Genomic DNA, 70,438 nt, shown 5'->3' on the forward strand with positions numbered 1-70,438 from the left:
AGTGAGTTAGATGGGAGATAGAGGGTTTGTCCTTGTTACATGGCCGGATTAACCTGTTTGGAGGCCCCCAGGGAAGAAATTTGCTGTCAGGCCCCTGTTGTGCCTATCAAATATCAAGGTCAGCTTCGTTATATTTATTGCAGAATGTGTTGTCCTGGTTGCTTAGCAACAGAGTTTATGGGGTGACTCACTTCCAACAGCAACAACAGGAGGTCAGAATAAAATATCAAGTCAATGGGAAACTGAACTTCAAGACATTTCACCTCTCATATAAAAGGCTTCTTCAGTTCTGTCTTCATCAAAACTACTTGACATACACTCAACAAGCACTTTACTTGGAACACCTGTGCAGTCTAATGCAATCCAATATAACAGCTCTGCCATAAATTCTACTTTTGTGAAGTGTTTTGTTGACATTGTCAAAAAGGTGATAATTCTACTTTATGTTTATTATTGAGCTCGTAGTGGGTGTTGGTGGTGTACTGGAGTGCATTAAATTGAAAAGTGTCCCAGGTATTTTGTCCACCATCATGTATGTTAATGGAGTGGACAAAATATTAGGAACACTTTTGACAATGTCATCAAAAACTGAAAATGTACAAGTTTTGTCAAAGTAGAATTTATGGCAGAGCTGTTGTATTGGATTGCATTAGATCGCACGTGTTACTAATAAAATGCTTGTATTTCTCTACAACATTCAATATTCATGACAAAATAAACAACAACAAAGTTTAAAAAGCATCTTTGGGTATGATTTATTAATCATCAGGACTGTGTGGGTGCAGTTTGATTAGGTTTGATTGTCGGTGACAAAACAAACCACCAACTGTCATCAGATTCTGATTCAAACGTTGCTAAATCCTGATTTCACAACTGAGCCCCATCCATTTCAAACCACGAGAAAAATGCCGACAAAACAGAAAAACAGGAATCTTTTATGTTAAAAAACCAGATCTGTCCAAACTTGTATTTATGTCCAGGACCCTATCACTCACAAGAAGCTGACTGACAACGTTTTAAGGGCTTTTAAAACTAGAATTTGACACAGGGCTGTAGACAGGACCACAAGATTACATAATAATGTAGAATATATTATACTTATATTGTACTGGTGCAGGTTACCAGGCAAATTACCAATAAGACTAATAATCTACAGCCACACCAATGACTCCGTGAGGCTGCTTGGCACAGCATTGCTTTAAGCTAAATGCTAACATCAGCATGCTAACATGCTCACAGCAACAACATGCTTATGTTTAACAGGTCATTTTTACCATATTCACCATCTTAGTTCAGCATGTTACCATGCTAACATTTGCTAATTAGCACTAAACACAATGTACTGCTGAGGCTGATGGTATTGTTATTAATTTTGCAGGCATTTGATCATGAACCAAGTTAAAATGTTGACCTGATGATGTTGCTAAATAAAAACTTAAGGGATGACGAAAGTTATCACAATTCACCCATAGGGGACAATGTATGTACCAAAATTCATGGCAATCAAAGCAACCATTGTTGAGACATTTCCATCAGATGAAAAGTCAGATCACCAAAGTTATTATGATACATCATCTGGGAACAATGAATGTCTGTACAAAATTTCCTGTCTGATAGTTGTTAAGATATTTCAGTCTAAGTGGTCGACCAACCAACCAACCAAACAGACTGACTGACTGACATTAGCATCCTTAGAGCTGCTAGCATGGCTAACAAGTAGTTGACACAACTCGTTGAACTTGGTGTTTTAGGTACCCTGGAGGTGTGGGCGTCCAGAGCAGTTGCCTGCTTTTCCTGCATTTTAATCCAACCTTGCTTGTTAGAGAGAACTTCTTTCTTCTTTCACCACCCGTGTTTTGATCCAAAGTCAAGCCAAGAAGAGGATGATCTCATCTAATTTGGTGGTAATTGGCGTGGGTGGACTGAAAACCTTAAACCAGTGAGAAAATATGCAATTGAGACTCAACAGAGACAATTCAAGCATAACAGTATATACTGTTTTGTTTTATTAGGTGCTTTGTCATACAAAACAACACACTGTTGCAAAGTCTTTGCATCTATTGATAAAAGTAAGAATAAAGTGCTTGTTCTTCATCTGTACAGTACATATTTACAAGGGTTTGAATTCTGTTTCATTGTACAGGATTTTATTTGATTGTTAGAACTTGTTTTCTATTATGGTATATAATGTCATGAATAAAAAAATGGAATGGCTCATTATTTAAATATGAAAAGTAACAGAACTCAGAAAGGAAGACAAAAATCCAAAATGCAGAAATCATTTATTTTTATACAGAGAAAATAAATGTGTAGAGGTTTGAGCATTTTTGTCATGCTTCCTTTAAAATAAGATAGTTTTTCTCTCATAACATTTATCTGTATATGATGTATAAATCAGAGCTAAAGTGATCATTTTTAAATTGAAACAAAAACACACCATATTTACAAAAACTGATTGGAAATCAAGAACAGAAGGCTTGACTTAATTCATACACAGGTCATATTGAATAAAACAAGAAAGCAAGAAAGTTTTCAAGATACCTCATGATTTGAGAGAAATACCTGGTCACCACATTTAAAAGTAGATGAGCTGTGTGTTGCTTAGATGCTGATGTTACAACTGAAAATGTACAATACCTGAAACCAGAGCAAGTTATGAGCTAAAGCTGCATGAAGTTTGTGACAGCTGCAAAAAAAAAAATCCCTCTCTTTCACGAGATGTACAGTTTAAATTATGTCCTTCATCTTTCATTGTAACACTAGTTCAATACTTTGGTTGCACGCAGACAGAGAGAGGAAACAAATAGAAGGGCAGCCATTACCCATTGATTGGCTTTAAACTCCTGACTCTCTGCTGATGTATAAAGGTAGGGTGGGCTGTAGTCTGTCGAGGCTGATCTGATTCTCTGTGTCCAGCACACACAGCATCTCCACCGTCTGCTCCTCCACAAATGTCTCCTTGAATCCCAAGTGAATGTCATCTCTCAACTTTGCCTCTCTGTCACCTCTAACGCCTAGACTCACTGCCTCATCTTTGTCATCCTCCTCTTCCTCATCATCCCCACAGCACAAGGCTACCTCGTTCTCGTAGCAGAAAGCGCTGGGGGAGTGAGGGCCCAATAGGTGGCGAGCTGCCCTTGGGGCAAACGGTGACGGAGACCGGGAGTAACTGGCGGTGGAGGATGAGGACTGCCTGCCACGACCCGTCATCTGGCTCAGTTCCCTGGCACTGCAGTGAGGCGTAGATGGCACTTCGTAGGTCTTATGGAAGCGGGAGTAGTCCACATGGTAGCGGTCGCCCTTCTCAAACACCACGGGCTCAAAGCGGTGACCCCACAGGATCTCCTTGGCCAAGTAGGAGCTACGGGCCTGAGTGGTCATAGCTGTGGCCTCCACCATCCCCTCCAGGATGACCACAATTTCAAAGTCCTCTTTCTGCAGGTCGGTGTGGCTCAGATTATACAGCGGACTGTTCTTGTTGATCTCATGGACCACCACCAGTGGTGACACGAGAAACAGCCGATCCAGCCCATCATCATAGCCAACATCAATGTCTGTTTGCTCCAAAGGGAGGTACTCTCCCTCCGCCGTCACATGTGGCTTGATGAGCTGGGCACGCACATGTGCCTCAACTATGTGGCTCTTGCGCATGTTCCCCAGGCGCCACATGAGGCACAGCTTACCATCACGCAGTGCGATGACGGCATGATGCGAGAACAGCAAGGTCTGTGCCCGCTTCTTGGGCCGCACCATCTTTGCCATGATGGTGCCAATCATGAAGGAGTCAATAATGCAGCCCACGATGGACTGGACCACCACAGTCACCACAGCGACTGGGCACTCTTCAGTGACACACCGGAAACCATATCCAATGGTGGTCTGGGTCTCAATGGAGAAGAGGAATGCCCCAATAAAGCCCTGAATATGGAGAATACATGGCCGCCATTCATCTGGTTCTCCCTCTGCGGTGCTCCGAGGATCCCCTTCCTTCACGGGAATGCGAATTTCAAAGTCTCCATGGGCCAGTGCCACTCCCCAAAAGATCAGGCCAAACAGCAGCCAAGACAGAAGGAAGGTGGTGGTGAAGACAAGCAGCAGGTAGCGCCAGCGTATGTCCACACAGGTAGTGAAAATGTCAGCCAGGTATCTCCGTGGCTTATCCTCCATGTTATTGAACACCACGTTGCACTGGCCATTCTTCTTCACAAAGCGGCTGCGCAGGCGGCCGGTGCCCAGATCCAGGCCCAGACGACATGAAGGTGAAGCACGGCAGCTGTTGTGGACGATTGGCTCATTTGTCACTCTCAGAGACAACGCCCCTCTTCCTTCATCGCTTCCTGGACACTCTCCTCCTCCTCCGTCTTCACCTCGCATGCAGGCCCCTATTAGTGCCTGCTGAGTCAGAGGACTGTGGCCATTGTGGAGGCCCAGGGTGGAGATCTTCACGGCATCTTCATCTGTGGAAACGATGCTGTATCTGCAAAACAAGAAGGGAGAATGTGAGTTTGGGAGAATTGAATGTTTGCTAAGCCCTGCCCCCAGTTATTATTGCCTGTAAGTTCTATAAGTAGGTTATAATGAGGAAAAATGTAAAATAAGACATTTCTTTTCTACATAACAGTGTTTAGCTGATTAACTTACATACATACAGATTAAACACTACAAGGTAAAAGGTTTTTAGGATGAGAACTAACCAATGTGTTTGGCAATGCAACCTTGGGTAATGTTGGCTTGGGTTGCTGGGGTGTAAACTTCTCCAAATCCAATAAAGAGCAGGACAGAGACGCTAACGTTAGCCTTCCTACCAAGCACCCGACGTCAATGGAACTTGTTTTTTGGACTAAATCAGGTCAGACAGTTGTGGCCGTTATTTAGCCTAAAAATAGATGAAGATTCAGCTATGTTTGGACTGTCAGATTTGGTACCAATTTGGCCCAAATATAGCCTACCATATAAATGACTTCCAACTTAAAATTATGATTTATATCTTGATGAAAACTGGTTTTCCAAACTAAACATTGACAGAATTCAACACTGGTTTCCACATAGTACAAAGTTGATGTTCTTGTTGTGAACAAGGCTTTTTTAAAAACTCATAATCCCACAAACTAATTAGTTAATGATGATGACTCCTTGAATTTGGAAGTAATGCTAAGGACACTGCTGTAGGTAGTAAGCTAGTTAGCAGCACATGCTAAGGTTTGCGGCAGACCAAACAAAATCCATTCCTTACAACTTTGTTTTTGGACAGGCTAAAAAAATCCTCAACACTACACACCCACAAAAACTTAAAATGCAGAGTATCACTCTTAATGCACATACTCTTTCAACATGTGGAGAAATCAAAAACTGGTCAGGCCTGCTGTATCCAGATATGGTTACTAAGCTATGAATGGACAATCAATATTCAAAGGAGGGGTTTAGCAAATAGTCCATTGGTTGTTTTGGTACCACTTTCTCATACGTCATCCTTGATAAAAAGTTTAAATAAATAGTTTACAAATACTTTTTCCCTCTTACCTGTTGACTCGCACCGCTCCCATGGCACTGGTGATCATCAGGCTGTATCTGCAAGGGCAGTAATGTAGGTTGGGGCGGGCAGTTCCAACCATTAAAGTACTTTTCTTTTCTGTGAACAAAACAAACAAAAAGGAGATTTCTTCAGACATCTTTTTTTTTTTAAAAATTACGTCATTTGAGATATGAAAGTATAGGATGTTTTTCAAACATAATCATGGAATAAAACAATACGATACAAAGTTTGATAAAGATTATAATTTCTGCACCCACCAAAATAAAAAAATACACCAATCATAAATCCCTCTCCACAACTATTGGCCTTACCCTAATGCACAGAGTAGACCAGACAGTTTTGTGTAATGAAAGCTTATTGATTAGGTCCTTGCTAGTGTTTAGCCTTAGGGACCTTCAGGCCAACCAGAGCTGGAAAACCAGACATGCATTGGGAGGGACAAAGGTCTAAAAAAGAGATGAATCAGTGGTAATCTACTATTAGAGGAACAATTGATCTGCTGTTTGGCCTGATGACAAGGTTGGAGGGTGATTTTACTCGGCTTATTATGTCAGCATGCCGAGAACCAGGAGCACCAAAAACCACTGGGTTGCATAACCAATAGAGGGACAATCGCACGCAATACAAAGGGGCATTGGTGGTTTGATGTTTTTGAATCGCTTTGGCTGACATGAATTAGTTGACAGCACAGGTGTGTATTAACCAAGGTAGTAACGGATTGTCTTGGGAATATTTCTGACAACTGCAGTTTAAAAGCCTTCATTCAATACTGCTGTCACGCCAATAGCAAACACACGCTCTGATACACACACACAGAAACACTCACATATACAAATCTTGATGGGATTTGGTGTCATGTAATGTGTGTGATGCTCCCAGACTTCTCTCCCTCTTACACCAGGGACAGATGTTACGAACTGGCTGCTGATTGGCCGGATGAAGGGTGATTTTCAGCTGGATAATCCCAAAAGGGCAGATGATTACGTCAACTTGATAACTCCCACAGCTGGAGGAAAGTGTCCTCTACGAGAAATCACAACCTTTTCTTACAGGGTTCTTAAAGTCATCGGCCAATATGCACACGGGTCACACGGGTCAGTCTCATGTCAGTGCCAACAACGTCACGAGTGGGATCAGCGAAGCACAACGCAGTTCATGTCAGTCTGTTTGAACGGGATTTACAATGGAGGCTGTATTGTTCCGGTGTAGTTCTGATGAATTGTGGTTTTATTTGTATTATATTTCATTTTATCATTAATTGATACTATTGGTAGTACTTGGTAGTAAGTGTCAGTGTAGCAGCAACAGTATCAGTTGTTTGTGTTTTTACGTGTTGGTCTTGTTTCTAATGTTGTTGTTGCTGCCAAACATCTGACTCATCCCACATGGGAATACAAGACGCTATATATCAAACGTAAAAATATAAAATGCATCCTCCAGTAATATACAGAACCAATAAATAAATAAATAAAAAGAAAAGAAAAGAAACATTGGTTACAACATTAGATGTACTTCTACATACTACATACAAATATATTGATTTTAAGATGTTTGAATAAGTTGTGCACTTAATAGCAGAAGAAAGAAAATAAATGTTACAGCCTGAAGTTTATCCTGATAAAGGGGTTTTATTCTGCTCTCCCAGGCTTTCTCTGAGTAACTGGCTAATGTAAATGTTTTGTATGTAAACAGCCAACTCAGTCTTTGTGCATTATCCATATTTACAAAATCAATTTCTGTTTTTTTATCTTATTAAACTAGATATTGTTTGCTTCCTGGTTAAAAGGAATCATTGAAATATCACATTGAACAACTCCACTTGCATTCTGCAAAGATGTAGTCAAAAGCAAATTTCAATTACAGTGGACAGTTAAGTTATTTTGTGTTATATTTTTACATTTTACTGAGAACATATCGTTGGCTAAAACTGCAGTGCTGTTACTTCTGAAAAAAGTTATTTTGTGTTTGCTGTTACCTTGCAAGACAGCTGGATTCCAAAGATCATGACATCATGAGATCACATGATGTTTGTGTCCAAACCGCCGGCGGTTCAGACCAATCAGTGTTGCAAATCCAGCTGCCTCGCAAGGTAAGACGGTGATAGACGATGATAGACAGATGGCTCATCCAGTCACCTGCCAAGTATTTTTTGAAAGTGCCTGCCCTTTTCTAAACAGACAACCCAGATGGTTCTGTGTAATAAACCATCTGGCGCGTCAGGTTATGTTTGCTATTATTAGTGTCCAAAATCCGCATTTTTACATACAGTGGATGCAGTTATATGAACACCTGTAAAGTATGATGCAATCTAATCTAATAGTCCTGTAACTGCCTTTGTAAGGCTGATGTATGTGTTATATTCAGCTGTTCAGCTGTGAGATGATACAGAGGTGTAGATTCAACAGTAACTTGTCAATCTGTTGGTCAAAACGGGGAAATATCTGACAATATAAAGCTGTATAATAGTGATGTGTTGGTGTGATGAGATTTACAAAACAACAAAAACATCTTAAAGTGAATTGAATGAATGAAATCATGTCAACAGATCTATCTCCATGACAACTGAGCAAACTCCATCTATTGATGAGCACTGTGTGATACAGTCGAAAGCTCTGGAAAAAAGCTATGAGGACTTTGAGTTGGAATCATTTTAACTCAAACTCCTCTTTTACTTAATCTCAACAAAAATTAACATTATAAACCTTACAACGCATTTGTTGCTTGACTATTACATGTATATCAGTCTGCATTAGATTTGACTGATGTCTAGTTAGTTAAATGTCTTTTGAACAGGTTCACGCATTGTTTACATTATAATTTATGGTATTTAAGGCAAAAGAACTAAAGAAGAAGTTTTGTGGATTTTGCAGCAGTAGATTTGTTCTATAAATGCTGATAATTGCAAATATTCTAAAGATGTGATTCTGGCCAAAAATTTAACGGATAATAGAGAACCTTAAATATCTTCACTTATTAACAAGATATTTCTGCTAATGCAGCCAACTGTTGTCAGTGTAAACCTACATGATGTCTTTTTCTCTCAGCAGACAGGAGCCCCGGGGGAGAGTTTCAGTAATTAATGGTTGATCATAGTTACTGTATTAGCCGTCTCCATAGGAACATCTCTCATCTCTCTATGGGGCTGACTCGCTCTGAGTGTGCGTGTGTGTGTGTGTGTGTGTGTGGTGATGGTTTATCATGTGAGACAACTTGTGAGGAGGTGGAGTAGAGATAAACTGACAGAGAAGATGGGAAGGAGAGGCGAGGAGAGGAGAGGAGAGGAGAGGAGAAAACAGGTCATGGACTGTCCCTTGAGGGAACCTATATAACTCATAACGAAGCACCAAAACCTGCCCGACACGACAGGGATAAACTGCAGTACACTACAGGGCTCTACAAATAACGATTATTATCACGCTGTGTGTCAAAGGCTCTGAGAAGTCTGATGTTGCTCTTATTCCCATACGTCAGAGGAGCCAAACTGACATATATTACATAATCTCATGCAAGGCAAAGGATGCAGGAAGCCCTTGTCAAATACCAGATTAGTATCTCCCTTAATCTCCCAATCCAAACAACAATATGAAAGGTGGACGGCAGTCGCCGTGTGACCTGCCTTAAGCCCTTTTGTGTAATCTGCGATCTGATGATATGAGAAAGGAAGGAGGGAGAGATAAAGAAAGAAAGAAAGAAAATAAGAAAGAAAGAGTGTAAGAAAGAAAGAAAGAAAGAAAGAAAGAAAGAAAGAAAGAAAGAAAGAAAGACTTGATGAGGAAAGCAGAGGCTTTACAGGTATGAGGTCTTTCACATTGGACAGAGTGCGACAAAATACAGATTAAGATGAAGAGATTATGACGACAGATAATATTTCTACATGTGATTCCATTTATAGAATAATGGAAGATTTACACACAGAACTGAAGTGTGAAAAAACAAAGTCACTGTTTTATCTCATCCCAGTGTAAAAGCCTTTTCTAAAAGCCTCTAAAATGAGTGAAAATGTATGAAAGACTTGCATTTGGTCAGACTGTGATTTCAGAGGAGATTCTTTCACCTTTCTCTTCTCTTTCCCTGCCTCTCTCTCCAACATGCTCTCTGAAGGAGGGCCTACACTTGGACACAGTGTCCCAAACCTACAGGCTTGTACTCATTCTGACTTTGAAGAACTTTAGTCATCCTGAACACACACATTCACACCACACACACGCACACAAAATGCTAGAAATAACACTAAATCAACAGTAAAAGATGAACAATGGACAGTAAATCAAACTTATATGTAGTTGTAAGTGCACTTACTCAAGTACAATTTCCAATTTCTTCTACTTTATACCTCTACTGCACTACATTTCAGAGGGATGTATTGTAGTTTTTTACTCCACTACATGTGTTTCACAGCTGTAGTTATTTTGAAGATTAAGATCTTACGTACAAAATATACGATCAGTTTATAAAATCTGATGCTTTGTAAACTACCTAAGGGCATATAAAGTTGTAAGATTCTCAAAAACATGAAAATGCTGCTTACATTAGTGATAATATTCCAGTGAATATATGTATCATATGACACTCTGAATGGTGCATTATACATAATGAGTATGTTTACTAAAGTACATTATGCTACTTATACGATTTTTATAGTGTGATAACAGATCTTAACCAATCACTGCTTAAAACTAATTAAATCTTTAGATAAGAATTACCTCTAATTTTACATCTTGCATCAGTTTGAAAGACGACATTCTAACCCCTGCTATAAATTTGGGTCATACGCCTTAAAATGTGCTGTTAAAGGTTGAGTGTGTAGGATTTGGTGGCATCTAGCGGTGAGGTTGCAGATTGCAACCAACTGAATACTCCTCGCCCCCACCCTCCCTTTCCAAGCAGGTAGGAGAACCTACGGTGGCTGCAAAACTCGCAAAAAACGCGAAAACGCGAAAGGCCCTCTCTAGAGCCAGTGTTTGGTTTGTCCACTCTGGGCTACTGTAGAAACATGGCGGTGCAACATGGCAGACTCCATGGAAGAGGACCCGCTCCCTCTGTAGATATAAAGGGCTCATTCTAAGATAACAAAAACACAATGATTCTCATTTTCAGGTGATCATACACTAAACAAAACATTCTTATGAATATTATATTCCGTTTCTGGCAAGTCCGTTCCGTCAGATGCCACTAAACTCTACAATTTGTACCTTTAAACGTGTCAAATTTGAAAACAATAGATAAAAGTAATGGTAAAGTTTCCATCTTTGGCCATGCGTCACTGCTGCTAAATTCCGATCAACTGATCAAACAGTGTAACCAGAAGTTATGACAGTGTAGTTTGCAAACTAAGCAGCTGTGACGTGTTTGTTTCAATGAGGCCACAGGAGCTGTCCAGTGCTGAAAATCAATCCAAAGCCTGCAGGAATAATCAACAGCAGGGAGGGGGGAGAGAGCCAAATACTACCCTAACCTTGAAAATGATTTTGGCCTTTAAAATCTTTACCTATATCTGTTTACACTCCCCACACGTTTTACAATCGACTTACTCAGCCACATGAACGGTTTGTCTAAGTATTGATTATGTTTTCTGAGTATTTAGTTTGACAGAAGAGCCACAGGCAACTATGGCAGAGATATGACTGAGATCAGAGTTTCTTACTAAAATGTGGAGATTGTGAGCTGACTCACAAACATAAACAAGCTGGAGTCAAGTGAAGAGATATTTGAAATGCCTTTTGAGACTATCAGATCATTAGTGGTTTTGATAAACAGCTGACAGAAAAAAAAAACAGACAAAATAAAAATGTAACACTCACCTTGGTGTTTCTGCAGACTGAATCACATGAAGACTAACATTGGTTTCATCCTCATAAAAAGATACTTAAGTAGGTTTACTGTTGTTGGCAACGTCCTCTCCTCTTTTCTTCCTTTTTTCCTTCTAACAGACAAACACCTTTTTTATAGATCTGCCCACAGATTTCTCTTGCACAAACTTGTAAATGTCTCCAGTCTGAGCTTTGTCTTGTTGCTCCATAGCGCTTAACAGAGTCGCTCCTGCCTCGGCTGTGCATCTGCCCCGATCTCTGCCAGAGTGTGTGTGTGTGTGTGTGTGTGTGTGTGTGTGTGTAGGGGGGGGAGAGAGGGAGAGAGAGAGAGAGAGAGAGAGAGAGAGAGAGCGCTCTGATTACGTTCCTATTTATATATGCTATTGTTTTCCCCAGAGTGTGGAGATGTGGATTGTATAATTTAGACTTTAGCCCACTCAGACAGATACTTGCGCTGACATCCAAAAAACACAAACACCAGTGGAAACTCTTGTAATCCCACAAAATTCCTGTAGAGACTTAAGATATTCTCTGTGGCATTTTACAATGTGTTTATGTTGACTTAATGGTGCAAAATGTTTTTGTTTATCCCAGTGATATTTTCACCGGTATAAATATCACTTTTTCCTACAATAAAGGACACAAGAAACATAACAAAACAGGAATATCGATACACACACAAAAAACAACTGAGAAATAAAAAATAAATAAATTAAAACATGTATATATCATACTGCAAAAGCTGCAGAATCATGAGAATCTTTAGTAGCATACGTAAGCTTTTCCTCAGCTGTTGATTCAGTGCTTCAGTTTTTTTCCATGAAAGGCAATATTGCAGTTTTACCTGATTGATACAAAGTCTGACCAGTTTTACCATAAATTTTGATTGTTTTAGACCTAAGATACAAAAACATAGGCAGAGAGGGGGTGTGGCTTTGGTGCTCTTTCGGGAATTTATAACCCTTTCTTAAGGGGGAATTTGCTTTTATTTTATGTAAGATATACTCTCAGAGAGACCTGTATTGGTATACATGTGAACTCAAGTCACATGACTAAAGGGATACTCCAGTGATTTTGCATTCACAAAGTTGGTAGACTTGTAAGAGGAACATTTAAAAAAACATAGTGGTCAAAATCAAAGTAGCAGCAACTGAGATATCTTGAATTTTAGTCTCTAGTATGGGTCAAGCTCTAAAACTGCTGGATCCTACATTTCCCATAATGCACCCCAACAGCATCTTTTATAAGACTTCTCCTGCGTGGTCAATGCCCACATCTTTAGAGCCCCTTGCCTATGTTTGCAATGCAGCCTTTCTGTTATGAATTTTGAATCTTTAAGGCCAACCTGATATTTTTCCAGACTTTAGAAAGTTTCTGAAATTGTAAAATCTGTGGATTGGCCCTTTAACCCTAATGACTCATGACCTCACTTTGACTTTAGCTTTTTGACTTGATATCCTTCCCAAAACTAAAGAAACATCTGTGATAAGAAAACAGTGCATCCATTATCAAGGTCATTGGTTCATCAGTTCTTCTCGCTGTTCTAACGACAGTCGATGGAGTCATTGGAGTCAACTGAGGCCAAGTGTAAATGACAGTCATGGGAGTTATCACAGGAGACCAAATGTGAATGGTTGTTAAGTCTCCTGGGAAGGGATGAAGGGACACCATTGTAGGTGGGGGATAAATTGTGTTGTAGACCTCCTCGTCTGTTGAGGGATGGTCTCTCTACTTTGATGTCGATAGACTCCTTCACTCATCTTTCAAACCATCTGTCCTCCATATCCAAAATATGTACGTTGTTGTCCTCGAAAGAGTGTCCCTTATCTTTCAGATGTAGGTAAACTGCAGAGTCTTGACCTGAGGAGTTGGCTTGGTTGCTTAGTTTCCCCAATATGCAAGTCTATGCATACCTCACTGCATTGGACTGCATACACTAGATTGCTTTTGTTGTGTTTGTGTTTGGTCCTTTCTGATGGACCAGTTTCCGTCTTAGTGTGTTGCTGGGTTTGAACACAGGGATGCTGTGTTTGTTGAAAATCTTCCTGAGTTTCTAAGATACTGCAGGCACATATGGAATGATGATTTTGTGGCATTTATTCTTCTTTTCTTCACCACCCGCAGTGTCAGTGTCCTAGATGTTGCATCTGTTTTCACAAAGGTCCAGTTAGGGTATCCGCAAGCTTGAAGTGCATCCTTCAGGTGTTTGTGCTCCTTGTCTTGGTCCTGGGCACTTGTTGGTACATTATCAGCTTGGTGGTGCAGGGTTCTTATAACTCCTAGATAATGCTCCAGTGGGTGGTGAGAGTTAAAGAGTAAGTATTGGTCTGTGTGTGGCAGTTTCCTGTATACTACAATGTGGAGGCTCCTGTCCTCCTCAATGTGTACAGCATTGTCAAAAAAAAGGCCAAACTGTTGATCCTGACGTCCTCTCATGTTACTGTCCACTGAGTTCATGTGTTCTGTGAAGGCTTGTACTTCCTGGGTTTTAATTTTGACCAATGGGAGATACTGGTGAGCCCATGACACAACCATGCTTTTGTTACCCCCCCCCCCCCCCCCCCCACCACCCCCACCCCCACCCCCATTGTACTGGAAATAGGTACTGGTATTCAGACAGAGGTCCAGCATTTCGCAAATCTGGTCTGGGCTGAGGTAAGTTCTATTGTTAAGGTTGTTGTCCTGTAGCAGTTATGTCATTACAGTTTCCACTGCCTGCATAGTTGGCATGCATGTAAACAATGAGGTGACATCATAGGACACCATGGTTTCATTTGAGTTTTGAATATGGTGAGGAGTGTTACCAATCAAGGGGGCTAAGACAGTAGATATGTCTGATAATGTTGTAAGTAACTGAGTTGATGCTGCTGATAATGGGCCTTATGGGGGCTCTTTCATTGCAGATCTTGGGGAGCACATACATGCATGGGATGGCTTCTCCAGGATACAAAAGATAATATTGTTCACGACTGATGGTTTTCTCCTTCTGTGGCTGTTGTAAATATTCTGTGGCCTTTTTTCTTGTATCCACTGGTGGGATCTACCACCAATGACCTTGATAACAACCCCACAGAGGTTAAATACCTGGGACTCCCCACCAGTCAGTTAGAACTGAAGAAGCCCCTTATAAGAGAGATGAAATATCTTCAAGTATCTAGTCCAGTTGCCCTCAATTCAACCCTCCTTAGATAACTATGACCTGGATGACTGAGAGTCATGAATTTTAAAAAGCAAAAGGCCAGTTCTGTACATATTTATAATGACAATATTCTCATAAAATCTTACTTTTGTTATGTTTGTTATGAAATTATATGATAGCCATCCAAAACTGATGATTATCTTTTCTACAGAGTCAAATGGATATCACATTTTTGTATTTTTGTGAAGACACAAATGACTTGCACTGTCAACCACGATGAGTGAACAGCCAGTCTGTTGAAGATATTCAGAGAGGCGGAAGAGAGTAATTGCTGCAATCTCTGCAACTTCCAACGGTTCACTGCTTCTTCTTCCTCTTGTCTGTGCTGCCACTACGACCGCTGCAGGCCTTAAGCAACAGCACCCAAACAACAAACACAAAGCAGCAAGTCATGCTGGACTTTATTATAAAACTATATCACATCAGATGTTTAAACCAGTATCTTAATTTAAATCTTGTCTTGTAATTTTACTTTTTCATTACACAGATAATTGCATATAAACTGATATATAAGGTTAATTTTTTTTTGTATTGAGGAGTCCCATAAACCGAGGTGAACTTTGGTTGCCTTGCTGCGGACTCTGTCCTTCTTAAGCATCATTTTCATGCAATCCCGTGCCAGGAGACCTGATTAAGTCTGAGTTAATTAAATGACACTGTGTGTTAGGTCTGGTTAAACACAGGTTATATAACAGTGATTTGTGCTCGCACCGAGACCTTAATTCTTCAGAAAATGAGGAGTTGAACATGTTTTTGGACCTGTAATTCACAGAAGAGTGATACATATTCTGGGATGAAATTTAAATATCTGCAGCTCTGTTGTCCAGCCAGTCTTAATGGCTCTCATGTAAATAGGGATTTTCCTTTGGCAGCATGTGTGTTTATGTGTGTGTGGGATGCTGAATCAATCTGGAGTGCTACCTGTGTGCTAAAATAATCTCTCCTGCTTTAGTTTCTGATAACCATTCATCCTAGAAATAGACAAAACAGAGAAATGGCTGCGGCTGCGGCCAAAACCATTTGTACTTTTCTGCACTGGACAGATTGAACACCATCAGTCTCTGTAAATAAATAAAAAAGCATAAATAAATAGAAAGGCAATGGTTATGAAGCATGGTAGCGCAGTGTCAGCTGAATACGTGCGGCTGTGTGAGGCCAGCTTTATGGTTTCTTATTTCAGACCTCTTTGAGGTGTTATTGCCAATTAGACACAACTCTTTAGTTTCCATGGAAACCTTATTTTTTCCTTCTTTCTGTTCTTTCTCTCATACATAAATACACACGCTCTCTCTCTCTGCACGGTTTATTTTTAAAACTCCTTTCTTTTTAGTTTGATGAGACAACAGGTGGGTGTTGCATTGCGTAGGGGGGACGTTGGAGGTACATTAATATATGGGCTGAGCAGTGTGGGCACAGGTCGGAGGTGAGAGGATTAACTAAGTGGGCACGTGCAGGGAATGAGTGGGCTGAGTATAACTCACAGTCGAAGGAACACAATGTCCTCCAATGTAACAAGTCTGAATGAAACAAAAGTTGTTACTGTTGTGTAGCAGTTGGATGATTCATGTACGCAAAGTTTTACAATCAAACACGAGGTGGCACTTACACTGGAGGAATGAATGTGGGTTGCACATAAAGGTAATATGATAAGAAAGAAATGATAAATGACTATGATAGAAGCATAAGAATGCAGCCACACTATAAATGTCAAAGACTGTGTCAAATAGAAAAGCCTCTAATTAGAGAGTGTTAAGTCATGCAGCGGGACGTGAAGCTGAGTGAGGTGAAGGAAAGACCGTCCTTACTGCCAACACGGCCATCTGTGTGTAGAAATAGCTCTGATCTAGGTGGCAGAGAGATATTAATGCATTTTTGGTGGCATATTTTCCTGGAGGCACTTCTGTATTTCTGTCTCCATAGGGACAATCCATCACTTCTCCTCATCACACACAGAAAAGCGCTGAAAAGCACACACGCAGACACACAAACACACATGATTTTTTTCCCCCCAGAGCAAAACCTCGTGGAGGAGGCCAACGACAGAAATCACCACCAAAGGTCCTCAACACCATTATAACAACTCTACCCTTCAGTCCTTTGAATTTGATAAGCAGATGATGGGAGCTGTTGTCTGTAGTGCCGACCCGCTTGATGACTCCCCCTTGGACGCCATGAGAGCCAATTTATTTGGAAGCAGGAGGTCCGGTCGCCTCATTTCTCACTTTGAGAGCTGATCCAGGTCAACATGTTTTTAGAAAAGCAGGCCGAGGGGGGCTGGAGGAGGAGGCCGAGGGGTGGAGGGGAGGCGATCACTCCCAGCGGATGAATAAATTTACTCTAAATTAGAGCTGTGTACAGAGTTTCTCTTCACACTGGAAACACCAACATGTCACGTCCACTTTATTGTTTTGTGTATTTAATCTGATTCTCAGTCTGTGACTTCTTTGACATTTACTGAATTTAAAACAGGCTGTGACACAAAAACAACTGCAAAAACCAGCAATTTTCATTTTTGGCAAGTTTTTATTTATTTATTTATTTATTTTTTACCTTAATTTAATTTTGCTCAAACCAGGCTCATATGACAAAACTATTAATTATAACAGAAGTGCCAGACTGAAGTTTTTACCTTGAAACAGATACATACAGTATCTGTGCTGACATTTTACACCTCTGGGAACCATGTTTACAAGGATTTAAAAAGTTACTCTCATACATTTGTGCTACAATTCATTTAAGCTGTAACACTTATTTTTAAACCCATCAATTTAGCATTTATAAGAAGTATATAGGCTATTAATTACTGGTTTATTAAACACTATAACACACTATAATGTAGTTGTAAGCAGACACAAGGACATTTTAAAGTGTTCATGAATGTACTTGTCAACAAATATAACTCATTGTGTGAAGCATCCATAACAGATAATAAATGATTAACAATAGTTGTAATGAATGTAACAAATCTAGAAGAAATGTTTTCTTTATTGGTATTTAACACATTAATTAACCGCTGCAAACCTGCACATGATTGGTTTATACATGTTTCTACACAGTTGATAAATGTTTCTTAACATGCTGTCAGTTGCATTTAATTATGTATATTTAATATGGTTACAGATGTGTTATATGGTGTTATCACTCATTCATTGACTGTTTATACACTGGCTATGGATGCCTCATCAGAAAACGTTTCCCTCCACTCAGAAATGTGTTTTTCTTCTTGTTCCTTCAATTGGATGTTTGAGCTTCACTGTGCAGGAAGACGGATGTGCAGAGTTTGACACATGAAGGCTGTTTTCACAGCTCGTGTGCTCGTTTGTAAGGCGTACAAACAAGCAGGATTTGTGACATCATAACTAGTTAGGACTCGGGGCGATCATGGTCCAGTATGTGGAAACTTCACAGAGAACAGACTTCATCGTGAAGCAGGACGCATCGTGTGTCCAACATATAAACTTTAAAAAAACATTTGCAGATTCATAAATTCTGAATTTTTGAATGTATGAGAAGGAATAGATGTCATTTTAAGGATTTTAATGAGGTAATTTAACTTTTTTTTATGGAAAATTAGACACAATTTTATATACAAAACAGAATATTTTCATATGTCTTAAAACATGTCTGGGGGGGATCTTTAACCAATACATTAAACATTTATACTTTCTGATATCTGCTTACAACTACATTAACAATTTATTAATTGTTTATGTTCTGCTCATAAATGCTAAAAAAGGAGGGGTGGAGGGTTGAATAAAGTGTTACCTCAAGAGATTTTTAGGTATAAAAACCTTGCAGCAGTTTCATGTTTTATTGTCGGTAATGATCTGATCGAATATCAGGTAAACTGATATGATGCTAGTTAAGATGAAGCATAAGAATAAGTCGATAAACAATATTTAAACAAAATTAATTCAGGATATTGATAATACCTAATAATAATAATAATAATAATGATACCTTGTAAAACTTGAGTATATCAGATGATATCAGCTGCTTCTCACATTTGTGAGGTAAGATTTGACATAACAAACAGCTACAGCACATTAAATAAAACATGAAATATGAATTTGTAAAATGCATGGGCTTGTTTGTTTGACAGCAAAAAAGAGGGTTAAAGTTGCCGAGTTGAGAAGGTTTTTCTGAGCAGGAGCAGTGGTCATGATCAATACTTGCCTTGGGTGAGGGCTAGGATCAGGGTCAGGAGTGCTGGATCAATTTTTGCCCTCCATGCTGAGGCGATTGTTAATGGGGAATTAATCACTCATCTATGATCAGTCTTATAATGAGACACTCGGTTATGAAGCTGTTTCTTTGTTTTTCTACAACGTATTTTAAGGTTATTTGTACCTCTGCAGACAACGCGATGCAGAGAGGAGGAATTGATTGCACATGATCGTAATCTCTGATGTAAAACTCACAATGCTAAAAGCTGAGCACGTGTCACATGACCCCTCACATGTCTGCCAATATCCAGAAGGTGGAAAAAATAACAAAAATATGAAGAAAAGGTAAAGTAACTCAATTAAAGGTAAAACTTGAAAACAAACCTGCACAAGTGGGGAAAGTTGTACGCCAAGTAGAAAGTTCTAGACAGTATATAATACTATAAAATAGTATATATTTAATTAAATTTGTCTAGAAAGCATGCAAATCAAAAAATATAGAAAGCAAAGTTTCCAATAATAAATGAAAAAAAGCTTAATTTTACTGGTCCCTTAACTTTCAGCCTACCAACATATTTAACAAACAAGAATTATCCAACTGGGGCCCCTGAGGACCCCGAGAATAAACTACTGTAAGAAACAACCATCATAGCAAAACATTATTATTCATGTAATTTATGTCATCTGAAAAAAACCAAAAAAACAAACTATAATATAATTATTATTTTAGGAAAGTTACAGTTAATTTACATATTGTGTAAAACAAACATATATACTTTTCTTCAGTGCAAACTGCAGCTTTTATCCCAAGTACAATCTTTCCACAAACCCTTCCAAATGACTGAGCGCCCCTGCCCCCCCTGATAATAGATCCATTACACAATGTGGGTTATCTTGAATTATAGCTTGTCATTATGTCATTAGGGACGTCCTGTCTTAATGTTGGCTGTACAGGACTTAATTTACATATACTCCCAAATTACATATCTAAGCTGATGGAAATGCTCACCTCTCTGGAAAACATGAAAAGCAACATAGTGAGTTGTTTTTTTATCTTTTCCCCTGAACATTTTTGTACACTAATAATGCCTATTGAAAACATCTGTGATGGTGAGTCTATAGTGGTTTGGCAACCATCTCCTGCAAGCTTTTGGTCTGATGATTGCTCTAAATGGACATGAGGAATATTAGCTCACTTTAAAGACTAGGAATGAATTTGTTCTTTTCTAAGATGAGGTTACCTAGACAACAAATCTAATGGTGTTTTCAGGAAGACCAGGATAAACTCAGAACTCCCCATAAACCAGAGCAACTCCACCTGTATGACTCCTTGGAGAAGTGGAAGCTTTCCTTCGTGAGGAAGTCCAACATCCCACTTACCATGCAGTTCAAGACTTGTTTGATTCTTCCAAGGTTTGATGTAAATCTGGTTGACAGGGGGTCTTAATTTCAATTTAAAAATCCAAATTCAAACAGCTCTATTGGCATGATGGTAATCAGATACAGTATTACCAAAGCACAATACATTTCTTGAAAGAAAGAGGTGAAAAGAAAAACTGTACATATATATATATAGGTGCAGTATGTTTGAAACTGCAGATTTAACAATTTGTTTCTGTTGTGGAGTCAACCCCTAAGGATTACCACCTATCTTACTTAACCCTGAAAATAACTGTTTTTTTCTTTTTGGCCACTTGGGGGCAGCTGGAGCAAGCTGTAAACATAGCATTGACATATTATCACCTTTAAAGTTGATATGACAAACATGTTAGCAAACATTCGCCTATTTACACATCCAGTAGACACATTCAGAGTAACGTTAGCGTTCATTTGGAGTCGTGTCTGTGTCCACCTGATGAATGTAAGTCCAATATTCACTGTCTTTTTAACTCTGTTTTTGGTCTCCACCAGCGCCTGAGAAAAATATGTCTCTTTATCTGCTAAGTGCTCCACTTTGTTCACCAGCTTGTCGCTTTGTAGTTTGGTGCTGGACAGTTCGTAGACAGTGGGTTTATAGGCCTTTTTCACAGCAGACACGTGACTCATCATTGTAGGAAAACATCCACAGGCATTACTAATAACAGCTAAATGGAACTGGGTCATCATTAATGTTATTATTTACACCTGTGCTTTTCCTACTTGTTGTGTCAAAATGTCTTCTGTGGAAAAGTCCTGTTAGAGTTTTAATTGTCATTGAAAACAGCTGCCGTCTGCAGCTGGAAATTAGATTGATGAGAAATCAAACAATGAGCTGAAAGACATTAAAACTCTCTGTAGAGCCGAGTGGAACAGCAGAGTCTGGTGATAAATCTCTGTGGGTTCTTCACTACATCACACATGGTCATTTATTCCATTGTTGATAGAAAAATATTTATTAGAGCAACTTTAAAGTGGAAAATTTGATTTTGAAAAATAAGGGACATCTATGAGAGAGTTGAAGTCTATTTTGCAATGAAAAAAATCCACAACAAACAATGTTCTTATATCACAGTTATGAACATAAAGTAACTTTGAAACACTGAGGAAATTGTTTTCTGTTAGGTTTAAGTTGTGGGAGATGAACTTTTCCGACTGCATTTCCATGGATACCGGCTCCACTCTCTTGTTACCGTTGCCAGCGCAGCTGAATATAGCTACAGTCTGCATGTGACACACAGCACAAGACAAAAATATCTCTGTTTAATTGTCATTTTACTTGCCAAAAATGTTTCATTATACTCCTGCGTCTTGGAGGCTTACTTGATTGTGTTGTGTGAAAAAAAATGTAGGCTCTAAAACCACAATTAATCATCACAAACCTCTGACATGTTCTACATTTCCACAGCAGCAGGATCACTCAGTAAACTGGACCTGAGCTCTCAGTTCTCACCAATCATTTAGAAACAAGCTGCAGAGTAAAGAACACTTATAAATACACAGCATCTCTGTGGAGGCTTGATGAGCAGAGTGGGATCGTCACGCAGATGGTGCACGGTTGTTTTTGTGCAAGTCGATGTTTGTGTGTGTGCAGAAGGACAAAGACTGAATGTGAGCATTCAAATGTGCATGTTTGTCCTCAGTGTGTGTGTGTGTATGTGTGTGTGTAGGTATGTAAGTTTGCACACACACTCTCGCTCTGTTGAGACAAAAGGCCCCCTCTTGTGGCTGTGCCAACAGCTTTCAGAGACACAGTCGACTCGTTCACAGGAGTTTGAAACAGAAAAACAAAGTATAAAGCTGAACATGACATTGAACATTACAGCTCTGTGATAACAACATACAACTAATATAATCTAATTACTGTTAGCATATTATCCTATTATTACAACTCTATTTTCCCATTACCCCAACTTCAAGATTATTAAAACCATATATATTCCAGACTGTGTCATATATATCGGTTTGTTCCAGCTCTTCACTGAAGTGACATGATGTTTATACAAACTGACTCAATGACCATCAGATTAAAATAATTTAAATTCTGGACGTCCTGTGCATAATTTTATACATTACTATTATACGCATAGTAGTATATATATAGTTTGGTATCTTTGGAAACTTTGGTATCTCTACTAGAACTCAAAATTAAGTTCAGTGTGTTTGATCAGCGTTTGGCTGAACTGCCTAAGATTGTAATGTTTGGATCACCAACAGACCGTTAACCCCAATACTACCATCTAATGGTAAAGATTTTACACTGATATTATTACTGAGAGAATATTACCTCAACATAACTTATTATGTGAGCAGATTAGCCTGTTATTACTCATTTTGATGCTTTTACACACTATTATTCTTTAGTTGAAATGAAACTCCAGTATTACCAACATCTTCATCGTTATCATCAAGATATTATGGAGCGTTAACTTCCTCTTCTTTTAAGAGACTGAACAGTTTCAGAACCAGGACATCCAGGTTCTGCAGCAGCACTTACCTAGAGGCCGTTTATGGCCTTAATTCACTTATCATAATGTGCTATAAGTCTTATATATTATATATTTTAAGTCTTGTATACGAGGATCTACATCTGAACTGATTTGTGGTACTATTATAATTATTTATGTATTTATTGTGATATGAGGTTTTTGTCATTTTGTGTGAGCTCACCAAACCAAATCGATTATGTTGAAATGACAATAAAGTATTGACCCTTCTGTTACCTACCATGTTATTACTCCAGTATTAAACGCAAAGAAACGGATAGTGGGCACATACGAAACCAGTAAGGTGAAGGTGCGTGTAGTGGAAAGTTTTTCAGGCTCCCAAAAATTTAATGAAGCAACTTTTGTTAAACATATGAACAGTTTACAAAATATGCATTGCTATAGATTAGACTACCCAACCGTATAAGTTGTTAAAATGAGCTCTACCTTGACGACAGACAAATGTATATGTATATATGATAAATATAACACTATAAAAGGGGCCACTTTGCATATTAAGTGCTTTTACTTTGGGTATATTTTTCTGCCAATTATGTACTTTTACTTAAGTAAAATTTTGCTTGCAGGACTTTTAAAATGGAGTATTTTTTTATTGTGGTACTTTAACTTAAATAAAGATCTCAGTACTGCTTGTTCATTACTTTGTCGTTACAGAGCTGTGATGTAAAGTGCTACCAGCATACAGCCTCTGAGTACTATACTCATTTATACGGGTCTCACAGAAATGTAAATATCAACATAGTTTAAGTTAACGCTTCTTTCATGTCTTCCTCTACAGGGATTCATCGTCAGGGCAACCATCTGTGTAGCAAGCTCACCACCGTCCATAAGACATCTGTCAAGAGGAGTCAGTGCTACGTTTCACTTTCTAAAGATGATGATATTTGATAGGATGCAGTCACCATATTGGACCCATGTGAGAACCAATGAATGTTTGTTTTCTGATAAAAGACCCCCAGCCAGAATAACTTGTATGATCCACCAGAACACCTCCATCCTGACGTGAAGAAACTGAGCTTTCAATGAAGGATTTAACTGTTTGAAGACTGTGGGACACGTTAATGAGGTAGATTGTCTTGTGACTTTGTTTTAGATATTTCTACGTGAAACGTGACATAGATATGTTACGCTGGAGGCTTCTCTCTATGTAATGGTGACACCATAAACTGTCACAATTTTCTGCTCAGAGGTGTAAATGTATCCCATCAATAGTGGTGTCTGTTTCAGTCAACAGGATATCATTGACTGTGCTCACAAACTTTATATTACATGTAGACATGACTCACTGAGTTCTATTTATGGTAACAGCAAAAAAAAAAAAAAATGTTTTAAACACATATTGTGTTCTGTTTATATGCAATTCAAATATAGAAATCCAGAGAGTTAACCTTTAATCCCATAGAGCCTGCATAATCCAAACTAATACATTTAGGATAGTTTTGGATTCTTATTAGTTGATATTTGTTATTCATATTATGTTAATGAACTGTTTCTAGAGCCCACCAAGAGCCTCATGGGAAATAAGACCCCACCACTTCTATTGAAAATCAATCAATCAAATGCTATTTTAATGCTGTAGTGCTGAACACTACAGATGACGGGGGAGATTCAGCAGGATCGTCATGTCTCCTCCTGTTGAGGATTATTACTGCCGCCGGTTTCAGCCCAACACCTTCGACTCTTCCCGCTGCAGCACCTGCCTGCGTCCGGCTCACATGCACCTCAGCAGCTCACAACAGGATGGTTCACAAGTATGTAATGTTCAATTGCTGTGAAATAATCTGAACAATTCAGTATTCTTAAGATCTTTATCTTATCGTCCCACAAGAGGAAACAATAAGGCAGCATAAAAATATTTTTTTAAAAACATATTCCATATAAATTCCTGGCTTTTCTGATGCTCACACTCGGCAACAAGTCGAGTAATTTTACTTACAAATAATAATATATTGTTTTAAAGAATCGTTCAACATTTTTGGAAATATCCAATTAATTTGTGAAAACGACACATAGTTGTGCCACACTGCTTGTTGGCCAGGAGCAGCGACTTCCTGAAGTTCTGTCGTCACCGTGAGGCTGTCAGGTGACCAGCAGAGACTCCAGATATCACGTGTTCAGCGGTAGCGCGAGGCCAGCTGTGTCCACCTGTCTCCAGTCTTTGTGCTAAGCTAAGCTAATCAGCGTTAGACCAATGCAAGGGTGGTGGTGAGCTGCTTTGGGTAGCTGTGATACATGAAATATGATACAGGATACTCAGTTTGAGTAATAGATCAATGAGTTTGAATGCTGACACTATTTAACACAATTTTTGTTCCTGGGTAGTAGGTGTTATTTACTAATTGTTTATGCCTAAAAAGTACAGAAAATAGCTCTTATTTCCTTTGTCTTTGTGACCAGGACAGTCATATTTTGAAACTTACCTATTTCTAATGGGGAAATGGGTGAATTTGCACATTTTCATTCACATATAGTCAGAAAAAACAACATATGAATCAAAATTAACAAGTTTTATGTTAAAATTATACAAAAGTGATGAAAAAAGATTTAGAAGTGAGTAGTTTTTCCAGATTTACGATTGTACTGTCAACCCCCAAATATAGTCTGCTATCATCCCATCCGGTTATTCATATGTTGTTTGAAGGGATTAACAGCTATTTTCCATACATTTTAGGCATAAGCAATTAGTAAATAACACTTACTACCCAGGAACAAAAAACAAGTAAAAATTTGTTATCAGAGACCAAAACACAGAAGTTTACAACTCTGGAAAGTTAATCCTCTGGCAATTAGCAAACTAAAATGTTGCTGAAATGTAGAAATACATTGTTCATGTTACAAAGTAATCTACCAGGAATGTGTGTTTGCACGTATTTGATTTGTCACCGGATGACGTCACGTTGAGCCAGGTTCAACTTTTTTTTTTCACACAGAGCTAAAGATATCTGGCTGCTGGCTGTGGCTTCATATTTAGCGTACAGATATGATCAGGCATCTATCTTTTCTTTCTTCTTTTCTTGCAAGAATGCAGATAAGTACATTTCCCAAAATGTTGACCTATTCCTTTAAGTTTGCAATAATTTAAACAGTTTGATAAATACGATCCCAGATCACATTAACTTCAATATTTGTTTTCCTGATGCTCATGATCAGCAGAGTCTAGTTATGTTCCCAGTGTACGTAGTTTTACGTCAGAATTACACATCACATATAGAGGTCAAAAAATAAAAGGTCAAGTGGTTTCACTTGACCACTGAATACAACACATCTAATAAAACTAAACCACACTGAATTGATGATGTCAACCTACAATACAATCACCAAGTGAAACTACTGTGGAGGTGGTAGAAGAATAATACAACAAGGTGGCATTTGATTCTGTATCATTAATTAATGAAAGCTCATTACAGTCCTCAGGGAATGGCCTGTAATCTGATACACTCATATGACATGTGCAAACACGTACCCTCAGACAACACTGAACCACTTGACTTAAACTATACTTCATCATTGAGAAACGTTTGTTTTTATTGCAGCTAGAACTGAAATGTTGAATTTATAATCTGAAAACAAAAGATGAGACTTTAATGTCTTTAAATCTGCACACAGTCAAGAGATCAACATTTAAATCAAGTAAAAACTTCTGTCGTCCGTCTGGTAATGAGAAGTCGAACTGAAGAAGGGATCAAGATAAAGATGAGAACGAAGTTGAGTAGGCGGTTCTGGTAATGCAAAAGCACTAGAGCAATGAAATAATGATGAGCATGACCAGAGACTAGCTTGAGTTACGTCCTGTGCAGTCTAAATATATTGGCTTAGCTGAACGAATGGAGAGAAGCAGGAGAGCAACTGAAAGCCTTGACAGCAGAAGGACGGCGAGTCGTCACAGTAAGTGAAATACGTCTCATTGTTTGGTCGGATATATGTTAGTGTCTACGGGTATAATTGAGTTGTTTTGTCTTGTATTTCCTTTAAAATATATAAAATGAGATACAGCAGATGTCAAGTAGTTGCAGTGTTATGCTTTTGTTGGCGTGTGATTCTGTGGCTGTATCATATAAAACTTAAATGTGATTATATCAAAATATGCTATTTGATAAAAGGATAAAAAAAAATCTAAATGTACATATATAATTTACAGAAACAATCAAATCAAACTGCTGCAACTGTCTCTGTTATCAAATTGACAACTGTGACTCTTTAGATTTGATCTCATTTCATGAAATTGTTTAAAATACTCAGAGATGATCAAAATGCTTAAAACTGTGTTCCTGTGCTCCACAAACCAGGAAGCTGATGATGATGATGATTGCTCCCTGTCCGAGGTGACCACAAGTGCCAGCAGCAGCAGTGATGACGTCAGCGGTGGTTGGACCTACGAGTGGAGTCTGGTCTACAGTCTGAGTCCTGAGTGGGAACTTGATATCTGTGACACTGACATACAATCCAGGTGACTGTATCCTGTAGCTTGATTTCAGAAACACTTACCAAGAACAGGCTCTCTGAGCAGTGAGCACATAGGCTATTTACCATGAAACATCACACGTTCACACAGAAAGAGACGCCTGTTTGTCTGAGAATCACTGACTGAGCTGCTTAACGTTAGCTTTGAAGCACATAACTTAGTTTGATTGTACATCACAAGTAATCTGCAGTAGAAAATGTTCTAATAAGACATTAAGTGTGTGTGTTTGTGAAAGCTATGGAGCATTTTAGCTTCTTTTAGTTCATTGTTTAAAGCTCAAAACTTTATGTTCAGTCTCAGTGCTTCCATCAACTTATTTCAACTCATACCAGGCGGCTGATTTCAGCAAAAAAGCTCTGGATCTTATGCTATCTAACCTTCCCAGCATCAAAGTTAGCAACTAGCTGGTGAACATGATGCAGCATTTAGCAGCTAAGGCACCAGATATTTCCCTCAGGGGTTGGCAGAGACCAGAAACAGAGCTAAAAGGAGAGTGACTATTGGACTTAGATTCATCAGTGGACAAGGACTGGGATAAGGATAAGGATACAGGATAAGGCTGGCTCTTTTTCTATATTTTTCTTCTTGTCAACAAATCTCATGTGCAGATCCAACTGATCCTACTGAAAAGTATTGTGTGTGCATCCAAAGCCTGATATATCATATTCCTCTGTGCCGTAGACTCCCTTTGTTGACCAAAAACTATTAAAAATATGTCAGTGAGTCACACCACTGCACTGGGAGACATGTTCTATGACAGCCACAAATACAAGAGGTACATTTTTAGATTTTTCTCATTTCCATACCCAGAAATCCTGAGCTGACTGCAATCTGCACACATTAGGCTCACGTCTAACAATAAAGCTGGTTTGGTTCATGATGCTTCATATCAAAGGATGACAAAAGCACAAGAGGGACAAAAGATCTAAATGTGGCAACGCCAGCTTTGCATTGATGCAGCACTCACTCACTGGTGTTTAGGTGGTAGTTTGCATTTCACCTGTAAATTTTATTTGGAAAAATAGGGCAAATCTAATGGATTACCATTGTGCTGTTTCCTGTTGCAGCCCTGCTTTTTTATTAAGATCAGACTGGGTGCATTTGTACAGAAAATGGTTTGAAAAAAGATCAAAACATCTGCACACTTATCTCCATTGCAAACTCCCAATTTTTTGTCTGTGCTTTCAGTCACATAGACCATCATCAGAGCCTTGTACAGCTTTAAAATTAAAAAATTCTGTTCATTGGGGTGGGCTGTCAAACTGGAGAGGGAGGCCTTTCAGATATGGCTGGCCCAGGGGTCTCCTGAAGCAGCAGATGGGTATGAAGGGCCAAAAGGGAAGCAGCTCAGGTGGTTGCTGAAGCAAAAACCCAGGTGTGGGAGGAGTTCAGGGAGGCCATGGAGAAGGACCTCCAGTTGGCCTCAGAGAAGCTCTGGCAAACCGTCAGGTGACTCAGGAAGAGGAAGCAGGGTTTAGCCCAGGCTGTTTTCAGCAGGGGTGGAGGGCTGCTGACCTTGACTGGGGACATTGTCAGATGGCGGAAGGAACACTTTGAGGATCTTCTAAACCCGCCGACATGCCCTCTATGGAGGAAGCAGAGTTGGATGACTTGGGGGAAGCCTCATTCATATCCCTGGCAGTGATCTCTGAGGTTCTTCTCTGCTTTTTGCAGATGATGTGGTTCTGTTGGCCTCAACACACCATGACCTCCATCAGGCACTGGGATGGTTTGCAGCCAAATGTGAAGCAGCTGAGATGAGAGTCAGCATGTCCAAATCTAAGGACATGGCGCTCTGCTGGAAAAAGGTGGACTGCTCCCTCTGGGTTGGGAGTGAGTTGCTGTCCCAAGTGAAGGAATTCAAATATCTTGGTGTCTTGTTCACAAGTGAAGGTATGAGGTTGAGGACATGAGGTTGACAGGTGGATCAGTGAAGCATCAGCAGTAATGTGGGTGTTGTACTTGACCATTGTGAAGGCAAAGCTCTCAATTTACCTTTCAGTCTATGTCCCAACCTTCAGCCTAGGTCACAAGCTTTGGGAATGAGTTTCCTTCGGAGAGTGTCTGGGCTCAGCGTTAGAGATAGGGTGAGGAGCTTGGACATTTGGGGGGAGCTTGGAGTAGAGCCGCTGCTCCTTCGCATCGAAAGGAGCCAGCTGAGGTGGTTTGGGCATCTGGTAAGGATGCCTCCTGTACGACTCCCTCTAGAGGTGTACCAGGCACGTCGAACTGGTAGGAGACCCTGGGGCAGACCCAGAATATGCTGGAGGGACTACATATCTCTTCTGGCCTGGGAATGCCTTGGTATCCCCCAGGAGGAGCTGGAGGGTGTTGCTGGGGTGAAGGATGTCTGGGTTTCTTTACTCAGTCTGATGCCAGCCTGTCCCGGTCCCGGATAAGTGGCGGAAAATAGATGGATGGATCTTTATCATCACATCAAATCAATTTTTAAATACTCTATAACCATCTCGGGCCTTCTGGCTGTTCAGTAAATGTACAGTATTTCACAATTGATCAGCCCCCTCACCTATATGTCTGACAACTGGCTGTGTACTTCCTCCTTCAGCTCTCCAAATCAGTGGGACTGTCCAGAGAGGAGTAGATCCCTCAGCGCAGAGAGGCACCAAAGAGATATGACCCGGTTGGACCCTTCTCCTCACCGTGGCACTGAAAGCTCCTGGATGGATGAGAGGAGGGGCAGAAACCAGTCCCGCCGGGCATCAGGTCAGTCACTGATAAACACTGCACCCTAAAACTTTAAACTTCCAATCTGTCACATAAAAGCAAAGCAGAGAAAGTCATCCATGATGTTTGTGCTCATACTCTTTGACAGGTTTTGGAATAATCACAGGCTTGTTTGATTTTCAGAGTCCAGAAGAGACAGAGAACAGGAGAGCAGCTACCTCTCTCCTGACAGAAGGGCTGATGGTGAGCGTCAGGAAATCAATAAACGGCAATATCGTTACTATGAAAGGGGGCATCCCCTCCCCAGCAATTATGTTCCGGAGCCCAAAGCCACTGTCCCCTACAGGAACGTCAACCTTGGTGTACCCTCACAGCGGAGAAACCTAGAGACATATATGCTGGAAAGTTGGAGAAGTGAATCCCCACAGAGGTACACGTACCACTCCAACTTCAGACGAGGAACTGACTCTCAGATGAATTCTCCAACACGTCACAGCTCTGTAAGCCCTGACCGATACAAGTTAACTGAATCTCCTTTGAGACACCAGAGAAGGAGCTCCCTCTCCAGGAGTCAGACTAGATCTCACGTCTCATCTCATGGCTCCTCTCACTTTCCATCACACGGTCCTTCTCGGCGTACATCAGGCAGATCCAGTCCGTCTCGCAGGAGAGGGTCTATTGGCTCTCAGGCTGCCTCACCCTCTAGAGTCACTCCTTCTCACAAGCGCACAGATTCCCTCCATTTACAGAATGGTGAATATGAAGCACAAAAGGGATGCAGCCGAGAGTCAGGGAGTCCATCACAAGCTTCAAACAAACACAGTTTGGACTCTGAGAAGCTGTATAGGAACCTGGAGTCTATCTCCCGCCGTGTCTCCTCAGCCATTCAGCAGAACTCATACAAGGGATCTCAAGCATCTCCTCGAACTAGAACAGCTGTCAACAGCTCGGTCAACACTCGTTCACACAACAGCCGTGAGGTATCACCATCTAGGGATGGCTACGGTACACACAGCCACACCCCACAGAGGGAGCTCTGCTCCAGAGACAGCAGACTCAGCCCTTCTCAAGCCTCCTGGAAGGGGTCCTCACACTCCATACTCAGCCTCCCACCTTCATGTGGTTCCTCCACATCGAGACAGGGTGCAGACTCTCAGGTGCTTGGTGGTTCACTGTCCCATGTTGCAATCACAGAAACTGATAAGGGCAATGAGGGAAATGTTCGAGTCATCGGTGACAGAAGCAGGAGCAACATAAGGCGAGGGATGGAGGCCCTGCTGATCTCTGAACCCAGGAAGGATACAGTGGAAGTAGAGGAGGTAAATGAGACAACTAAGAATATTATATAATCATTTTAACAAATGAATTGTTTGCAAGATAGGCCTTTTGAGGTGCATCATCTTGTTTTCAAGAGGGTCCTATAAAGTTTTTACATTTTACAAACTACAGGAAAAAACACAAGAAAAAAACATGATAAATTATAAATAAAAGCAACAATAAAATCAATAATTTTCAGCTGATAACAACATAATGATTATGATTATTTTTAGCATATTACCCAATCCATATATCACCCCAACTTAACCGCTTTACATACAGTTCTCCCTTCTGTTTCCCTTTAAGTGGCTTTAAAGGACAGGTTCACATTTTTTGAAGTCTGACCTAAAATAATAGTCAGATGTCCAAATGAACACTGACACATGTTTCCTCCTGTTCATACTGGCCATCAGAAGATCCCTTCATAATGCACTTTCAATGCAAAGTGATGGGGGCCAAAATCCACAGTCCACAGTCCTCCTTCTGTGCAAAAAATGTATTTAAAAGTTTATTTGAAACTAATATGCAGCCATTCAAATTAGTCAAATCAAGTCAATATCTTTCAAAGTTTGTTACTATACTTCCACCGCAGCTCAACAGAAAAACACTGTCTGAGGAAACACAAAGATGACATTTGATGCTAAAAAGCCTGTAAATATGGCAGATATCCACCTTATATGACTAACTCGGACTGCTAAAGTCTCATATAAGCTTCATGTAAACTTTTAAATGCATTTTTACACAAAATGAACAGCGAGGAAAACCTTTTTCAATGTTCATATGGACACGTGACTGTTGTTTTAAGACAGTTTTGAAAAACTGTGTACCTATCCTTTAATGTGTGGCGATAAATTGATCCAATCAAACAAAACCTTATAACAGAAAGCTTTTTTTTGTACCTGTTTTTATAGAAACTAAGGGAATAGAAAGGCAGAGCCAACCTGAGTATATTAACAAATACACTGAGGTATATGTGTTAATGCTGGTAAAACTTTCTGTTTCTGAGGTGGTGATGACGATGGAGGACTACATAATGCTGGCTGATATTCCAAAAATCCAGCTGGAGTCAGAAGAAGAGTTTCCAACACTGAGGAGGCGGAACCAGAGTCCCAGCCCATGCAGGGACCAGAGGCTCAGGACACCCAGGTAAAAAAAGTAAACTGAAACACCTTTAATTTAAGTATACTCAGTACTGTATACTGCACTCATGATTAATGCACTTAAAGTGTGCTATTTTTGATGTACTAATAATGTACTTAATATACTGGTGATATACAATTAATGCAATTAAAAATACACTGAAACACTTGAAGTTGTATTGCTTATTAGTATTTCAAGTACACTGATGTACATCTTGAGGAATAATATATATTTTATATATATTTTTCAGGCACTTAGAATTGGCACCAAATCTAATAATGTACTCATTGATATGTCATCAGTATATTTCAAGCATATTTGAGTATACTTAATTTTTACCTGGACACACAGGTTGGTAGAAGCGTATATATGGGACTGTATGATATAGTGGATTCACAGATAGTCATGACAGAAGTCCCACAAGTTTGCATTTATTCTGCATTCCTACTGTACGTGTCTCTTTAAACACTTCCTTTGGTGGCTGGGAGATAAGTGGCGCAGCAAGTACAAAAAGAAGACTCAAAAGACTTTGAAGATTTTTTTTTTCTTACCATAAGTAATTGCTTCAGTTACGGCCAAACGAAAGAAGCGTGCTGTTTAGCAGAGGTATGTCAAAGTTCAATAAGATGAAAAGGATGAAAATCAGTCTCATAGTGTGTTAGTTAATTAGTTATTTGGTTAGTTTCGTTTATTATCCTTTCAGAAATTCCTTGCGTGTCAAGTTCATGTTGTGTGTCGAAGATTTTATTTGCTTTATTCACTTTTGGTTCTGAAGGTATCAAGAGGAAATAGACATCTACAGTTCAAGGCTGGAGTCAGATGAGAGAGGAAGAGGCAGAGAGAGAGGCCGAGACAGACGAGAGAAATGTCGGGACTCTGAGAGTGGACGATCATCTCGAAGACAGTCAACAGCATCTCTTCACACACAGGTACAATTAAGTTATGGGGGACACCTTTACCATAAAGTACAACTAAATTTGTAATCCTGACTGTTCATTCTATCCAAGAGTTCAGATAATCAAAGCAGGAAGCAAAGATCTTCAGAGGCGAAGGAGCGAGCTCCTCTTGAACGTCCGCAGACACAGGTGAGCATAGTCCCATGACTTCCTGCATCTGTATGAATCACATGAGTGTTTGGAGGAAAATGGGTCATTCATACATTCATTCTAAAGCAGCTCCTTGATATTTATTTCAGCTCTTTTACCCCAGGCACCCCTCTAACAGAAGCACCTTGCACAAAAAAGCCATTAGTTAGCACTCCATGTTTAAGGGCAGCATGTTCATTTGATTTATCATCTTTATTAATAGATTCTAGGATGGTTCAAGTCGATGTATCCTGCAGTCTCAGCGCTGCTGTTTCATGCTTTAAAACTGCTGAGCCAGCAAACAGAGAGGGATGGATGATCACAGAGGGAAACATTCAAAATGTGTTATTTCCGTTTATTGAATCACATGCAACTGCACAAACATTTGTAGTAGTTCAGAAACACTCACATAGTGTAACAAGAGCATCATGTGACCTGATGATGATTTGTGACTTCCTCATTTCATCTCACATTATGCTTTTTTTTTCTTTCTTTCTCAATCTCTCTCTGTTTCCTTCTCCCTCATAATATAAACGCCGGACACCATCCATCATGCATCGTGAGTATTGTCTGTATTTTGTGCTAAAATGCTCCAACAGCACCTGTTTACTATCAAGTCCTTCTGAGCTCAATTCTTCTTTCTCTTCCTGTTTCTAAGCACCTTAAAATGATCACAGTCATAAAAACTACACCTCTTCCTTTTTTATGTTCCCATTCTGTATTATATTTCCTATTTTAACAGGCTTTAATGCTTTGTCTGCCTCTCTGTTCTACTCTCAATGACGTGGTTATCTCGCAGAGACAGAAGCTGTTCGCGTGCTAGTGACAGTTCCCATTTCCGCTTGTTTCACAGACAAGTGCGAGGCAAAGCGCCACAGAATGCCTTCTCATGCTTACTCGTAATACTTTAATTGCAGATGTTGTGACTTGAAGGGCTGGATGTCCAGACTGGATGAACATGGCAAGGTAAAAAGAAGATTTTGTAATATTTATTCTAATTAATTCAATTACTTGAATTTCCTGCTCTAATTCTTGTTGCAACCACAATCTCAGTACAAAACACCAAGAAGGAGACTCGACCCATAAACTATCCATGAAGGAGTCCACATTTACTAGTAGTGATAATACTATTAGATGTGTTTTATTCATGCACCACTAATTAATTTGATGTTGAATATCCTTACTGTGTCTTTTTTCTCAGTGGAGGAAACACTGGTTTGTTCTGATTGATGCTTCACTGAGGTACTACAGAGACTCAGAGGCTGAGGAGGTAAAATATGACTCTGTATATGACAAAAGGAGACATTTCTGATCAGTTTTATTTCATTCTTCCTTGATGTAGTGTTTTGGTTATAAGCTGTCTAACTTTAAGCTCTTCTTGTTGTGTTGCAGTCAGACGATTTGGACGGAGAGATCGACCTGACATCCTGTGTGAACGTATCAGACTGTGATGTGGAGAAGAACTATGGACTGCAGATACAAGTGTGTATTTACTTGTGTTTTGCTCATTGTGTTGTACAGTACAACCAGACAGATGGACAGTAAGACATCCCCCCCTCACCTCCTCCTTCCCTCATTTCCACATCAATTACATGTTTGGCTGCTTCCTGTTTAACAGTGTGTGTGTGTGTGTGTGTGTGTGTGTGTGTGTGTGTGTGTGTGTGTGTGTGTGTGTGTGTGTGTGTGTGTGTGTTTGCTCTGTCTTTTGATCTCCTCCAGACAAAGAGGGCAGTGTTCACTCTTTCTGCTATGACCTCCAGAATACGGCGGAACTGGGTGAAGTTACTAAAGCAGGCGATCCATAACAACACACAGTGAGTCTTAGAGTCTGCTATAAACTATAACCAGCTGCAAAACAAACTGACTTAACTTGTCTGACATGGCCTACATTGCAATACTGTATACAGTCAATACCGTCTGTTCAATCTCATTTCAATTTGCTAACATAGAAACATAAAATCATGACAAACTATTTAATCACACACATAGAAGCAATATTATAAACATTAAAAATATATTTATGTAAAGATAAAAAAAAATAGATAAATAAAAGATAAATAATAGAAGAGTTAAAGGCAGTGGATGTCCAACACTAAAAAGAAAAATTATATATATAAAAAAGTGTGTGTGCACATTTATTGGTCTGTACACAGATTAAACTGATTGGTTACGTTGAGTCTTATAGCTTCAGGAATAAAATCAATATATTTCTTCTTTCGTATATACACACATTTATATGAAAGAAGAAATTACACCAAATAAATCCATTTTTTTGTAATTTATAATTTTTTATTATTTTCTACTCCAATATATGCCCAGGTATTCAACAATACAATAAATTAATATACAGTGTGTGTACAATATATGTATATATATATACATTTATATACATACATGTACATCTCATATATATACATACATACATATGTGTAGGTACTTTTAAGTTCAACTGCACTTGTTGACAAAATAATTTTACTTCAAGGTCCTTTTAGTAGCTATTCTGGAGCTTTTGTTCATAATTACTGTAAAATAATAAATAAAACTGCGACTTGGGGTGATTCTTACAGAACCTGCAATCATTTGATCTGTCATAAGATATTATTAATTAATGATAATTAGTTTGTACAAATTACAAACAGGACATCCTACATGATGAACATCTGATGTTTATCATGTTATTAAGTTATGATTAAGCAAAATATATTAAAATCTTGAATCTAATTAAAAAAAAAAAAAACAGATGTTCCAAAGACCTTAAAATTCCTGAAGACCATGAAGAAATGCAGATGTGAGTGATTGGGTGGTCTGTCTGCAGTGAAGCCCCTCTATCATCTTTCTTCTGATGTGTAACACTACCCTCCTGTCTTTCCCTCATTCTGCTCTCAGCAAATCAGGCACCGGCAGCGAGAAAAACAACCCCCTCTCCCGGAGACCGTCGTCATGCCAACCCCCTGCTCGGTTCACCTGTAAGGACTCCGGCTTTCAACCTCCGAGTTCCTCCACCGCAGCTGCAAACTCCCATCAGGCCGACCACCAGCACCAGGCTGCAGACAGGGATCTGGACGCGGACGTGTCTCCGGCCACTCAGAGGGAAGAAGGGGAGGGCTGGGACCGCGAGCAAGCCAAGCGATTGGAGGAGAGGAACAAGTGGTTTGAGGAGGGGATCCACTTCGGTGAGATGGGAAGCAGGTGGGACTTAATGGAGCTGAAAAAGGGGAGTATACCTGTGCCTGTAATTGAAACCATGGACTCAGAGGTCAACAGGAAGTGGACAGAATTTGAGAGGCTGTCGTTTAGGGACATGAGCGCGCAGTCTCTCATTGGAACCCAGGCTTATGAGTCAAGCACCCCACAGCCATCCCAGTCTCTTGTTAGCCCTCAGACTTACCAATCGAGCCCCGGAGAGGCCGAACAGTCTGTCACCGGGTCGCAAACTGATACATCAAGCTCAAAGGGGGCTCTTCCATCTTTAAACAGTGCCCAAACCATTCAAACAAATAAAGCTGAAGCCCTTCAGAAGGAGGTAAGAAAGAAATTACATTCACTGCATTAAAACATGTGATGCAACTGTCTTCAGTGCAAGAACATCACGTTGATTTCCAGAAGTGAAAGCCATAAGCATGATCCCCACTTCTCTCCATCTCTTCTTTCACTATCTGCAAATCCATCTCCCAGGCCCTCTCTCTTCGAAAGCAAGTGGAGAGCATTAAGAGGGAGCGCACAGCCATGGGGATAGAGGTGGACAGCCCGTGCAGCCCCGGGGCCCCCTGTAGGGCCAGGCTGGAAGCCATGGAAGCAGCCCATCGGAAAGCACTGCAGGAGCTGCAGGAGAAGCACACTCAGGAGATCAGGGAGCTGGAGGGAGAGAGAGACAAGATGCTGCAGGAGGAGAGCCAAGCAGCTGCTAAAGGTAAGACACAATGTGGTATCAAGCAACGGGTCGGTCACGAGGTACAATGTGATACAAATCCTGCTAAGTTAAGGGCTTGTTTCATTTTAGAAGATAATTTCTGTTTAGGTGCTTTCAATACTTTAACCATTCTCTCCTGTATATTTTAGATTTTGAACCTCAATCTCCTTATAAATAAACTATTCTCTACTGTTTCTATACTTTACACTGTCATATCAGAAGATGTGACTCTTGCCAAGATGACTGCTTATACCTTTACCTCACAATCCACTCTCTAGCAGTCCAAATGCTACTGTTTTCTTTATATATAAAAACACTTTTATTCATATGCAAGACACTGATTGATTAACTGCAATCTTTTACAATCAGAGGAGCCTCTGTGGAGGTTTTAAATATCTGGGATTTGTGACTTTAACTTCAGAGAAATGCTATTAATATATATATTAAAAAAAAAACATGTAAAGATTACAGCAGAGAATATTAGTCATAAAATTAAAAGGAATTTACAGAAAAACAAAAGAGAACTACGACTTAAATAGCAAAAACAAAGCTTTCTATATTGTAAGTGATCCTTGCCAACCATTGAAAATCAAATTTGAGGTTTTACCCTCAAGGATGTGTTATAGACAAGCAAGAGCCGACGAGATATGTACAGCAAACTGCACTTTCCAAATGTAATATATATATAATAGAATATGAACTGTATACCCTCATCATGCTTCTTTCTTTAAACCCATCTCTGTATTAAATGATTTTTACAACTTGATTTATGTCTTTTAAAGTCATGTTGTTTATTGATGCTATACTATCATCATATCTTGTTTTTAACACTGACAGTTAAGTTCCTAATTAATAAGTAACGGATCATTACAGCTATGGAGGCGCTGAGAGCAGCTCACAGAGAGGAGCTGGAGAGAGAGGTGGAAAAGGCCAGGAGGTTGTCTGGGGGAGCCGCACACGTGGACGCTTCATACAGAGGGCACATGTAAGTTTATTACTGGCGTCCTGTTATCATGATGGCAGTGTTCTCCATCTCACAGCCTCTCGCTGCAGGCTTAAGATGTTCTACACTCAACCGTGACCCCTTGCATGATAGTGCGTTATAATTTACTCCATAACTCGTGTGTTTGTGCGTGTCAGGCCCCAGGCGGACGTCTTGCACAGTGAGTTAGATGTTCTGTCAGAACGCTACTCTCAGAAGTGCCTGGAGCTGAGCCGCACCGAGCAGAGCAGCAAGAGCAGAGAGACTGAGCTGGGATGCAAAGAGAGGGAGCTGCGGCAGCTCAAGAGAGAGAACCAGGTTTATAAAGATATCTGATTTGATTCTGTTTAAATATAATAACATGCAGAATGTAAGATAATTCCCATCAAATTCATGTCTTTTTGATTTTATATGGTTAAATCAAGAAGGAAATGTGACAAGCTTGAACATAATTAAGCATACAAGTTCTTCATACAAGGAAAGACAAACATTCTCTTTTTTTTTCAGGAGCTTAAGGCCAAGCTGGCGGAAGAGATTAGCCGCATGCGTTATTTCATCACAGGACAGAGGTCAGACGTGGTGTCTACTGGCAGCACCGAGCGCACTGCTTCGGAAGTAGAGGTACTGATGGTAATTAGTTCATTGTCTGTAGATTAGAGCCTATGTAATGATGTATAACACTAAACCTCTAGCTGCAATTTCATTTCATGCACCTGAAATAGTAACTTGAAGAATGAATGTTTGGGGAGACAGAGAGCCATATGTGACGTATGTGCAGCGGGATTTTGAACCTAATTTAATAAAACAAATTGATCAGGCCATTTTCACTGAATGAGCCTCGTATCCTCAGTAATGGCTCCCTGTCGCAACATTATCACCCTTTTCTTTTTTTTCTAGTGGCCTCATTTGTGTTGTGCATCTGTGATTGGTCCCATTCTAGCGCAGCACACACTGCCATCTAGTGTCTGAACTACAGAGCATGTTGCAGAATACCAACATCACTAGTGCACAGAAAGCTTTTATGGATACATTTCCTCAAATACCACACTAGCAGTGGAAGACTTTTTACTTAAGTAAAAGTTGTTATACATAAGTGTAAAAAAGCTCTATTACAAATAAATGTTATTAAATAAGTATTATCAGTGAAATGGAATTTAAGTGTCAGTAAAAGTATTTGTTATGCAAACGAATGTTGTAAAATATTCTATTATTGGGTTTTTTGTTATTGATGTATTAATGTATATTTATCATTTTACTGTTGTATTTGATCAAGTTAGAGCTCATTTTAGCAACATTACATGCTGATAGGTAGATTAATCTGTGACTATGTGTCATATTTTATAAATTGATCACACAGTTCAGTACTTGAGGATAGTTTCCCAGAGATATACTGCTAGTAGTAAAATTTCACATTTTGTCTTTCAGACGCTATTAAGAGCCAAAGAAAATGAGGTGCAGTATCTTAAGAAAGAAATCAGCTGTCTACAGAGTGAAGTCCAGTCTCTTACTAAGGTATGTTTCACACATTTTGAACTGCTCTGTATGTCAATAAATCCAAATATACACTGCCACTTTATCTACATTTACAACTTTGATTTAAACTATCTTGCCAGTCCTTTCCTGCTTTACTCTGACATGTCTACCATGTTTCTCCTGACCCTTGCTTTAGGATAAGGAGGCAGCTTATGAGCGTTATAAAGAGGCCTACGTAGAGCTGAGTGACATGAAGGGTCGTAGCCAGTTGGAGAAAATCTCCCTCAATGAACACTTGAGACTGGCGAATGCTGCGCTACAGGAGGGGGCGAGAGACACCTGACCGATGAAGACAACTGTTAGAAATGACCTTTAAGGACAAAGAAAGTCAGCCAGTAGAAAACATAAACAATTATATTATAAGTGTTGTTATGGTTCTGGCTGATAAATTATTTAGAGAGCTTGTTGTAACTTTTATGATTATGTATTAAATGGAAATCACCATTGAAAGACTGTTTTCTGTTCAAATGAAATAACAACAAGTGTTTTTTTCCATGTGTATTGACTCACTTTATTGAGTTGACAAGACACAAACATGCAAACAAGAGTGAAGGCATAACTAGTAGTTTTGATAGCCTCACATGATATGAGATTTCTTAAAAATGGTTTTTGAAAACAAGATAAATAGCAGAAGAGAGAGGAAACAGATGGGTGGAGGTAGAGGGATGCATTTGGAAGTCAAAGTGGCCCATCTTCTCCATCTTTCTTGTGCCGGCTGGTTTGCTTCAGGTTAGTATTGCAAAGCATCCTGTGGATATAAATAAAAGAAATATTAATTCATCAGCTGTCAACTGTCAACAGTTATCATTACTGCACCACTTTACGTTCAGCTGACACACCCTTCAAACAAGGGTGAGATTGAGAGTAAAAACGTCCAAGCAACAGTGTTTAAAGTGATGTGAGGCTAACGTGCACTTTGACTTTACCATTTATATTCTCCAGTCAGCTTAGTCATCGTCGTCGTCATCTTCAGGGACGAAGATGTCATGCTCCTCCAGGAGAGCGGCAAAGTTCTTGCTGATCAGAGTTCCCACATACAGGAAAGGCACCACCACTGCTGTCATACGGATGAGACCGAACGCCGTCTGGAGAACAAAAGGAGGAAACGTGACTTTAAAATTAAAAGGTTAATCCGAGGAGGAGCACATGAATTGATTACTATTACTGCTACATATTACAATGCTTAAATCCCCGTGTGGACTGACATCCATCAGTAAGACCACCAGAACCCTAAAACACCGCAGCACTATCAGAAATAATGTAACAACTAGTCCTGTGGCTGTACAACAAACAACACTTTCACTCTCGGATACGTGGGGATTGAGGTTTTAAAACATCCATGCAGAGGGCGAGACACTGACTCTATGCTCCTAAAACATGAACTAGTTTGGATACATACACTGGGCACTTTGGCCCCAGAAGGCCTTAATGAGGACTTCAACATTAGACTATTAGGTATATCATGTCTCTAACAGTAATGTTGCCATTCTGTATGTTCTGTCGCCTTTTCAGAGTGTTTTTATGGTGTTACATTTTTCCTTGGTCAAAATTAGAGATATTTTCCTTAGTTGGAGGAGCTACAAACTATTGGGGATACATGAGTTGTAGATACTGTAATCGTTTTTATATATATATATATATATATATATATATATATAAATATAAGTCAGTGTATATGTAAAATATGAAATGAAAGGTTTGCTACAATTTGATTGATGGCAATTTGCAACAATAGTATGGGCTATGAGTATTTAAGATGGTGATTCTGTATTTATCAGAAGTTTGAGGCGGAGCCTTGTGCTTGAAATGTCACAACAGAAAATAAAAAGTCCTTCAAACTGGAGCTATTTGATGCGTGATGAATAAATCTCACACTGCAGTTTGCTCCAAGATAGTTTGATAGTTAGGTTATGCTAAAGCTAAAAAAGTGTCTAATCTTCAAAAGCTGTTACACATTACAATTCATAAAGGCTCTGTACTGCAATTACATAATACATTTTCAGGTTCAAAACTGTGATTATCTACTATGAAATCAAAGCATTTCAAATGCTGAGAGTCCAACCAACGCTGAACTATCAACCAGGTAAAGCCAGTTAATCCCCCAGGAGCCCCAGAACCACAAGGACCCTGAAAGTTACATTTACATGATGTTTGCGAGATGCTACAAAGTAACGTACAAAATGAGGAGCAATCCAAGCCGCAGTAGATGAAGGGGAAGCTTTCAAGAATAAGCGCTGCAACATTTAACTCCAAGTTCCACCTGACACAAGTAGCACAAGACTACAGGTGCATGAAGTTACACATAAATGCACAGCAAGTTACTTTTCTTTAGAGAGAGATAAATAGGAGTGGAGAGGTGAAGAGAGAAAAGAGTATGACTAATGATTAGTAAATACTCTCGGCAGAGGTAGGTCTTTAAGCATTTACTGAGGAGAGAGGAATCCTGAGTTACGAAACTTGTTTCACCACCAAGGAAACTCACAGGAGAAGAGTTTGGATTGAGATTTCCTGCCTTACAGTGACAGTAGGCCTGGATGTATGAAGCATTAGTGACTTTTTATGAGTGGCAACAAGGAGCCAGTGGAGAGTGATAAAAAAAAAGTGGACTGACGAGCTGTTTTTGGCTGGTTGGTTTTTTAAATCAAAATCTAGTTTAAAAACCTTCATTATCTCAATTAATATTCCTTAACCCACTGAAGGTTAAAGGATAGGTTCACAGTTTTTCAAGTCTGTCTTAAAACAACAGTCAGGTGCTCAAATGGACACTGAAAGAGGTTTTCTTTGCTGTAATAATTCCTCCTGTTCATACTGGCTATTAAAAGATCCCCTTCAAATGTGCTTTCAATGGAAGTGATGAAGGCTAAAATCAAAGTAATTTTGCGCAGAAATACACTTAAAGTTGATCTGAAGCTTATGTTCAGCTTCAGCAGTCTGAGTTAGTCATATCAAGTGGATATCTGCCACATTTAGTCTTTTAAGCATCAAATTCCCTCTTTGTGTTTCCTCGGACAGTGTTTCCCTGTTGAGCTGCGGTGGACGTATAGTAACAAAAAGAGGGACTTTGGCACTAAAAGACTACAACTTTGAAAGATATCTACTTAATTTGACTCATTTAGATGGCTGAAACTTCATATTAGCTTCAGATTAACTATTAAATAGTCTACATTTTGGCCCCCATCACTCACTCTCTAAGTACATTATGAAGGGATCTTCTAATGGTCAGTATGAAGAGGAGTAATGATTACAAACAGAAAAAACATCCTTTAAAGACCTTCCTCATCTCAGCATACATTTTGTTACCCGCAGCAGCTTAATCCAGTCATCTCTAAATGGTTCTGGACAACATAGTTCTTTCCATTTGAAGGCCATTTTCCTGTTTTGATGCAGCTATACTATGATATCGGGTAAATTAAAGGATAAAATGGATTTTCCATTTATCTGAGTACAATATAGTAACTTGACCTACACATAAAAAATTTCACAAGGACTAAAACATTCAGATGTTAGGTAGCACAAGTATGAACATATATTCTTCATTTCGACGTTTTTTGCCTTAACAACAATGCACACCTAAATGTGTTGTGTTTAGGTCACATTACTCGCCAAATAAAACAATTCTTCATCTTCTGATCATACAATTATTTCAACTGCCTGCATAAAATGTCCACTTTAATCAAAAATGTCACTTGAGCTGACAAAATCTGGGGATAATTATAATTATTTCCTGAAAGTGCTTCTACGCTTGCGTAAACGCGCGCTCATTGGCTGACTTGACTAACCCTACGCGTGTCCTGCCTTTCTATTGGCCATAGCTGCTGTCAGTCCCGCCCTCGGTGTCAATCATATTTTCTTAGGTGTTTTCACCTTTTTTCAGCTCGGAAACGACGGCAGAAAACTTACTTTATCCGGTTTCGGTAGGATTGCCCCCGACGGCGTTGATACTGCGTTTCGGGTTTGAGTCGTCCTCGATATGTTTGATGTTTTCAAGCCGGTGTTGCGGCTCAGTATCGTCGTATTTTTGGAGAGCCGCAGTGGCAGCCGCAGTAGACCCGTCGCCATTTTTCCCTGTGGTGTAGTGATAGAGAGGGCGGGACCTGCGGGACTATGATGGGTGTGTTTGACAGAAAACTGATAAGATGCTACTATGGAAAACAATTATTTGTTTGGATTCCCTGATTATGAAAGCAATCTCTGTTCGCAGTGTTGTTTGATTAATTTGCTTTCCATTTTAATCAAATTTTATATTCACGAATCCAAATCCTTAGGCAAACGCCAGACTTCTCTATAAACAATATATTTCTTCAATATCTAAACGTACAAACAACATCAACAACAAAACGTACTGTAAGCTTTACAAGATATTTATTTAACTATTTTATTTTTACAACGGTTAGTCCCCCTGGCATGTTTGTAATTGTAGACTCACTCTGTATACACAAGGTGCTGAAAACTTGTATACTTGTTTCAATTAAGCTGTTTTAAAAAGAATGAAAAAGGTGAAACAAACAAAAAAACATTTTGATACATCAATAGCATTTATTAGTTATAAACATGAAGTTAAACACTGCGTGGTGTGGCAGCTCTGACGGACTCGGTTCAAAAACAAAGTTGACGTCACAAGCTGCCATGTAATTTATTTAATTTTTCGAAAATATCTTTTATTTGCTTTATTTACAACAAAGATGTAGACCTACAACAACAGTCATACAAAAACATATTATGTGGTGAAAACAAAGGCCAGGGGAGTCCATTCATTTAAGTCAATTTTGAAGTTCAATAAAAAATTAATTTAAAATAAGTTTTCTTCACATCTTTAAATGACTGTTTAATTACAGATGTAACTGTTTGAGTTGGAAGATAACACGGTGAAAGCAGCGTTTGGAGCCAGTTTATCTTGTGTATGTGACATTTTCCTAGGGGTACATGTCATTTTAAGGATTTTAACGTAAGTAAGTGTACGTATCGTGTTTTTTTTTAATCAGACACTCATTATTGTTCCAAGCAGGGTATTTTTTATGTCTTAATACAAGTCTGGGGGATCTTTAAATTTATTATTAAAGATGTTAAAATCCCAAACTATTCTTTTTTTAAAAAGAAAAAGAAGAAAAAAAAGGTCCCAACATTTTGATTGTAAACTGTCCACTTAATCTTAAATCCAAAACTATTTTTCAAAAATGTGTATTGTCCAAACATTTAGTGCAACGTCACCCGACGTCACCAAACCAGCGCGCGAGGACTGACTGCAGCACTTCCTCGAGGCGGAAGGACTATGAGCGCGCTCCGGCTCCTCGGTCACGCGCACGGAGGGGAAGTGGAAAGACGGAAGAAAGGACGCAGAAATAAACTTGCCAACTTCTGGCTGACTGGCTAGAAATACTGTTAGATACTATGTTACAAAGGAACTGGTTGGCAGCTTTGATATAAGTGTAGTTAGCTAACCAAACGGCCCGTCTCTCAGGTCGCTACCCGACACGACAGCAGACTCCAGTTTTCAAACAGACGCTGCTCAACCGACCTGAAGCCGTTACAAACTCTCATTTACTCAGCTGTTGCTAAAACGCTGTGATAACCACTCAAGTGTATTAACGCGACACACTACCAGCTCGTAGCCCCTGTGGGACTTTTTCTCTCCTTGTGGGGGGAAAAAAGTTATCCGCGGCGGCGGCGGTGGAGGAGGAGCCGCCGACGAGGCCTGCAGTTGAGGCGGCTGCATGTGTGAGTGAGGACCGCTGCGGGCTAGGAGTGACTCACACACCACGATAACCAAACATGTCGGCCCAGGCACAGATGCGAGCCATGCTGGACCAGCTCATGGGGACTGGGAGAGACGGTGAGCAGGGCCGGATGTGGTTGTGATCGGTGTCCGATGAAAAATGAGGACAGGAGTTTGTGTTGTTGCTAGTGTTAGCCGGCAAAGCTAACCCATCTGCCTGGCAGTGACAGGCATGCTTTGCACACCATGCTAGCCAACATGAGGGCTAGCACAGCCGGCTATAGCTACCTGTTGTCTTTGAGTTGGAGTTTACACGGGAAGTTAAGCTGATCCTCTACAAAGACCTTATCTTAATAGCATTTAAGCATCATTGTCCACTTGCTCTTTTGTTCAGTTTATTGCCAACAGCTGTTGCCATTTGATTGGACTCTTACAGAGTATTACAGATGTATGACTCATTCATTGCTAGCATAGTACTAAGTTTCAGTGTTAAATTACATGACAGTATTAGGTATGTATACGTCTTTACTTATGTTCGTCTGTCTGCTGTTTTGCATTTTTTCTTTTTAAAGGAGACACCATGAGGCAGAGAATAAAATTCACAGATGAGCGGGTCTGCAAAAGTCACCTTTTGGATTCATGTCCTCATGATATTCTGTCAGGCACCGTGAGTAGCATGCATACACACACACACACCTATACACAGAGAGCGTCATCATGTATCACACTGCAGTCTGAAAGTATTACGGCTGCTGTTATTGGTTTTGGGTCTACTCCAGCTCATTGGATTTGAAATGAAAGACCGAGGTTAAAGTGCTGACTTGGAGCTTTGAGGATGCGTACACATCCATATTTTGTGTGCAGCGGAGGACTCATCTTTGCCCTTTTTATTTACAGTTTTCTCATCTTAGGACCATATAGCAGGGCAGTGAATACAGAATAGAACAAATCTTTATTGTCCACCAAGGTGGAAAATTGTCTTTGGCTCACCAAAACATGAAGATGCACTTTAAATGATTCTTACAAGAATGAGATAGCGAAGCAGTCAGTGCCAACAAAGATAGAGACAAGGTCACATTACACATAAACAGTTCATGTCTGTAGCTGAAAGCTCATCAGTCACTTTACAGAGTTAAGAATACTTGTGGCACTTGGGATGAAGAGGATGGGAGATTATTTGCTAGGATACTCCTCACTTTCTTCCTCGCTCTTTCCTTAAAGAGTTCAATCAAGGACTTTTGGGGTTTGCCAACTATTTTGCAGGCCACTGGGACAATCCTGGAAAGTTTATTCCTACAGCTACAATTTAAGTGACCGTACCAGGCGGGAAGATGAAAATTATAACACTCTCAACAAGAGTTTTGTTCACTATTTCAAAAATTTGCTGACTAACACAGAGTCTGCTGAGTCCTTTGAGAGGATACAGTCACTGAGTATTTCTTGAAAATATACGATGTATTTTCAGAGAAGCTCATCTGGAAGTCAAGAACTGTACTGAGATATTTAAAGCATGTTGGCAATGGAAGTGAAACTGGCTCTATTTTTAAATCCTGTTTTGTGTAGCTAATTAATTCAGAAGGAAATATCCAGACAAGAGTAGTGAAGGAGTGTTTTTGTGGCCATACAGGGAATGAATGGCCAAGATGAATGAATGTAAATCTAAAACTGAGCATGTATTTCATCAGCCTAAGATATGCAAAACATGCAAGATTGACATGCTGATGTCTTTGGACTGTAGACTTCAGACAATCATTGACTGTAAAGGATTAAATAAGATGACTAAGGACGTTTGATGTTAACTTGCTCAATTACTTTCCATCCTCTAAAATCAGGGGCCTGTGTATAAAACAGGCTACAATTTCAACATTGTTTGAGTCTGTGCTTTAACCTCATGGTCATTATTTCTTTGTAAACACAGCCAGCAACAAAAATGATACACTCCTGCACTGTATGTAATCAAGATGTGGCCTTGAAGCACAGCGCTTCAAAGGATGTCACATTCACAGGCCTTAATGTGTTGTCAATGAAATTGCTTTAGACCAGGATGACATTTGAATAAAAGGGAACTGTTGGCATGACAAATGTCAAATTTTAGAATAAATTTCAATATGAATGAAATGAGGAAGCATGCCATCTTAATCCATTGATGTCATTCTGACTCCTGTAGAGGATGGACCTGGGAGAGTGTATGAAAGTCCACGACCTGGCCCTGAGAGCAGACTACGAGATTGCCTCTAAGGAGCAGGAGTACTTCTTTGAACTTGATGTGAGTCACACACACACACACACCATTATGCTCTCCAGATCATACTTAAGCAATATTACACGAGAGAGTGTGCTTTACCGTCATTATTGGCACGACAGCGATGCGGTCAGAAATGAGGCTCTTGCTCAGACCACCGTGTTTAACTATATATCTTCAAATGTTACAGTTACGGCTGAAAATGACAACAGAAATAAACAAAATTTGTCGATTTCACATGTCTCCACAACTCATGTCTACCCAGAAGTGTTGTTAGCACGACGTCACGGTCTATAGTTCTAATCAATGGCGGAGTAATATTTATAGTGATGGGGTTTTTTTCGTTTTAACACAACCAGGTGTGCTGTCACGCTGATTTGATCACGTTCTAAACATCTAGTTGACCAATCACTTGGTTGGAACTACCTGCTGTATAATGGACACTGTACTCATTCATTCACTGGATTATACAAATCTGTAGGAATTTCATAAACTGAGTCCAAACCCACCGAGTGCCAAATAAAGATTAAAAATAGGCTTTGACAAATAACACATTTTTGGAGTCATTATAAATGTCAAGCTAAAATAAATGGGTCCTATTATTTTAGCAGTAATATGACCCTCGTTATCTATGATCTGATTAAATAATTGTGACATTCCAAGCATCATCTTTGAGGCTGCGGTCAGAAACCTCGTATGTAGTCTGGAGGCATTTGTTGGGTAGTAATCTGTGTGAAAGCACAGATCACTGTGTAACATGAAGAATGTAATTCTGCTGTTTACCTCATAATCATCACAATACACGATCAAACTATTGTCACTGTGAGAACTTTCCAAAGTTGTAAAATCCTGCCTCACTGGTATCAGAAACCACTGTGTGGTGTTTTAAAACTCATAGATGTGTCACTCCAGCTGGACTTCTTGCATCATGTTTTATCTTCTGCTTGTAGCAACACCATGGTTTGTTTTTCAGTTTATAATTCCAGTAGTACATATTCTGACTTACACATCTTTTAGATTGTCTTCTAATATTTTATCAAACTAATAATACATGGAAAATATAAATCATTTCTACCTTAAATCTTACAAATGGTTGTTTTGTATCTGCAGCACCTATAGCACAGTTTACAGTAATCCAGACTGACAGTGCTGCTTTCATGTCAAACTGTGGATAGCCTGGATGCTGGTATATTAATCCACATTGTGTGAAGGTGTCAAGAGTTGACAACCGTCCAGAAGAAAGACAGGTAGCAGAAGATGGGTTGAGGCAATTAAAACCTATGAAAATTGAAACTGATGGCCCAGTTTACAGTTTCCACTCAGTAGTCATTCCTTGGACTGTTTCCAGACTGGTGATCATACTGAAAGCTGATCTGTCTCTAGAGCATCATTGATGAAAACACCTGACATGGGTGGACATCCATCACATTTCTGGTAACGCCTGCCTTGATATCCCGATGATTCAGTAGCTGTCTGCGGAAGATTTAATGTTATGAAGCTGACTAGTTTCTCTTCCGGAGACTCTCCTCGTTCGAATCAAGAGTCTTACGGATCAATGGTGTCATATGCCGCACAGATTGTAAATCTTATGGTGCTGGGCAGCCTAATTTAAAAGCAAGTCACGCTGGCTTTCTAGTTGTGCTACTCTCATCTCCAAGAATATCAGAGTTATGCTCAGTTGTGACTGACGACATATATTTGTTGGAGAACTAACTGTAAGTGTGAAAGAGAGCAGGGCGTAGTGATAATGAGCAGACATGGATGTGTCTGTAAATGATTGTTATGGGCTTATCAGATAAACTTTGTTGGCACACATAATAGCAGGCAGAGACTAAGTGTATATACAGTATGTCGTACTAGCAATACGTTACACATTGTAAAGAATTCTATAAAGTATTAATGAAATTTATAAAGAGTTTGTTGTTTGAGAAAGTTTTGTTAAAAGCAAAGAAAAAAAATGCAACCTGTCTGATCTTCTTTTCATCATTTTTCATAAAATAAACTTCCATGTCCATGAAAGTAGAATTTCACATGTTAAATATTCTTTTTCCACCGTACACTATTGTGGATATTTTATTTATCTCACTTGTTGTTGTTGTGCAGGCTGCTGAGCACCTTCAGTCTTTTATCGCCGACTGCGACCGCAGGACCGAGCTGGCCAAGAAGAGACTAGCCGAGACGCAGGATGAGATCAGCGCAGAAGTGACAGCGAAGGTGACAAACTTATTTCTGAAATCATTAGTGAGATTGTTAACAGGTCTTCATGTATAATTATTCCCTGGGAAAATTGCAAATTCACACCAACAGGCTCATTATTTTGTCTCTTTCACTTGTCGTTATAAGGCTGAACGTGTCCACGAGCTGAACGAAGAGATCGGGAAGCTGCTGGCCCGGGCGGAGCAGCTGGGAGGTGAGGGGAACGTAGACGAGGCCCAGCAGTTACTGGAAAAGGTGGAGAAGACTCGGGCCTTGAAGAAAGAAGCAGAGGTCAGAGACTTATTGACTGCTGTGTTCTGACAAATGTATTGTGTTCAAGTGGATCAAATACTTTGACCTGTATGTCACCAGCCTGACCAGAGATATTAAGTTTATGTCAGAGAGGGTTTAGTATGCGGGTTACTAATGACACTGAATTTAACAATGACTCATGGTCACATTGTGACAAAGGCATTACGGAGTTAAACACCCAATCTTTTCTCAAAATGGAAAGAAATCTGATGGAGATGACAGTAAATTGGTTCTCCTGTAACTTGTGTATTTTGAGCTGCCTTCAGTTTGATGAAAGGTCAAAGGAACAAGCTCTGTCCTCTACTCACTGCCTAAACTCAAGTAGAGGCATCATCTTGCATGAAACGTGAAATAAATGTTCAACTCGTCATTAGCTCTAGGTCTTTGGTCTCAAAACGTTTGTTCTTGCAGGATGTGTACAGGAACTCGATGCCAGCCTCCAGCTTTCAACAACAAAAACTACGGGTGTGTGAAGTGTGCTCGGCCTACTTGGGTCTCCATGACAATGATCGTCGTCTGGCTGACCACTTTGGGGGCAAACTGCACCTCGGCTTCATTGAAATCCGTGAGAAGCTTGAAAAGCTAAGGGTAAGGGTTGCACCGGAGCTACCACATAATCCTCTCATTTGCAGGATTATTGATCTGTTTAGTAGAAAGTGCAGCTAATTTGCTCCCTCCCTTTTTCCCAATGCAGAAAGCAGTTATCGAGAAACAAGAAAGAATGCGAATGAGAAGACGAGAGGAACGCGAAAGAGAAGATGAAAGAGAGCGACAGTGGGAGATGGAGCGGGAACGGGAGAGAGAGCGGGAGCGCGAAAGGGAGCGAGAATGGGAGAGGGAGCGAGAAAGGGAGAGGGAGCGTAGGAGGTAAGAGACAGCCTGACTTCCAACGTTATGACGGAAAGGTTGTGTGTCGTCAGGAAACTAAAACTGATCTGTTTCCATCTCAGGTCAAGATCTAGAAGTGGAGACCGATACAGGTATGATCGCTCTCCACTCTCATGCTGCAACATACTGCTGTATACAGTAGTGATATGATACTAGTGTACTTAAAAACTTATCAGACAATAAATATTTGTGTAAATTCCACACAAGGTTGGTATATAGTGTTTTTGCAGTGTACAGGGATTTGGAGCGAGTGCACATTGTGAAGCTAGTTTGTGGTTTCTCAGAACAGTGAATCATATAAAGTAGTTTCAGCTGTACGACACACACACACAAGAGTGTGATGCTGTACAAGCCAGCTGTGATTCAGCAGTGTTGAAATATTGAGAAGTACCAACACTCACTGGGGTGATAAAATAATCTGAAACCTTACAATCTGTTTCCTCCATAAAATGATTTTTCTAGGGATGGAGGCAGCTCGTCCTCCCATCGCTCAAGACGTCACCGCTCCTCTCGTTCCAGAGAAGAAGGCGGAGATCGGGATCGAGATAGAGAGAGGAAACATCGACACAAGGACAGGCACCGCTCGCGCTCCCACTCTCACAGGCACAAAAGGAAGAGGTGGGGCTTTAGTTATCTAACTATAAAGGAAGGACTCTATCTCTCTCTCTGTCTGTCTGTCTCTGTCTGTACTTTGTGTACCTCCACAACCGCTCATCCGATCGACTTCACACTCGGCGGATGTATTGCTGGAGACCCGAGAGAGTGAATGAAGAGAGCGAGCGGCGGTAGCGAGAAAGATCACAAGAAAGCCGGTGAATCAGAGAAATGAAATGTTATTTTCTGATTTGTTTCACGGCAGTTACAAATAAACACACCCGTACCCCCGCATAACCCTGCAGGAAGGGAGGCAGTGCATATGGCCTTACTTCCCACAGAGCAATTCAAAACCAGTATGTCTCATAAGTTCATCAATAAAAGCACAAATACAGACAGAGCACAAATATTTTGAGCAAACATACCCACTCAAATCTGAACTGAAGGCACAGACAATAAACCATCGAAGAGCCCAGTACGATCGATGCACTTTAGCTCTCTGTTATATATTTTATTTTAAAATGCAGCTTTTATTATACTTGAAATGAGGAAAAAAACATTTATTTACTATTAGAGTACTATTTTAACATCTGTGTATAATAGTTTCTTTAATGTTGTTGGTGAATATAATCATTCACACTTCATATCAACTGTATTAATTCTTCAATGCATTGAAGCAGCGATATAAGAGGCAAAGCAATCACTAGTTCATTAAAGATTATATGAACTGGTCCAACAATGTCCTTAACTAACTGAACTCAGTCACTCAACTACACACAATCAAGGTCAAGGTAGAAGTCATCGTCATTCTCTTCATATATAACAGTCATTATACTGAAGAACAAATGAGTGTTTTTTCAGTGTTGAGGTGCACCGAGTTGTTACCTCACGTTTGTCGTACTTGAAATTTGTCCAGTTTGAACTCTTTGGGATTAAATTGTAATTTTCATGAATGGTTGCGTCTCTGCTGGTTTGACTCACTGGTCCTGGATGTGGACAATAACTATCAGCTTTCCTTCACTGTAGAAAAAACAAAATGGCAAATTGAAATCTAGGGGCCTGTTTCACAAAAGCAACATTTCCACTGTGCTGCTTACAGGCAGATTGCTGATGGTGGCAGCATCACACATCATAAATTGCAGATTTATTTGGGTCCTACAGGGTTCCTGCATAATCATCCTCGGGTCCCAAATTTGTGGGTTTTTTTTTTTATTGTTTTGAAATAAGCAAGGAAGAATCATCTCAAATTCCTAATTGCAGCTTGCTTCTTGGAAACTTGGTGAAACTTTCTTTAAATTTTTTCATCAAATCTGTGGCTGATTCTCTTTCAGGTCCTCCAGAGACAGATCATCTCACACCCGCGACAGAGAGCGCTCGCTGTCCCAGGAGCCATGTAAAGAGGGAGGAGGATCAGGAGAGGGCTGGCGCGACGACAAGGCGGATTATGGAGACTGGGAGGACAGGGAGAGGTCCACCTCCCCGGATACGGCCAGGGGCCGGGAACGAGAGAGATCCCTGTCGTTGGAGCGGGACCGACGCTCCAGCTCAGAGGAGCGAGAGTCAGGGGAGATATGAACAGAAGGGCCGAGAGTCCAGGGAGATACGAACAGGAGGGGGACGCCTTCAAAGTCTTTTGATTTGGATATATTGTTTAGTCAAAGGAGCATGGAGAGATGAGTGTCGCTGCGAATGTGTATGTGTCAGCTTTGTATGTGTGTTCATGTTTAAAATGGGACATGTACATTAGCAGGGTAGGTGGGTGGACAGTGGAAACTTAACGTGGGGATAAGGGAACAACTTCAGTGGTGGCGGTCAAGCTAACATGCAAACCAACTTTTATAAGACAGTGACTTTGAATTGTGAGGCTTGAGTGGCGTGAAAGAAGTACAGTCTTGTTTTTTTATGCCATCTTGTCGATCTTATGTACAGTTATTTTGACAGTGACGAGGCAGTGAGGAGACAGAAGCCCCACTTTAAATCTGTTTTTATTTTAGTCACATGAAGTGCTGTTATTTTTTTATCATTAGTTCAATGTTATTACTGTTTTTTCCCATGTTCCATTAGGAATCTACAAGTTTCAGTAGCTGTGGATTTATTTACACGGGTTGGGCTCACTAATGTGGCATAACCCTCGCCGGTGATGTTTGAAATGAGCTGTGAATGACTGAAGGCACTTCTGATGGTTGTGTTTTTAATTTGCTGCCTTCAAGCCATAACAATCTCATTTGGGAAATCTGACACACACCCTTGAGCCTGCCTTTAATTTAAGATTCAAGAAACTCGCTTGTCACCTGAAAGAAGTCATCCAAATGTCCCCACTCAGTTCTTTACATGTGAATGCATCTAGACGATGTGCATATTTACATACTGACACTCAAGGCCAAGGGAGTTGTGTCCTGTGTGCTGTGATACGACCTGGATGTACTGGGGGAATCTACTTTGCTGTGCCACCATAAACTGAATAAAATTTTTCTGCTTCCATTGAAATACAATGTGTTCTACAGACTTCTCTCTATCTGTAGCTTTTATTTATGCATTAAAGGAGCAATCCACTAATTTTACACACGAAGGTCAATTTACTCGTATATCTTGTTGAGCTTTCCCAAGTTTAACAAAAAAATGAGCTCTGCATTTAGGAGGCGGCGGGGGGATCTAATGAAAAATGCTATTGAGTTGCATTATGGGAAATGTATGATCCAGCATTTTTGGCGCTTGATGTACTATGGACAAAAAGTCAGCCTCTGTTGATTTTTGACCACTTTCTCTTGTCCCCCAACTTTACCATAGTACAAGACTAAATTGCTGGAGTATCCCTTTAAAATTTGGGATTTTTAAAAAATTATTTGTGACATTATAGCAAGATCCTTTGGCATCTAGAGTTACAGAGCCAGTGCTTTTTTCTGCCTCTTCCTTTCATCTTTACAGATGTCCAACACAATTTCCAATGGATATACATATAAAACAAGTAATATCTTTTTAACATTACATTAAAATATTTACTAAAAACTGATGCAAAAAAGCAAATGTTTAACTTGTCGGGGTTGGGTGTTATACAAAAAGGAAAAAGTAACATTTTTACAATTTCAAGTGGCTTTTTAACAATTTGATGGCATGTATCAACTAAACTAAAGGTACTAAACCATATTTTTAAATAATTGCTGAAAACATACAGAAAGCTGAATTACTAACCGTAGTATTTTGCTCAAAATGTCCAATCTGTATTAGAAATGGACCATGAGTGAGTTGCACAGTACCTGTCAGCCTGTAGGTGGCAGAACGTGCCTGCTAATGTAGGGAAAACGTCATGACGTCAGACGCTAGTTTAAAAATGAAGCGCGCAGGATTCAGGAAGTGAGCAGAGACGTCTCTGGATTTAGCTAACTGCTAAAATATACGAAACAGAAACTGTGTGAAGTGTGTTTATCTCCATGTTTATGCCAGCATGTCGTTGCTGAAGCCGTTTAGTAAACTACCTGCTTTGAACACAGCCACAATCTTGGTGAGTTTGTGTTTTACAGCCTTTAACTATCGGCAGCTAACAGACAAACCAGTGTGTTGACGATGGTCGAGTGCTAAAAACAACAGCAGCTCAAACGATGTCGTGACAGTTTGAGATAGTTTTGTGATATCTAACTGTTTCAAAGTGAGCTAAGTGTGCTCAGTCATCAGTTTGAACAACTAACGTTATTATCATAAATACGCGTAAAAATAGAGAGTTTATACTATCAGGTTGGGGGAAGGAACTATAAAAACATGTATAAAAGTGAAGTTTTTACCTGACACAAATATATAATTACTTTTGTCTAAAGAGCATTTATATTACATGAAGTCCATCCTGATATATGGTATACCTTACCTTTGTATTTGAGAGATGCTTCAAAATATATAAAAGCAACCAGATATGTATTTAGATCATGTACATGTGTGTGACCTGTAGTTAAATTTACCACCGAGAACAGCAAGAAGTATATTTCTACACTCCAAAGTATACTGTGAATAAATGTTATTTATTCATCTGTGGTGGATTGCAATACCCCAATGTAAAAAATACTCAAAAGTTTGGCTGCAGTTAACGATTATCTTCATCATTGATTAATCTGCTGAATATTTTCTCAATTTATCAATTAGTCTATTAAAACTAAAAATAATTTAAAAAAAAAAAATGGCATTCACAGTTTCTAAAAGCCCACTGTGATTCTTCAGTTTGCTTGTTTTTTCTTAAGATATTCAATTTTCTGTCATATATGACAAAGAAAAACAGCAAATCGTCAAATTTGAGGAGCTTGAATTAAAGAACGTTTGGCATTTTTCGTTTGAAAAATGATTGAAACGTTAATCAATTAACAAAATAGTTGCAGATTAATTTTCTTTTAATAAACTAACTGATATATTGTCCGATACTTGTTGGAGATCTACTCAAAAGTTCTGCATTCAGAGTTTTAATTGAGTAATGGTGTGGAAGTATCGCAGTAAGTGTTCTTAAAAGACCGTGCCCTCCTTCAGTGTCATATTAATGATGCATTAAAATATAGCTAAACTTCATTTTTGTGTTGTCTGAAAACTTTTCTGTTTATAGGAATATGTTATATTTTATGAGGGTATCATAACTGTACGTACATTTTAAATTTACAAAGTAACTACAGCTGTGGTGCAGTCAGATTCAGTAGCAGTAAGTTGAACACAATGGAAATACTGATGTAAAGCAGAATTGTACATAAGCACAGTAGTTAGATAAATATAAGCCACGTGTTTACTTTCCAACTACTGTTCAAATACATATTGGGCCATGTTTTTGGATACTTTGGAATTTTATTTTAACTTGTTAAATGTTTAATGGCAGTGTGTTACAGTGAAAAGTCTTATCACCAGGTTTTGTGCTGACATGGTGTGTTTTTCCTCCAGCTGGTGGAGAGTGAGGAGCAGTTTCAGCAGAGTTTAGCAGACGCTCTGGTGAAGGAGACCTCTGTCACTTTGAATGTGTGAGTAGCGCTTCATCCTGCAAACTGCCAAAGTCAACTGTCTGTGACTGGAAATGGTGCAGGGCGTGAAACAACATCTGCTTCCTGTTGGAACAAGACTATCAGAAAGCCAGGATATGTGTTTAATCAATTAATTTACTAAGAGGATGCAAAAAGAGAGTGTTTATCTTGCCATCGGTGTCCACTCTGTCTCATACCTCATGATTGCTTTGTATCAATGAACAGGAGACTAGCCAAGAGTCTGCCTCTGCCAAAGGAGAATGACGAGGGTCGTCCGAGGATAGACCTGGTGGTGTTCATCATCAACCTGACATCAGAACTCAGGTAACTTACCTGTTCATATTTTAATCTCCTCACCTGTTTGCTTTTCTAACCACCAGAACATAGCATGAATATATGTATGTTCTTAAAATTACTCAAAACAATTAACAAATTATCAAAATATTTGGTGGTTAATTTTCTGTTGATCGATTAATTGATTTATTGTTGCAGCTCTACTTAAAAAAATAAAAAAAATTTGGTTTTCTTGTATTTGTATCTTGCTGCCACAAAGACCAATATAATTGATATAATAAAGGTTATAATGAGTAATTGTTTGCTTGTTACACTAGTGTTAACATCAAAGGTTTTATTTAATCATCATGTAGAAAAGAGCTACTGATTTCTCTGAGGTAACCTGGTCTCATAGAGTGAAAATATGGTTGGAGGAATCATTAAAACATACTCAGTTTGATATAATAGAGTTAATTCTGAAGTGATAGTGACATTTACTGTTTTATTTTGTCATAGTTTTCAGTCAGCAGAAGCTTCCCTGAAACATTTGGACCCTGGATATTTCCTTGGAAAAGTCTGCTTCATGGTTATTAATGGTGAGGCAATGAGTTAAATCTTTTTAAGTAAGTTCTGTCACATGAAGGAGTTCAATAAAGGAGCAAAAATGATGAAATCAAGCAGAAATTGTCTGAGATGAACCATTTTTCTCAATGTGACCAAACCTTAGCTGAGCCTTCTGTCCTCCAGCTCAGCCTCTGCTGTGTCTCTGTCTGACTCGCTGCCTTTTCAATGCTTCTGTGTCTCGTAGCTCGTAGCGCTTCGGTCCCTATAGAGCGCCTGGACGCTGTTAGGAAGCTGGCTGCATCGCTCCAATGCCCCCTGCTCTTTGCAGAGGATCAGGTTTGTGTCAACTTTAGTCACAAACATTGAGGATGGTTTGAAGCCAATATGGTGATTCAGTGACAAATTTATGTGTAGCACTGTCACCTAGCTGGCAACATTGGGAAACTACTTGTAACTTGATGATCCTGGAGTTCACAGTCACTGTGCTATTGTTAAAAATATAACACCAAATGTCTTTTTAAGTGTGTTTTTCTGTTTCTTTAAAATGAGCCTTGTGTAATCTCTCTCCCCTCTAGACACCAGATGGTGTGACCAACGCTACAGAGAGGCTGCTGACCATCCTCAGGGTGGCAGCTGGCCTTGTTCCCATGGCTACAGCTCTCTACCTGTCCAACCTGACTCGATGCACCGTGCCACCAGACATCGACCAGCCGAGCTTTGATTAGTTCCTGTGACCCATTTCTTTGAAGGGATTTCTTCTCTGACTTTTCTATTATTATATTTATTTGTAATTGATCAACACAACAGGTGTACTGTTAATACTTTGTTAGGATTTCATCTGTTTATTTTACATGTTTGTGCTTTTGGCTTTTTGCTGCAGTTTTCTTCTTTTCTAGTATTATTTTAGGGTTGTAGTATTGCTATAAAGTGCCTGTAAGCAGAACTGGTTACTCAGCAGTTGTTCAATGTGTGTGTGTGTGTCAGAATATATAAAGAACCTAACAGGCATGTTTTTCAGAAGACATTTTGGCATGTCACAGCAGGAAAACAGGTGTAGATAATAAGATTAAATGAGCTTTTCTGGTATTGTGCGTGCTGCCAGACTGTCACACTGTTATGTGTAACTGGGACACTTAGAAACAGCAGAGAGGTTAATGTTATTAATAACACCAATGATCTTCAGCTACAGTATGACAGTTTAAAAGACCTATCTGCTATCAGTTACTGGGAGTTATAAATGATGTTTGACATGAAGTAGAATATTTTTAACCTGATCAGTGACCTTAAAATTGAAACTTTTATTCCAGAGACAGAGTCAACACAGCACACAAAAATGCAATTTGAAAAACATATTGTGTAGGATTTGTCGGTTGCTGCTTGTAAACTCAACATTCAACATTCCCTGGCTCAATGACACCAGAAATGCTCGCTTTATCCTGTCCGCTGTGGCCTCTGTGCTCTGCCACAATAACTGAAAACACCTGTCAGGGACAATGATGTACCAATATAAACTACACAACATAATTTGTTTTGCATTGTGTATATAATTATAATGCAGCACAGACGGTTTTCTCTGTATATACCGTGTGGAGTTTGTTTGTTTTCATGGTTCATAGACATTTGAACTGTAGATTTTTTTTTTTTTTCTTTTTTTAGGTTTTTAATATCAATACAAGAAAATAGATCAGCTATGATCAATAAAAACATAACTGACCTCTTTGGGGTTATACTGAATCTTCCAATTGGAGAAAATTATATTGATTGACTAAGTTTTTTGTATTAAAAAATAAAATTCATATTTGTAATTATTTTTATGTACTGTTTGGATGTCTGACATCAAAATAATGAAAACTTAAGTTTTAAGAGGAAAATGTTACCAGTGGACCCTGCCAGGTATTTTTCAGTATGTCACTGATATACTATCAGTATGATATAACAATAGTTAATAGGTGCTTTGTATATTTTTGCATTTTTGTACAATCTAAGCCAGGGCCATAATTCAAACTTATCAATAAGATTTCTGCAAAAGTTGTGATACATCTTTGCTCCACAAGCTGCTTCTAAACATGCTGGAATTAAGAAGAGAATTAAGAGTTTTTGTTTGATACAAAATATAAAGAGTTCAGCCTCATGTAATGCTAAACAGTGCCACACTTCATGACCTTTGATAAGTTTGATTATTTCATGATCGATTTTGCATTTATTTGCTATTTTGTGATGTGTTTAGATATTAAATCCCTGCTGTGAACTTGAGTACTAACAGAGAACCAAACTACACAGAATTCCAAATACAAAACCAGCAGTCCCTTAAAAAATGAAATAAAAAATAACAGCCTGTTTTACACAGATTGAACAAATAATCCGACCAATAAGACCATAAAGCAATTTTAAAGCTCACAAAACATTTTTCAAATTCATTTAAAACTACATCCTGTTATGACACAGTCCCAAAGAGTCAACAGCAAAACCTTGAGGCAGCTCTGAAAGAGCTTGATTGGGGGACATAGAGAGTGGCTGTGATTAATTTCTCGCAACAATTAATGAAGTGATGTTGTCCTTCAGTAGAAAGGGGAGCCTTGGCTGCCCTGCCCTGGCTGAATATTGAATGTAGGAAACTGATGTTCTGCTTAAAAAATCTTGGAAGTTTGTTCTGAACACAAACCGACAAAAATTTACCTCAATGAGAAACAAAGTAATATATTATATATATATATATATATATAATACTATTCAAAAGGCCAAACCAAATCTTTTTATTGACACTATTGAAGGTGCAAAAAGGAATGGAAAAAAATTGGCAAAATATTAACAAATGAATTGGCAAACAAAACAAACAGAACAATAAAGAATTAGAACTTAAAATTAATACTGTATTAGTGAAAAACAGGATCATCCTAGCTACTAATCTCAATACTTTTGTCTTAAACTCTGTCCATGAGATAACCCAGCATTTTTAAAATGGAGGAAACAACAGAACCAGAAGTGGCCGACGTTATCGGTGCACTGAAAAGCTCTAAAACTAAGGATGCCTACAGGCTCGACACCAACGTCCTCAAATTACACAAAGAATCTCTGGTACGCCCGATTACACATCTAATTAATCTGTCATTCAGGCAAACAGTTGTTCGGTTTGGAAGGTGGCCATGGTTACTGCAATCTTGGCTAACTATCGGCCAATCAGCATCCTCCCTGTTATATCTAAGGTCTATGAGAAGTGGATAGCAAAGCTATTGACTGAACATCTAAATAAAGGCTACACCCCTCTGCACCCCATGCACAGAATCAGCAAATTGTGTCCTTTTAGAAAAAGTTAAATGCTTATTGGATTAGAGTTCAGTGCTGTCTTTCTTGATTTAAAGAGGGCATTTGATACCGTTGACCATCAGGTTCTTTTATCCAAATTAACACATTTTAATTTTTCTGAAGAAGCTATCCTGTGGATGAAATCATATTTATCCAATAGAAAGTAACGTGTTTGTGTTGACTGCACCAAATCATCACCTTACCTTGGTTGTCCTGTAGGGGTCCCACAAGGCTCTATTCTTGGGCCAATTTTATTCACACGATATATTAATGACCTTGTATGCCGATGATGCAGTCATTTTTACACATGCAAAAGATATCCAAGAAGCCTCCTTAATTCTTACATCTGCAGTGACTCATGTTCAAGACTGGCTTACTAAAACATGTCTCCATTTGAATACCAAAAAAAAAAAAGTGACACATTCCAATGTATTCCTAAGAGGGCAAGAGCTTAAAATTGTAAATGAGTTCAAGTATCTCGGGGTCACATTGGACTGCACATTAACCTTTAAAAGTCATGAAAAAGGTGTCAAACACAGTAAAATTTAATTTACAAAATTTCAAGCAAATCAGGCCATTTTCTGACAGTGAATGCTGCCAGGATGTTTTTACACTCAATGCACACAGAGTACTGGTTTACTAACTGGTCACTTACAGGTGTAGCAGCACTTAAACCAATAGAGTTACTTTTGAAGAAAGCCATAAAAGTTTTGGATTAAAAAACACTCTCATTCCATCATTGTAATATCCTGGAAAAATATCATTTATTGAGCTTTGAGAACTGAAAATTTTAAATATGCTTGTTTTATGTACAGATGGGTGACAAATTGAAGGAAAAACCAACATAAAGTGTCTTAGTAAGGTGTTGTGCCACCATGTGCTGCCTGAACAGCTTCAGTGCACCTTGGCATTGAGTCTACAGTCTCTGAACTCTACTGGAGGGATGAACACCATTCTTCCAAAAGATACTCCCTCATTTGGTGTTTTGATGATGGTGCTGTCTAACACGTCGGCAAATCATATGCAATGGTCTGTGAAGGCCGTAGCATGTGATTCACATCATTTTCATACTCATCAAACCATTCAGTGACCTCGCATGCCCTGTGAATTGGGGCATTGTCATCCTGGAAGAAGCCACTCCCATCCGGATAGAGATGTTTCATCATAGGATAAAGGTGATCACTCACAACTACTTTGTATTGATTTACAGTGACCCTTCCCTCTAAGAGGACAAGTGGACCCAAACCATGCCAGCAAAATGCCCCCCACAGCATGACAGAACCACCAGATCCCCTTACTGTAGGGGGTCAAGCATTCAGGCCTGCGCTGGTTTTTCCCTTGTCACCCGTCTGTATAAGGTTTTACATGTGCTTGCCCCACCTCCTTTAAATCATTTAACAGAGGGCTGACAGTGGCAATAGCACCAGGGCCACCACTAGAGGGGACTGTGTGGTGCCATATAGACATACCTCATTTGGACAAACCGTACTGTCAGTAAAGGGGAGTATATATTGAAATGGCCGACCACTTGCAATAAGGGAGTACCTCACATATCCCTCCTTTAAGACTCAAATAATGGCTCAAGGCAAACCACAACTATGATCACTTTTAACTGGACATGTGTACAATGTGTTTTGTCTTTTTCTACTTGTGTATTTGTATATTTGTATTTGCATATTGTTACTCATACTGCCTCTGTTTTTGTTAGCTACCAGGGGACTGCAGATGTAAATTAGCATTCTTGCTAATTTCATCCCCATCGAAGAAACGGATAAATAAAAGCTGTCGTCCTGTTGGATACCAGCAAGTGTTTGACCTCAGTCAACAGTTGGTCAGACAAGCCGAGGTGTTTCCCAAAGAGAGTGACCAGAGGCACTGTGCTTTCTGTGCCTTGTGTCACGTCCGCACACATGCGCGCACACACACACACACACACACATATGCGCGCACACACACAGACATACACTCACACACACACACACAGACATACACACACACACACACACACACAGACACACACTATTAATAGTTGGGTTATCATGGCAATTATCCATCATACAAGTTATGTAACAGTAACATTGTTATGGCATCAAGTCAGAAACTGGAGGGACATCAATGACTCGGTGGAACTGTGGAATTTCAGTAATAAGGCCAATAGATAATTCCAACCTAGATATTGGTTGTGACTCACTGACTGAAGCAGGTGCAGTAATCAGTAGCTGCAGCAGATCATGGTAAAGTTGATCAGATTCAGGTCCAAGGACCAAAAACCAACATTATTGTGCTGCTGACACATTTTGTGTTGTGATTTTTGCAGCCTTTGTGATGGTTTAAGGGGCGATGGCCAGCCTCTAGGAAGCAATAAGTGTCAGATGTCATAGTACGGCAGCAATATTAGCTTCATCCTCACCTCTCTTAATTGCTTCTGTAGTCAAGTATCAACTCTCATTTTATCATCAATGAGTCAAGTATCACACCTGCCGTGTCTAGAGGGGAAACAATTTGTCAATGAATCAAGTAGTCAATCAACAAAAATAAATAAATAGCCATTAGCCACATATTGTATTATTGTATTATTATCAGATTGTATTATTCATTTTTTCAAACAAAAATGACCAACATTCTCTGTTTTTTAGCTGCCTTTGTCTTTTTAGTATCATCATACATTGAATTTCTTTGGGTGTTTTAAGATGTCACTGTGACCTTTAGGAAAAGTAATTTTCCACTATTTTCTGACAATTTTTAGACCAAACAGTCAATTGATTAAATAAGAAAACAATCATCAGATGAGTCAATAATGACAATAATCAGCAGCCCTAATTACATATCACTTGTCCTAATATGTACTTAATTTTTTTTTTCTTGTGAAATACTGGATACTTTTCACCTCTCTGGGTCTAAAAAATCATTCAAATGAAAGGAGGAAAAAACCAAAAACTTTTTGTCCTGGTCTCAATTCATGCAACCTGTGATGAGGGGTTGTTTTGTTGTCATGGGTAGAAGCAGAGATGAGGCAATACCTGCTTGTCCCAGCAGCAGCAGCAGCAGGGGTGAGAAGGAGAGATGAGATTTAACACAGAGTTGACACTGGAACAATGTAGGGACGAGGGGGAGGATTAATTCTTAAAAAGTTGATAAAGGTTGATAGTTCACAGGAAGTTGTGATAAAGTCCCTAATATGGCTGCTATGAAAGGGACTGTCCACTCTGGCAGAGACTCCGCACGGTCACGTCCACATGGATCAGGTGACTGAGAGTTGAAAGAGAGTCCAAAAGATAATACTGCGCTTGAGTGTCTATGGTGATATGACTGAAGTGACGAAGTGTTCAAGAGGGGTTATTTGATATGTTTACGTGTTTATCTGTGCATGCATATGTGAACACACTCGAAGTGGAGAGTTTTGGTCTTGACCTTATCCTTCTGGACTGTCTGTCTGACTTTAACAATGTGCTGCTTTGGCTCTCAGACTACATATCTCACCAAAGACATTCGTTCTCTCATGCTTTATTATTTATTTATAGAGCATGACTAGCAATTAATTTAACACATTTATAACCACGTGTCCCTCAGCACAGAGGACACAGAAGGTAAGTAATAAAAAAAGAGTCATCAAGTGTTTTTCTGTGGTTTTTGATCATTCAGGTAAATATATATATATATATATTCATATATATATATGTATATATAAAATGAACAGAGTAAAGCAACAAGAGTTTTATTGGTAATAGGTGACAACAGGGTACAGTTTGTTGAAGTTTACATCCTGTTAGCCAAGAATTCTTCATTACACTGAAACATGAATTATGTTTATTACTGAGCAGTTACAGGAGTGGACACAATAACAGAAAAAAAAACCCTATACAAACTAACTTTTAAAATGTGCACTTGCTGGTGGAAAACATTCCTGTCTGCTGTCCGACCCGGCGGTATGACATGTGTGACCTCAGCCAGAGAAGCCCAGCTCTTTGTAGTTGGCCTCAAGGTCGGCGATGATGATACCCATCACGTTCCTCAGGGCTGTCTGCCCACCGGCATCGAGTCCTGCCTTCTCATGCATGACCTTCACAAGGACCTCAGAAATCAGCTGGAAAGAAAATGCAGAGCAAATTATACAAACAGGTTAAAAATAAGAAAATATCTAGGATGCCGCAATATCAATAACACATGAAGAAGAAGCAACTTCAAGGTAAAAGAGAAACTTTAAAGGAGGGATGAAGGATTAGAGAGATATACTAAAATATTCTCTGATATACACCGATCTCACCTTGAAGTTATTAATGGGAATCTTGTGCTTAGTGGCATGGCTGTTTGCCAGTGGTTTTAGGATGGCAGCGTGACTGCCTTTGGCCTTCAGCAGCTCTCCAAGTTTCTTCAGCACAGTGGCACCATGAGCAGAAACAGCTGCGTTACCGGCTATGTCAGCCTGGGCGATGCCAGCGAATTTGGGGAACAGCTTCTGGGTCTCAGGGTGCTCTTTGAATAAACTGTGGAGAAAAGGAGAGGATTCACCAGAGATAAGACACCACCAGGATCATACCTACGTTGAGGAGATGTTTTTAACAAAGGAAACAGTGTTTTCCCACCAAAATTTTATTTATGGAAATGTGAAGAAGACTTTGAAACATGATCTTAGAGGAAACGCATTTATGGGACCTCAGTATTTCTAAAATCCTGGCTATAGCTCTGCATACCACCTGACCTACAGGAAAGAGTAATCTTATCTTGCTAGAGCCACTGACCGGGTCAGAACCAGGCCTCCAATGGTGGTGTAGTCCGCCTCCACTGGACCCCAACACTTCAGAACTGCATCAAAGTCAGCCATGACCTGAGGAGATGGAGAAATCTAGATCTGATAAAAAAAATTTAATTAAATTTTTTTTTAAAAACTTGAGAGAACACTGATTTGAGGAGTAAAAAACAGATTCTGTCACTTTTAAGACAATCAGAGGGAAAGGAAGAGAAGTAATCAGAGAAAAACAAACCTCCCTGATTATTTGAACAGTGTTATCCTTTTACTCCAGCATTGCATGTCTCATGTTTGATTTGATGGCCTGCAGCCAACAGATCCTTCAAGAGCAACTCGTTACAAGAAAGAAGCGTCTACATGACCTCAGCTGCCCTCGCCAAGTCTGTAATGTAACCTCGATGGGACTCTGAATAATATATGTGAAGTGAAATCAGACGCACTCTTGGTTTTGATGATTTTAAAGCTGTCACATGCTAATGAAGAGCATGTAAACAACAGATCATTTTCTGTATAAATAGATATTTTTTTCTCCTCCATGAAAGTTATTTGCTTTTTGTTCTCCTAATACTATTTTTCTAGCAGCAAGTCTTAATTCACAGACCTTTAAAAGTGCTTTCTTTAAATTGATGTAAAACATATGAAACATGTGAAGTGTTATTCTGAATTTCTAAATACAAAAATATTACCAAAAGTTGCTTTAATCAATACATTTTTGTGTTTTATTTCATATTTCAGTCCATTTTTTTCATTTTCAGGCAATATACTCCAAATTAATACAAGTAAAAGAGAATCATTCCAAAATTAAAGTATGAAAGGATTAAAAATGCAATACCTACCTGCAAAGTAGTAATATATCCCGTCTGATTACAGCAAAATTCTTCTTGGCCTGACTCCCCCCCAAAGCTGACCTTTTATACTCCCTCCCTCTGTCCAGTCACCAAATTATTCTGGCCCTCCCATCCGTCAACCTCTCTTGCTGCACGTCTCTTAAAATGCTTGCAACACCTCGAAGCTTAATGTTGCAACTTTCTGATTCCACACAAACATCATCGCTGATGTGATAAAGTGTCACTCGGGGCATCTTTTTACTCTCTGTTCCATCTCGCTGAGCCTTCATATGCCTCACATAATCTCATTTGAATAAAGATCATATTTGCCAGAAAGATATGAAAACACACAAACTGCAATGGTCCTGGGAGTGTGTGTGTGCCCGTGCATGTGCGTATGCGTGTGTGTGCACGCAGGTGCGTGTGTGTGGGCATGTGTGCGTATACATGTGTGTGTGTGTGTGTGTGTGTGTGTGCGCAGGTGCGTGTGTGTGGGCATGTGTGCGTATACGTGTGTGTGTGTGTGTGTGTGCAGGTGCGTGTGTGTGGGCATGTGCGTGTATACGTGTGTGTGTGTGTGCAGGTGCGTGTGTGTGGGCATGTGTGCGTATACGTGTGTGTGTGTGTGTGTGTGTGTGTGTGTGTGTGTGTGTGTGCAGGTGCGTGTGTGTGGGCATGTGTGCGTGTACATGTGTGTGTGATGTCGCAGTCATTCCTGCAGTGTGCAGGGTTGCATTACTTTTATAAGGTGCATTGTTTCATTTTTACCTGAGAGAAGAAATGATTTGAAGAAGTATGATACTTGACTCGCGGGTATTTCAGAGCAACAGTAATCTACATTGAGATCATCAGGTGCACCTACAGTAGCTAAAACTAACGCAGTCTCACACAACAGCTCTGCAGTAAATCCTGCTTTCATTGAGGTTATAGGGTTCAGTTTTTGTTGAAACTGTTTTAAAGAGCAATGTGTCAACTTTCTGGACATTTTGGAGGCTGTAGTTTGTGGTACTGTTGAATAGTATTTTGTAAAATAAATACAGGGAGGTATCTGGGTGAAGTGAAGCATTAATTAAATACATTTTGATTAACACGTATTGTTTTCTTAAAGAAGAAAAGCTGCCAGTAGGATGAAATGTGTTTATTGCCTTCAGGTTATTATTAATGCCACCAGTAGATGTGTGCAGGGTGCAAAATTAACTTTTTTGTCCACCAGCCAAATAGCTAGTGAATGTTCACATTTAACCAGCCGATCATTAGATTACCATTGTCTGGTTTTTTCTGGCTGGTGAATGAAGCACATCAGCCAACCGCTTCCATATTTTACCAGCATTTGGCTGGTGGCTGGTGCTAATTTTGTTCCCTGGTTGTGTGTTTATCCAGTCCTATGTTTAGGCCCCGTTCACGATAACAAAATTTGTACAGAGACAAAAGCAGTAGATGGATTATAGCTTACAAACTTGTTTGAACTAAACAGGCAACATTTCAACCCGATTAAGTTTAATTTACTTTATTTCACCAGGATCCACTCAGTATCAATACTGCTTCACAGAGAATCTGGAGTACATATAATGTAAACAATAAGACAATTAAAACAAACAATGATAAATTGCACAATTTGCCTGATGAGGTTAACATGACAAAGGGCAGAGATACATTGTCATAAAACATACAGTGTACAGTACAAATAACAAGATGCATATAAAATGTTTAGATATTTTAAAAGATGTTTTCAATAAGGGGGACGACAATGTGCACGATAACTGTGGTTTTTATACCCGTAACAAGGAGGAAAATGTCTTTTGTGAAAATCCCAGAGTAATGCATGTACACACATATAAAACACACACACAGGAAGTCAGGGTTGTGCAAAACAACACCAACTTTGTTTTGTATAAACCTTTTTTTCTATTTTGTTTTGTATAAAAATCCAAATTTTCTCAGATAATCAACTATGCATGAAAAATAAATCAGCCTCCATATGTAAAACGACCCTCATCATACAGAATCACACAGGATGTGTGATTCCTTCTGTATTCTCTCTTTCAAACTACTGTAATCTGTAAGAGTCTGCACACTCAAACAGGTGCAACAGACCTACTGTAACAGGAGACAGGATGAACTTTTAAATGGATTCATTTGAACACAATATGCTGTAAATACAAATCAACTGACCAATCATATTAATATGACCTGCTGATATATCTGCTTTGTAAGTGACTACGTTACTGGACTGTTAAAATATTTTTGAAGGTTACAAAACTGTCTAGGATAACTGGTAAAATGGTTCCACTTAATGGTAGTGATATTTTAGTCAAGTCAAGCTCAACAATTTCAATATTTTCTTGTGAATTTCATGTACAAAAAAATTAAATGATCAGAAAAAACCCCCAACTTTACTCACTTTCTGAATGAGATTCGGCTACATAATGAAAAAAAAAGATTTGCAAGATCTGAAATGAAATGTACATCTTCATCTCCTCTCCTATCATCTTTTTCTACTCATTATTGTATTTCTGCTAAATCTAAACAGCTAACTTGTCTTTTATGTTATGATTTAAGCTATTAACGTATTTCCTTCTCTTGTTCTTGTTGTTATATATTCTAATATGTTATAATGTTTGTGTTTATGGTTGCATTAATAAAGGAAAGTCAGTTAAACTGTGACCTCTCTCGTGGTCAAACGGCCATCAGGCCCTCTGCTGGTCAGCTGTTGTCATTACACTGGGTGAAAGGTAAGCCCCGCCTTCTCTGAACGGTGATTGGCCCAGACTCTAACTTCACATCTCCGTTTATCCAATAGCATCGTCAGCTCGCGCCACGTGGTTTTACAACAACCGGAAAACAGCAGCGAGTGTCTTTGCAGCTGGAAAACTAACTTTTATTCATAGTTTGACTCAAGTTTCTTCTGTTTTTGCCGTCAAAATAGTTTCTTACTTTTATAGATTTTAATTACACTTCAGCAGACGTGTCCTCTAATGATGCAAGCCTTGAAAAGCGTCAGACACCTGACGTCCAGTACAATGAAACAAGCAGGTAACTAAACTAAACTACACCCTCTGTTTGAGTGTTTTTGTGAGAAACATAACTACTTATTTCATTTAAAACCATGACAGTCGTTTCACAGAGAGAGAAATGAAAGGAATCGTGTTTATGTGTAAACTGAATTGATCGTTGTATTATTAGTGCTTGTGAATCAGTGGTGGAGAGTAAATAAGTACATTTACTCAAGTAATTTACTGTACTTAAGTGCAATTTTGAGGTACTTGTACTTTACTTGAGTATTTCCATTTGATGCTACTTTATACTTCCCCTCCACTATATTTCAGAGGGAAATATTGTACTTTCTACTCCACTACATTTATTTGACAGCTTTAGTTACTTTTCAGATAAAGATTTGACACAATGGATAATATAACAAGCTTTTAAAATACAACACATTGTTAAAGATGAAACCAGTGGTTTCCAACCTTTTTGGCTTTTGACGTCTTACAAAAAGCAGTGTGTAGTCGGGGTCACATTTCACATGTCTATGAGTTGTTAACAGCTCCACCAAATAGTGATTTTTCCCTCTAAACTTCTCACATGCTTTCATTTCAATAAATGTTCAAATGATCCAATATTTCAGCAAAAATCAAAGAATAGTGATTAATCATCATTAATCCCATTAATCATCTCACGACCCCTCAGATTTATCTGCTGACCCTTTGGAGGGGCCCGACCCCTAGGTTGGGAACCACTGGACTAAACTAGCTAACTGTATATAAAGTAGTGTAAACTAGCTCCACCTCCAGCAGCTACAACAGTAACATGCTGCTCTAACACTGATGCTTCACTATTAATAATCTAATGATGACTAGATTTTTGCTACTAATACTTATGTACTTTTACTGCAGTAGGATTTTTCATGCAGGACTTTTACTTGTAAAAGCTGTATTAGTACTTTTACTTAAGTAAAGGATCTGAATACTTCTGCCACCACTTTATACCAAAGCAGAGGGTGTGTGTGTTCCAGTGTCAGAGCTCTCTCTACCGGTCCCCTGGGGGGAGATCAGAGG

General features: G+C 39.4%; 7 protein-coding genes across 11 annotated transcripts in view; 4 read left to right on the plus strand and 3 right to left on the minus strand.

Annotated features, from left to right (window-relative positions):
- Positions 1-2,265: 2,265 nt before the first annotated feature.
- On the minus strand, positions 2,266-11,379 carry LOC121905621 (ATP-sensitive inward rectifier potassium channel 12-like). The gene is made up of 3 exons (XM_042424011.1): positions 11,335-11,379; positions 5,521-5,629; positions 2,266-4,477 (listed from the first exon to the last, which is right to left on the minus strand). The coding sequence occupies exons 2-3, from the start codon at positions 5,610-5,612 to the stop codon at positions 2,836-2,838; spliced, it is 1,734 nt and encodes a 577-aa protein (XP_042279945.1). The 5' UTR covers positions 5,613-5,629; positions 11,335-11,379; the 3' UTR covers positions 2,266-2,835.
- A 12,839-nt stretch (positions 11,380-24,218) lies between these two features.
- Positions 24,219-40,242, plus strand: LOC121910495 (TRIO and F-actin-binding protein-like). 2 transcript variants are annotated; one of them, XM_042431731.1, is made up of 18 exons: positions 24,219-24,382; positions 26,918-27,078; positions 29,660-29,817; positions 29,962-31,097; positions 32,102-32,241; positions 33,011-33,164; positions 33,243-33,320; positions 34,254-34,286; positions 34,522-34,590; positions 34,713-34,802; positions 35,040-35,134; positions 36,207-36,843; positions 36,996-37,230; positions 38,104-38,215; positions 38,371-38,530; positions 38,720-38,833; positions 39,638-39,724; positions 39,882-40,242. In XM_042431731.1, the coding sequence occupies exons 1-18, from the start codon at positions 24,254-24,256 to the stop codon at positions 40,026-40,028; spliced, it is 3,735 nt and encodes a 1,244-aa protein (XP_042287665.1). In that variant the 5' UTR covers positions 24,219-24,253; the 3' UTR covers positions 40,029-40,242. The 2 variants fall into 2 exon arrangements, with proteins under 2 accessions (XP_042287665.1, XP_042287672.1); XM_042431738.1 differs by lacking the exons at positions 24,219-24,382; positions 26,918-27,078; positions 29,660-29,817 and having other exon boundaries at positions 29,975-30,021; positions 30,125-31,097.
- LOC121910516 (essential MCU regulator, mitochondrial-like) lies at positions 40,232-43,839 on the minus strand. Its single transcript, XM_042431757.1, has 3 exons — positions 43,646-43,839; positions 40,672-40,830; positions 40,232-40,493 (listed from the first exon to the last, which is right to left on the minus strand). Exons 1-2 carry the CDS (start codon positions 43,802-43,804, stop codon positions 40,693-40,695), a joined length of 297 nt encoding a protein of 98 aa, XP_042287691.1. The 5' UTR covers positions 43,805-43,839; the 3' UTR covers positions 40,232-40,493; positions 40,672-40,692.
- Positions 43,840-44,972: 1,133 nt separating this feature from the next.
- zgc:158803 (LUC7 domain-containing protein) lies at positions 44,973-54,251 on the plus strand. Its single transcript, XM_042431745.1, has 10 exons — positions 44,973-45,575; positions 46,031-46,125; positions 47,626-47,724; positions 49,804-49,914; positions 50,044-50,187; positions 50,620-50,796; positions 50,903-51,075; positions 51,159-51,188; positions 51,559-51,714; positions 53,022-54,251. Exons 1-10 carry the CDS (start codon positions 45,515-45,517, stop codon positions 53,263-53,265), a joined length of 1,290 nt encoding a protein of 429 aa, XP_042287679.1. The 5' UTR covers positions 44,973-45,514; the 3' UTR covers positions 53,266-54,251.
- Positions 54,252-55,006: 755 nt separating this feature from the next.
- On the plus strand, positions 55,007-59,314 carry pane1 (proliferation associated nuclear element). The gene is made up of 6 exons (XM_042436522.1): positions 55,007-55,189; positions 56,593-56,669; positions 56,895-56,993; positions 57,459-57,538; positions 57,751-57,842; positions 58,082-59,314. The coding sequence occupies exons 1-6, from the start codon at positions 55,133-55,135 to the stop codon at positions 58,229-58,231; spliced, it is 555 nt and encodes a 184-aa protein (XP_042292456.1). The 5' UTR covers positions 55,007-55,132; the 3' UTR covers positions 58,232-59,314.
- A 5,194-nt stretch (positions 59,315-64,508) lies between these two features.
- mb (myoglobin) lies at positions 64,509-66,496 on the minus strand. Of its 2 annotated transcripts, none has more exons than XM_042390697.1 (4): positions 66,393-66,496; positions 65,549-65,658; positions 65,074-65,293; positions 64,509-64,893 (listed from the first exon to the last, which is right to left on the minus strand). In XM_042390697.1, exons 2-4 carry the CDS (start codon positions 65,629-65,631, stop codon positions 64,753-64,755), a joined length of 444 nt encoding a protein of 147 aa, XP_042246631.1. In that variant the 5' UTR covers positions 65,632-65,658; positions 66,393-66,496; the 3' UTR covers positions 64,509-64,752. The 2 variants fall into 2 exon arrangements, with proteins under 2 accessions (XP_042246631.1, XP_042246636.1); XM_042390702.1 differs by having other exon boundaries at positions 65,549-65,634; positions 66,393-66,481.
- Positions 66,497-69,198: 2,702 nt separating this feature from the next.
- Positions 69,199-70,438, plus strand: part of LOC121882826 (serine hydrolase-like protein) — a 6,073-nt gene continuing 4,833 nt past the window's right edge. Inside the window, exons 1-2 of one of the 3 annotated variants that reach the window (XM_042391274.1) lie at positions 69,199-69,416; positions 70,375-70,438. The exon at positions 70,375-70,438 is cut by the window's right edge and continues 101 nt beyond it. In XM_042391274.1, coding sequence (XP_042247208.1) covers positions 69,359-69,416; positions 70,375-70,438 — 122 coding nt within the window. In that variant the 5' untranslated portion in view covers positions 69,199-69,358. The remainder of the gene's footprint in view (positions 69,417-70,374) is intronic. The other 2 variants (XM_042391282.1, XM_042391288.1) reach the window with 2 other exon arrangements.

This window comes from Thunnus maccoyii, chromosome 2 (genome assembly GCF_910596095.1).
Source record: "Thunnus maccoyii chromosome 2, fThuMac1.1, whole genome shotgun sequence".
NCBI lineage: Eukaryota > Metazoa > Chordata > Actinopteri > Scombriformes > Scombridae > Thunnus > Thunnus maccoyii.

Excerpts from the sequence above, each read along its gene's own strand:
- LOC121905621 (XM_042424011.1), bottom strand. The coding sequence starts at position 5,612 with ATGGTTGGAACTGCCCGCCCCAACCTACATTACTGCCCTTGCAGATAC. Across the intron at positions 4,478-5,520 it reads GGAGCGGTGCGAGTCAACAG|ATACAGCATCGTTTCCACAG; the intron begins GTAAGAGGGAAA and ends CTTGTTTTGCAG.
- LOC121910495 (XM_042431731.1), top strand. The coding sequence starts at position 24,254 with ATGTCTCCTCCTGTTGAGGATTATTACTGCCGCCGGTTTCAGCCCAAC. Across the intron at positions 34,591-34,712 it reads GAGACTCAGAGGCTGAGGAG|TCAGACGATTTGGACGGAGA; the intron begins GTAAAATATGAC and ends GTTGTGTTGCAG. Across the intron at positions 37,231-38,103 it reads GAGCCAAGCAGCTGCTAAAG|CTATGGAGGCGCTGAGAGCA; the intron begins GTAAGACACAAT and ends GGATCATTACAG.
- LOC121910516 (XM_042431757.1), bottom strand. The coding sequence starts at position 43,804 with ATGGCGACGGGTCTACTGCGGCTGCCACTGCGGCTCTCCAAAAATACG. Across the intron at positions 40,831-43,645 it reads TCCTACCGAAACCGGATAAA|ACGGCGTTCGGTCTCATCCG; the intron begins GTAAGTTTTCTG and ends TTTGTTCTCCAG.
- zgc:158803 (XM_042431745.1), top strand. The coding sequence starts at position 45,515 with ATGTCGGCCCAGGCACAGATGCGAGCCATGCTGGACCAGCTCATGGGG. Across the intron at positions 46,126-47,625 it reads ATGATATTCTGTCAGGCACC|AGGATGGACCTGGGAGAGTG; the intron begins GTGAGTAGCATG and ends TGACTCCTGTAG. Across the intron at positions 51,076-51,158 it reads AGGGAGAGGGAGCGTAGGAG|GTCAAGATCTAGAAGTGGAG; the intron begins GTAAGAGACAGC and ends TTTCCATCTCAG.
- pane1 (XM_042436522.1), top strand. The coding sequence starts at position 55,133 with ATGTCGTTGCTGAAGCCGTTTAGTAAACTACCTGCTTTGAACACAGCC. Across the intron at positions 55,190-56,592 it reads TGAACACAGCCACAATCTTG|CTGGTGGAGAGTGAGGAGCA; the intron begins GTGAGTTTGTGT and ends TTTTTCCTCCAG. Across the intron at positions 57,539-57,750 it reads CTGCTTCATGGTTATTAATG|CTCGTAGCGCTTCGGTCCCT; the intron begins GTGAGGCAATGA and ends TGTGTCTCGTAG.
- mb (XM_042390697.1), bottom strand. The coding sequence starts at position 65,631 with ATGGCTGACTTTGATGCAGTTCTGAAGTGTTGGGGTCCAGTGGAGGCG. Across the intron at positions 65,294-65,548 it reads GGAGGCCTGGTTCTGACCCG|TTTATTCAAAGAGCACCCTG; the intron begins GTCAGTGGCTCT and ends TTTTCTCCACAG. Across the intron at positions 64,894-65,073 it reads TTCCCATTAATAACTTCAAG|CTGATTTCTGAGGTCCTTGT; the intron begins GTGAGATCGGTG and ends TTTTCTTTCCAG.